General features: G+C 42.8%; 1 protein-coding gene and 1 long non-coding RNA gene across 3 annotated transcripts; one reads left to right on the top strand and one right to left on the bottom strand.

Moving 5' to 3' along the window:
- The first annotated feature begins 15,165 nt into the window (after positions 1-15,165).
- LOC116987837 (myosin-4) lies at positions 15,166-36,700 on the top strand. The gene is made up of 40 exons (XM_033044094.1): positions 15,166-15,222; positions 15,950-16,168; positions 16,265-16,408; positions 16,487-16,643; positions 19,462-19,489; positions 21,073-21,190; positions 21,302-21,394; positions 21,518-21,581; positions 21,683-21,781; positions 21,883-21,986; positions 22,886-23,024; positions 23,643-23,761; positions 23,849-23,998; positions 24,108-24,278; positions 24,379-24,679; positions 24,777-24,841; positions 24,971-25,058; positions 25,153-25,270; positions 25,379-25,502; positions 25,813-25,949; positions 26,077-26,332; positions 26,418-26,660; positions 26,762-26,938; positions 27,035-27,180; positions 27,585-27,675; positions 27,782-28,171; positions 28,280-28,406; positions 28,518-28,636; positions 28,916-29,112; positions 29,221-29,404; positions 30,222-30,387; positions 30,593-30,717; positions 30,909-31,217; positions 31,474-31,677; positions 33,637-33,762; positions 33,884-34,054; positions 34,144-34,248; positions 34,820-34,915; positions 36,290-36,424; positions 36,578-36,700. Exons 2-40 carry the CDS (start codon positions 15,965-15,967, stop codon positions 36,590-36,592), a joined length of 5,805 nt encoding a protein of 1,934 aa, XP_032899985.1. The 5' UTR covers positions 15,166-15,222; positions 15,950-15,964; the 3' UTR covers positions 36,593-36,700.
- Positions 36,701-38,060: 1,360 nt separating this feature from the next.
- On the bottom strand, positions 38,061-57,878 carry LOC116987842. 2 transcript variants are annotated; one of them, XR_004415808.1, is made up of 3 exons: positions 57,795-57,878; positions 47,731-47,794; positions 38,061-38,278 (listed from the first exon to the last, which is right to left on the bottom strand). It is a non-coding gene; the product is annotated as an uncharacterized LOC116987842 (long non-coding RNA). The 2 variants fall into 2 exon arrangements; XR_004415807.1 differs by lacking the exon at positions 57,795-57,878 and adding an exon at positions 48,035-48,093.
- Positions 57,879-68,056: the final 10,178 nt, after the last annotated feature.

Raw genomic sequence — 68,056 nt, 5'->3', positions numbered from 1 at the left:
CCCGCACATTAACACTATCCTACACAGTAGGGACAATTTTACATTTACGCCAAGCCAATTAACCTCCACACCTGTACGTCTTTGGAGTGTGGGAGGAAACCGAAACTCTCGGAGAAAACACTCGCAGGTCAGCGGAGAACGTACAAACTCCGTATAGACAGCACCCGTAGTCAGTATCGAACCTTGGTTTCTGGCACTGTAAGGCAGCAGCTACTGTCATGCTACCGTGCTGCCTGTCCTTCCATGTCCTATCTGGCTACAGCAGATTGCCTGTAGTTTGTAGACAAATAATCTGCCATAATATGCTTTACTGTGGCAGGATGAAATAGTTTGAATCATAAGTGATGAATAATGACATGATTGCTGTGTCTGTGGAGCTTGCGGAATCTCCCTGTGGGTTTCCACAAGGGTGTTGCAGTCTCCTCCCCTATCCCAAAAACTCGTGGTTTGGCAGGTCACTGTAAATTGCTCCCAGTGTGTAGGTGAGTTGTAGAATATGGTGGGGTCGGGGGTGGAACTGAATATGAAAGAATAAAATATGGCATTAATTTTTTAATCAGTGGAACGTGGTGGTTGATGGACGCTGTGGACAAATACATGGATCGGACAGTTTCTGTTTTGTGTAGCTATGAATCTTTGACATGGTCAAATTGTGCAATGTCCTTTGAAAGAGGTATAAATACTTTTGTACATGGTATTCACATTTAGGTATTATGTTACTGGAAACTTAGCTCAAAGGAGTGTTATATTTCAGTCTGAAATGTAAACCTGACCTGCTAATGCTATCAACAGCCCTAACATTTGCACCATCCACATTTTGGAAGGCAATGTAACCTAATCTTCAAGAAATATTTATAGGTTTTGAGGAGTCAGATATTTACAAAAAAACGATATGTTAATCCTTTCAAAAAACTATAATTAACTTATTTTTAAATTTAAATCACTGGTCAATGTTTAATTTTAATTGGAATCTTTTCACCTTCATAAGATCTCCCCTCAGCCTTCTCTGCTCCAGGGAATACAGTCCAAGCCTGCTCAATCTTTCCCTATAGCTCAGGCTCAAGTCCTGGCAACAACCTTCTCCGGACTCTTTTTAGCTTATTGGCATCCTTCTTTACAACAGGGTGACCAAAACTGAGGAACATAATACTCCAAATGCGGTCTCACAAGTGACTCGTACAACTGTAACATAATACTCCAATGTCTATACTCAATACCATAACCGATGAAAGCAAATGTACCAAAATCCTTCTTTACCCTCAAAGCTACAAGTGATGCCACTTTCAGGAAACAATGTACCTGTACTCCTGCTCCACACACCCCTCAGGGTTCTACCATTCATTGTGAAGGTCCAGTCCTGGTTTGAAATCCAAAAATGAAACACCTCCCACTTATCTGCATTAAACTCTACTAGCCATTCCTCAGCCCATTTGCCCAGATAAGCAAGATCCTGCTGTAATTTTTGATAACTATATTCACTCCCGACAATACTACCTACTTTAGTGTCAACTAAAGAAGGTAATGTCATTAAGAATGTCATCTACAAACATACTAATCATGCCTTGTGCATTATCATCCAAATCGTTGATATGAACAACAAACGACAATGGGCTTCACACCGATCCCTGAGGAAGACCGTCATCGGCCTACAGTCTGAAAAACAACCTTCCACCATCACCCTTCGCTTCCTCCCGAGAAGCTGTTTCTGCATACGGACCAAGCTGTGCCTGGATCCCGTACGATCTAATCTTCCAGTGCAGCATACAATGCAGAACTTTAACAAAGGCCTTGCTGAAGTCCATTTCAACAATATTTATGGCCTTGCCCTCTCAACTTTCTTGGTTATTTCTTTAAAAAATTCATTCAAGTTTGTAAGTACAAAACCATGCTAACTATCCCAAATCAGCCAGTCTATCTAAATGCATATATATCACCCTTCAGAATCCTCTCCAGTAACTGTGAGGCTCACAGGTCTATAGTTCCCAAGCTTTTTCTTGCAGCCCTTCTTAAATAGAGGCAAAAACATTAGCCACCCTCCAGTCATCTAACGATGATTCATATATTTCAGCTACGACTCCTACAATTTCTTCTCAAGCTTCTCACGTTGTCCTCGGATATATCTGATCAGGCATGGGAGATGTATCTACCTTCAAATGCTTTAGGACATCCAGAACACCTCAACCATAATACTATCTGTCTGTCTGTCTGTCTGTCTGTCTGTCTGTCTGTCTGTCTGTCTGTCTGTCTGTCTGTCTGTCTGTCTGTCTGTCTGTCTGTCTGTCTGTCTGCCCACCCACCCATATGTTCGTGGGATTAGGGAGGAAATCAGAGGCATCCTCAGGGTTTACAAAAGTGCTATATTTGTGATGGAGGAAGCTCACTTCAAGAACCAGAGTACAAGAGTTAAGATGAGCACTGTTGATTATAGTCTATGTAATGACAAGAACAGTAATTGTGGATGTAATTAGCTTCTGGATAAATATTACTAACTTTCTTGTCAACGACTTTCCATCAGTGAACGTTTCAGATCAAAGACCCTTTGCCAACATTTAGATGAAGGGTCTTTAACCTGAACTGTTAACTCTGTTTTTCTTTCCACAAATGTTACACTGTGGATAGTTTGCAAACTGCATACTGTATATTTTACACCTCGTCAGATTATGACATTACCAACAAAGAGACTATTACCAACAATTTTGTTACAAAATTCCAGCATCTGCAAGTGTTCAAATTTTCCAATGTTTAATCAAAACGGAGAAAGCTTAGAATAAATAGGCTCCAGGATGTAAAGAAAGGAAAGATTCAATAAAAGGTGGAGGCAGACTGCAGACATTGTTCCTCAGAGTAAGAGTGCTCTCAAACATTTGACCTAAGCTGAGCTCAGGTAGAAAGCACATGCCACTTCAGACCGATCATAAAATTCATTCCCATATCCTACCAATCATTAAGACCACTTGTCTCCACTCGGAACCTCATCCTCACAGATTAGTTTAGTTTAGAGATACAGCACAGTAACAGGCCCTTCAGCCCACTGAGTCGGCGCCAACGAGCGATTCCCACCCACTAACACTATCCAATTACAATTTTACCAAGCTAATCAGCCTACAAACCTCCAGTGTAGGTGGAAACCAGAGCACCTGGAGAAAACCCACACAGTTCACGGGGAGAACATACAATCTCCATATAAGCCCTTCTCGTCAGCATCGAACCCGGATCTCTGGGGTTGTAAGGCAGCAATTCTACTACTGCGCCACTGTGCTGCTCTTACATACTATGCGACCCCGGGATACATACACTAAATAGCTAACTTTGTGGAAGAAGCAGCAGAGGTGTCGAATGTCAGAGTCAGAAATCAGCCTGCAATAAAGCAGGTAGAACAGAACAGAAAAAATGAATATGGAAAGATTGCAGAGCAAGTTTATACAACCAATCTTGTTGTATGAAGGCAGTTGTCAATATAACAAAGTCTTTCTGAATATGAACATCTGTCTAGAGATATACAGACACGGCTTACGAACATTATGTAAAGCAGCTGCTATGAATACCTACATGGCTTACGGAGCCATCTTTCTATTCTTTCTTCGGTCCCAAAGTGGCAATCCAGCCTGAATGCAGTGCAGAGTCATCACAAGCATCTTCCTGGACAGTGTAAATCAATACATTGGATTAATATGGAGTGGTTACTGACAATTTATACATTTAGCAAGTTATTCATGCAGAGTGCAACAGTATCTCACTGTTACATCTCTTCAGTCTATCATGTACACCAGAGCAAAACAATTCCCAGTGGAAATGTAGAAACAAGGAACTGATTTCCTAAAAAGACACAAAATGCCAGAGTAACTCAGCGATATAGGTAGCATCTCTGGACTCATGGACAGGTGATGTTTCGGGTCAGGACCCTTCTTCAGACAGTCTGAAGAAGAATAAGTCTGAAGTAGGGTCCTGACCCCGAAATATCACCTATCCATGTCCTTCAGAGATGCTGCCTGTTACCCACTGAGTGATTCCAGCACTTTGTGTTCTGCAAAAAATTCCAGCATCTGCAGTTCCTTGTGTCCACTGGTATTTCTGTGTTCCTTATTTTTACTGCGGGACAGATCAGAGAACTTGCAACATCACAATTACAACAATGTAGCTGCAAAGATTCATACGCATAGAATGGCAAGGATGTTGGGTTGGTAGTAATACCCAAGTTACAGTAATTAATATGCGCAAACCAACTGAATCTTTGATCTAGTAGAAAACAAAATACAAAGTTTTGCAGTAACTGAGCAATTCAGGCAACATCTCTGGAGAACATGGATAGTTGATGATTTGGGTCAAAACCCCCTGATCCCTTCAGCCACAAGGGCCACATCTAACTCCCTCTTAAATATAGCCAATAAACTGGCCTCAACAACCTTCTGTGGCAGAGAATTCCAGAGATTCACCACTCTCTTTTTTAGTATGTTTTAAAGTATGTGCTTAATGTTCCTTTGTGTGTTTTGTGTGGGGGGGGGGGGTGGTTTTGTGTGGGGGGGGGGGGGGGGGGGGGGGGGGGGGGGGGGGGGGGGGGAAACCGCTTCGGTCGCCTCCTCCATGGAGAGACGACTTTTTCCAGGTCGCCTCCTTCGTGGCCTAACATCAAGGATCGGCGCGGCCTTTCCCGGAGACGCGCCCGGGGCTTCAGCGGCGGGCGCAGCATGGACTCTCGATGTGGAGCGGGTGAGCCCTCGCTGGGGCTCGCTGGAGGGGAGCGCTCCGTTTCGCTGGCCCGGGGCAGCCGGCAGCCTGAAGTAGCAGCCTGAAGCCGCGGTCTGCAGAGCTCCAGCTGATGCGGCGTCTACAGCCCGGGATCCCTCGTGGGGGACCCGGGGGAAGAAGAAGCCATCACTGCCGGCCCGCGGCCAACTTCTACCGCGGGGCCGGCATGGACTTACCATCACCCCTGGAGGGGAGCTTCGACCGCCGGCCCTGCAGTCTGCGGTGCTTCTGGATGCGGCGGAGACTTTAAATCTCGACCGCCGGCCTGCGGCCTACAACAACTTAAAGCCGCGGTCTCCGGTGAGGAAGAGCCGATCCTGGACTGACTCTGGACTCTGGTCCTGTCCACGGGGGGGAAATGGAGGAGGACTGGCCAAATTTTGTGCCTTCCACCACAGTGATGAATGCTGTGGTGGATGTTTGTGTTACATTTTTATTGTGGTTGTGTGTTCTTTATTATTGTATCGCTGCTGACAACCCAAATTCCACCGACCCTGGTTGTGTGGCAAATAAATTCTATCTTATCTTATCTTATCTTATCTTATCAACCCATGATACCATTTTCATGGAACTATGTACCTACACTCCTCAATCGCTCTGTTCTACAACACTCTACATTTACTGTGAATGTCCTGCCCTGGTTTGACTTCCCAAAATGTAATACCTCAGACTTATCTGTATTAATCTCCATCAAACATTCCTTCTCCAACTTGCCCAGCTGATCGAGATCCTGTTTTACTTTTATTTTTAATCATTATTGTCATTATCTACAACAGCACCCACTTAAATCCCATCTGCAAATCTACCATACCTTCTCATCCAAATCCATAATAAAAAACACAAATAGCAATGGGCCCAGTACTGATCCCTGATGCACACTACTGCTCACAGGCCAACAGTCCAAACAACAAACTTCCACCATCATTATATTGCTTCCTTCCATGAATCCAATTCCCTATCCAGTCACGTAGCTCTCCCTGTACTCTAACCGATCGAAGCAGCATACCATACGGAACATTATCAAATGCCTTGTTGAAGTCCATATAGACGACGTCTCCAGCTTTGCCTTCTTCAACCTTTTTGGTTACTTCTTCAAAAAACTCAATCAGATCAGGGATCCCTATCCTTGTTCCTTCTGGGGAACCAATGATGTTCCCTGCGTATCTCATATGCTGGTAAAAGGACTAAAATAACAACATTCTTTTGGCTTATGCTCAGCAATCTGGTAATACTTCCACCAATATGTCAAGCCAGGAGCCACACAATTTATCATCACCATAATAGAAGCCAAAGAAATAAGAGAAATGTTTCCATGTTATACCCACAGATCAAAGAATAATTTTATACATGCTACACAAAGTCTTATATCTTATGGTAGCACTAAATGACACTGAGTCTGAAGAAGGGTTTCGACCCGAAACATTGCCTATTTCCTTCGCTCCATAGATGCTGCCTCACCGGCTGGGTTTCTCCAGCATTTTTGTTTACCTTCGATTTTCCAGCATCTGCAGTTCCCTCTTAAACACTGAGTACATTATTTCCTGGAATTATATTACCTTCACAATCAAAAGCTTCTTCCAACACATTTTGATTTAAACCAGCATCTGCAGTTCCTTCCTACACTATTTTCATTCATATTTGAGGACCACCATTCCAACAAAACTGAAAAGGTTTGATTTAGTTTAGTTTAGAGATCCAGCATGGAAACAGCCCCTGTGGCCCACAAAGTCAATGCCCACAATCAATCACCTATTCACATTTTCTCCCACTTTCTCATCACTTCCTACACATTAGGGGATATTTACAGAGGCCAATTATCCTACAAACCAGCCTTTGGGATGTGGAAGGAAACTAGAAACCAGAGGAAACCCATGAGTTCACAGGGAGAACGTGCAAATAGGCAGCACTCGAGGTAAGGATGGAGTCCGGGTCTCGAGCATTGTGAGGCAGCAGCTTTATTAGCTCAGTAACAGATGCAGTATGGAAACAGACCCTTCGGCCCACCAAATCCACACCGACCATTGATCACCCATTCACACTGGTTTTATGTCCCCTCACTTTTCCATCCATTCCCTACACGCTCTGAGCAATTCACAGAGGTCAATTAATCTACAAACCCACACTTCTTTGGGATATAGCAGGAAATTTGAGCATCTGGAGGAAACCCATGCAGTCACAGGGAGAAGGTGGCACCAACACACAGACATCACTCGAGGTCAGGATTGAAACCGGGTCTCTGTCGCTGTGAGGTAGCAGCTCTACTAACTGCACCATTGTGCCACTCTGTTTAAGCAGCAGAATCTGTTTTTTTCTGAATTGATAACATTGTCAGAGAAACTAAAGAAAACCTGGTTGCCACCTGATTGAGATCCTTGAAACAATGAAGACCTGGAGGAACACAACTTTACTACTCAGACCATTCCCCAGTTGACCATGGTTACACTTTACTGACAGTGCAGAGTTGTTTGGAGAGAAATTCAGAAGAACCCCAAAGCAAAATACTGCAGACAGTGAAAATCTTATATAACCAATGATGTAGGTAGTTCGAGGAAAGAGGTTCTGCTGAAGGAATTTGAGCAGCTAAGTACCAAATTAAAAAGCAGAACCAAGAAGGTAATAATCTCTGGATTGCTACCTGAGCCACATGCAAATTGGCGTAAGGTTGAGAGGATAAAAGTTGAACGCACGGCTCAAAGACTGGTGTGGAAGTAGTGGTTTTGAATTTGTCGGATATTGGTATTGGGGAGAGAGGGCACTGTTCCAACGGGACGAACTCCACTTGAACCCGACTGGAACCAGACTCCTGGCAGACCATATAACTAGGGCTATAGATAGACATTTTAAATAGTGGGGAGGGGAGGGGTGTCAGCAAATTGGAGGTGTGGAGTTAAAGGGAAAGAGTGTGCAGGATATGTTACAGAAGTCTCTCAAATTAATGGGACGATAAGTTCAAGAAGGGTAAAAAGGTCAAAGGTTATTTTTGTTGGTCACATACACCTAGGTGTAGTGAAATGCTTCTTGCCATGCAGCACATAAAGAAAGAATACAGACATAACATTAATAAGAGATTTAAACATAAAGAACATCCCGCCACAATGGTTCCCATTATGAGGGAAGGCACAATGTCCAGTCCCCATCCCCAGTTCACCCATAGTCGGGCCTATTGAGGCCTCCACAGTTGCCTCCACGGAGGCCCGATGTTCCAGGCCGTTCGCGCCGGGTGATGGTGCTCCGGCGACGGGAGAATCCTCACGACGGCTTGGGACACCTGGAACGGTCGCTTCTGTACTGGAGGCCGCGGCTTCCAAAGCCAACAAGGCCGCGCCGGATGGAGCTTTGCCACTGGCGATCTCATCGAGAGATCCCAGGCTCCCGATGTAAAGTACAGCGAGTAAGGTTGGGCAAAATCTGGACCAGTGTGAGAAGGGAGGTGAATATATGGAAATGACGGAATTATAGCGAGTCATGCGTTGTGAATCAAAAGTGATCTTTAATAAGTAACTAGACTAAGTGGAACCAGTTGGGTCCCAGCATCACATGGGAGGGCTGGTCACCAACTCAATATTCCACCTCTTCACCAATTCCAATATTGCTCGCCAGTGGGGGGGGGGCGCTTTCTGTTGCGCTAATATGGGTGTTGCGGGCCGAACGTACTGGTTTCCAGAGGGCTAGTTGTGGGCCGAAAGGATTCTTGGGCTGGCAGCCAACTGTTGCAACGATTTTAAAAGCCAAGCCAAGGCAACCAACATTCATTTTGTGAACACAAACTTTTTTTAAAAGGCGAGGCAAACAATTGGGCAGCAGCCACCCGACAACCAAAATTCATTTTGTGAACACAAACTTTTTTTAAAAGGCAAGGCAAACAATCGGGCAGCAGCCACCTGACAACCAAAATTCATTTTGAGAACACAAACTTTTTTAAAAAGGCGAGGCAAACAATTGGGCAGCAGCCACCTGACAACCAAAATTCATTTTGCGAACACAAACTTTTTTAAAAAGGCGAGGCAAACAATCGGGCAGCAGCCACCTGACAACCAAAATTCATTTTGTGAACACAAACTTTTAAAAAAAGGCGAGGCAAACAATTGGGCAACAGCCACCCGGCAACCAAAATTCATTTTGTGAACACAAACTTTTTTTAAAAGGCGAGGCAAACAATTGGGCAGCAGCCACCAGACAACCAAAATTAATTTTGTGAACACAAACTTTAAATAAAAGGCAAACAATTTGGCAGCAGCCACATTGAGGGGACTCACCGTGGAGTAGACGTGCTCACAGCTCAGAGAGCCATGACCCTCTCGCTTCCTGGGTCTGGCAGAGACTGAGTAAGGCATGACACTTCCAGGTTTAATAGTCCCTCCACCCTCCCCCCTGCCGCCAGCGGGGGCAGCAGAGAGAATGGGGATTTTAAAAAACCCATCAATATCTCTCTGATTTTTCATCGGAGGGGGCTCTGAGCGAAGTGGCCAAAAATGACGGCCGTAGGTGGCGCCGTTCTCTCGGAAATCGCAGCACAGTGGGCCAAAAGCGATCAACATCAGACTTTTAGTAATATAGGTACAGCACACACGCGACTGGGGAGTGTTCTCCCAGAGCTCCGACTAACCGCCAGGGCACACCCCTCAACCATGTGACGTCTTCTTCCCGCCAAACATAGTCACATGACCCTGCCAGACCTCGTTCCGAGGGTTCGCTTAGTAAATGGCTTAACCACCAGGTGGCGCCCAGCCCCTCCCCCCCCCCAGAACCGGAGGCACGAAAACGAAACAGCAGACGAACGAGGCGCTGCCCCCTCACATCTACCAATAGGGATTGAGCCCAGAGGAAATCCGTGCCCAACAATGGCTGAGAGACGTCGGCAACCGTAAAAGTCCAGGTAAAATGACAGGGGCCAAAGATGAGCTGGACCGTACGAACCCCATACATCCGGATGGACCCGCCATTTACTGCGGTGAGAGAGGGCCCACGCTTACTGGAACGAGTGTCGACCCCCGATGATGGCAAAAAGTTAACTTCCGCACCCGTGTCAACGAGGAATCGTCGTCCCGAAAGTTGGTCCCAAATGCAGAGGTGGTGTTTCTGGCCGGCCACCGCAGCGACTACAGGCATTTCCCGGGCACAAGCAGGGAGGGTGGCAATGACGGGCCGCGGGACCCCAGCGCTGATGATAGTAGCACCACTCCCCTTTCCCGGCGACGCCCAGGACCGTCTGCACAGCCGAACCCCTGGCGGATGCAGGGCACGGTCGATGGGCTTCCCAAGGCACTGCCGACACCTGATCGATCGAAACGCCGCCCAGCTGCTTGGACTGCCACAGCTTGTCTGCACGCTCCGCTAGCTGCAGAGGGTCATCAAAATTCTCACCCGCGAGGAGCAGGTGGATGTCGGCCGGCATCTGCTCCAGGAAGGTGTGAAGAGGAGCGCTTTGAGGTCATCGTACTTGTCCTCAGCCAGCGGCGCGCGTAGGTAACGGACCAGGCGACGAGTGCGCCGACCTAGTCCCAAGTCCCTTTGTACCTCCGATTTCTGGATTCTCACCCCATTTAGAAAATAGTCTATGCCTTTATCCCTACTATTAAGATGCATGACTCCACAATTTGCTACACTATATTAAATCTGCCACCTCTCTGCCCACTCTCCCAACCTGTCCAAGTCCTTCTACAGAGTCCCTGCTTTCTTTACACTACCTGCACCATCCACCTATTTTCGTATCATCTGCAAACTTTCCCACAAACTTTGCCACAAATCCCCTCGTCCAAATCATTAATATACAACATGAAGAGTAGCGACCCTCCCACCGACCCATGAGGAACTCCATTCGTCACTGGCAGCCAACCTTTATTGCCACTCTTTGTCTTCTGCCATCCAGCCAACCTGCTATCCATGCTGGTAACTGCCCTTTGATATCGTGGGCTTTCATCTTCCTAAGCAGCCTAATGTGTGTCACCTTATCAAAGGCTTTCTAAAAATCTAAATAAACAACATCTACTGACTCTCCTTTGTCTGTCCTGCTATTTGCTTCTTCAAAGAATTCCAGCAAATTTTTCAAGCAATACCTCCCCTTCAGGAAGCCATGCTAACCGGTTTTATCGTGAACTCCACAACCTCATCCTTTATAATGGACTCTAAAATGTTACCAACCACCGAAGTCCGACTGACCGGCCTGTAGTGCCCACTATTCTGCCTTGCTCCCTTTTTGTGCATTGGCATTTTCCATTAATTTGGGACCACTCCTGACCCCTAATTCCTGAAATAGCATTATCAATCCTTCCACAACCTCTAAAGCCAGTTCTCTCAGAACCCTAGGGTGCAGTCCGTCTGGCCCAGGTGACTTATCCACCCTGTCAGCTTCACCAGCATTTTCTCCCTAGTAATAGCCACTCCACTAACTTCCACGCCCTGACTCTCTTGGATTTTAGGCACATTGCTGGTGTCTTCCACTGTGAAGACTGATGCAAAATAGTTATTCAACTCCTCTGCCATTTCTTTATTCCTCATTATCACTTCTCCTGCATCATTCTCCTGTGGTCCAATGTCCATTCTTGCCTCTTTCTTTCTCTTTATATAACTGAATAAATTATTTTATATTATTGGCTAGCTTACCTTCGTATTTTATTTTTTCTCCCCGTATTATCTTTTTAGTTACCCCTGGTGTTCTTTATAATCTTCCAAATCCTCTGGCTTCCCACTAGTCTTTGCTATGTTATACGCCATCTCTTTTAGTTTTGTACTGTCCTTGACTTCCCTTGTCAGCCACGGTCGCCTCTTTCTCCCCCTAAATTCTTTCTTCCTCTTTGGAATGAAAAGATCCTGCATCTTCCAGATTATTCCCAGAAATTCCTGCCACTGCTGTTCCACCATCATACCTGCTAGGGTCCCTTTCTAATCAACTTGGCCAGCTCCTCCCTCATGCCCCTGTGGTCCCCTTTGCCCAGCTGTAATACCGACACATGCGATTTCACCTTCTCCCTCTCAAATTGCAGATTAAAATTTATCATGCTGTGGTCACTACCTCCTAATTTGGTTCATTAAATAACACTAAATCTAAAATTGCCTTTTCCCTGGTGGGCTCCGCTACAAGCTGCTCTAAGAATCCATCTTGGAGCCACTCTACAAATCCCCTTTCTTGGGATCCAATACCAACCTGATTTTCATAGTCTACCTGCATTTTGAAATCTTCCATGACCACCGTAGCTGTTTTTACATGCTAATTTTATCTCCTGATGCAACTTGTACCCTATATCCTGGCCTCTGTTTGTGCGCCTGTAAATAACTCCCATTGGGGCCTTTTTACCCATATAATTTCTCAGCTCTATCCACAATGACTACATCTTCTGATCTATGTCACCCTCACTAAGGACTGTATTTCATTTCTAACCAGCAGAGCTACCCTACCTCCTGTCATTCCGATATGATGTATAAGCCTGAATATTTAGCTCCCAGCTCCGATCCTCTTGCAGCCAAGTCTCTGTAATTCCCACCACATCATACCTACACAGCTTTCTGTGGCAAAAAAATCCACAAATTCACCACCTGCTGACTAAAGATTTTTTTTCCTAATTTCCTTCCTAAAAGAATGGCCTTTAATTCTGAGGCTATAACCTCCAGTCCTAGACTCTCCCACTAGTGGAAACATGCTCTCCACATCCCCTCTATCCAAGCCTTTCACTATTCTGTATGTTCAAATGTCGTCCCGCCTCATTCTTCTAAACTCAGACAAAATAACACTAGGTGACGTTTCAGGTCGAGACCCTTCTTCAGACAGTCTCAAGAAGGGTCTCGACCCAAAATGTTACCTACTCCTTTTCTCCAGAGATGCTGTCTGACCCGCTGAGTTACTCCAGCTTTTTGTGTCTATCTTTAATTCAGAGATCTGTTAACAATTTCTTATTACATCAAAAGCATTTGACTTATTTCCGATTAGTTCATTTTGTTCCAGACCTTCATACATTCAGATAGAACATCTTTTATTTTATGATTTTTCATTGAATCTCTGTTACCTCCTGCCACATTCTGACTCTCAGTGACATCCATAAATCTGGCTGACCAAAGAGTATATATATTCCTGGATCAAATTATTCGGTAACTCTACGCTTCCTGCATGCCCGCAGCTAGGATTTATGTTCCTCGTGTCCCGGGGAAACACAGCAGATGAGGCTATTGGGAATTTCACTGATCTCCAACCAATCCTCACATGCTGCAGATGCAAATCCTTCCTGTCATCCCTACATAATATTGTCATATATGCTCAACAATAGGTTGCCATTCATGATAATGAGTTAATTTATTGACTCATTCAATTATCTGAAGTTAAGCAGTCTACATTATTGATAACAACCATTTTATTTGTTGAAAGCTGTATTTTAAATACAGTCACTTAAACTAAGCACTAATTCTGTAACTGTAAATCCTTCCTAAGATTATCATCGAGGCATCACAGGTATTAGTGATAAGTAGCATATTGTTTTGCATCAAGTTCTCACAATTACCTAATTACCCCATTAGGACACGAAGTTGCATTCCATCGATTTCCATTCTCAATGACCACTTGCGAAACTCCAATTGTTTCAAATGATTGCAACCATTAAGCATTTTATTATAAGTGTCGTCACAGATGTAATGAAGAAAATTCACACCAATCAGCACATTTTGGAACAAGTATGGTCTCCTAGCTAGAACTCTCATTACTAGAATCAACTTCTATCTTGACCATATCACCAGGACCCTGACTATTACACACCGTGCATCTCCTGATAGACTCAAACATAGTCATTTATAAGATTTCTGTTTATTTATCTTGGAGTTGAGCTGCTGGGCAACACCTCTAAATGTTTCAAATGTTACAGACAATTATGTTTCTTACAAGAAGTGTAATGTAGGACATAAAAGAAGTCCGCAGCATTCCACATATTTTGATAGCAAGACTGAGAGCAGATTGCTATTTTTAAAAAGCATTTAAGGGAGAAAAGTTACAATTTTGGTGTAAACACCCAATTACTCACCACTATTTGTTGTTGCACTATTTGCACACTCTCAACACTATTATGACTACACAAATCTGGTAAGTCTTGTTGGGTGTAAATTATTAGTTTGCATGAACTACAGAGTTTACGCAAAGACATAATAAATGGGAGCATGAATTGTCCATTGGTCTACCCAAGCTTGCACTGATTTTCATTATGACCTGGCTGATTTTTTACTTCGGTGACATAGTCTGGCATTGTCCCCATATCTTGTTCTCTTAATATTCTGACCAAAATGACTGAGGCTTTTCAATGCTCTATGATAGTAAATTCCTGAACTTCACCGTTGTGTGAATGAAGAAAAAAATGTTTAAGCCTCCTATCCTCTCTTCTGAAACTGTGCCCTCTAGTGCTAGATTCATCAGTCCGGGAAACATTTTCCCTGCACCCTGCCCATCGAGCCCTTGAGCACATTATATGCATCATTGAGATCTTACCTTATCCTAAATTCTAAAGAATGCATTCACAGTCTACTCAATCTCTCCTCAAATAGTAAACATGACATCCTGTTATTGTACTAGACTAGTGAATGTTTGCAGCACTCTTCTGGTAAATATAGCCTGTCTTTTGCCCAAAGTTATTAATACTACACACATAACTCCCAGTGCAATCTCATCATGGTCTTATGCTATGGTTTGTGGAATATGTCACATTTTTCACCATATATTTTATGGAAATTATGGAAATGTACAATTTTGCATTTTAATTAAACCTATACTATCCTGACCTTTTTAATTAAACTCCAGCTGTCCTGGCCATAGTTTCAACATGGATATTAGGTGCTGGACAGGAATTTATAAAAACAATTTAGTTTTTCAAACGGATTTGTAAATTATAAATGTGGCTTGTGCTTATGAAAAAAAAAGTACCACCTGTTTAGTAGAAGCCTATTTTAAAGGTTCAGTGGAATGAAGATACTAAAACTTGGGTTTGTTATTTGTCAGCTTTACAGCTTCAACTTATATGGCTACGTGTGGTGTCAATCGGATTACTGCTAATGAATTCCAAAGCAAATTGCTTATGTTGCTTGTCTAATTATATCCCGATATTAGACCAGTCAATGCACCAAGAAAATCTGCTCATCAGGCTGTTGTATACTAAATATAGGAACCGGACTTGCTGTGGCTCACAAAAAAAAAGTATATATAAGTTGACCAGAGCACAGAGAAAGCTGCTGGTGCCCAACCATCGGGGTAAGTTTCTCACTTTCTTCATAAACATTCACTGGTGAAGCCGGGAAGGGGAGGGGGGGGACCCCATCACGTCTCTCGGGTATTAAATGATGAGGAAGAAGAAATCAATCCAGAAAACCCCCACAAATAGAATAGACCAACCAACATAAACATTTTGGCTCATGTAGATCAGACCCCGAATGATGTAAAATTAATTAATTTATTATTTTCTTTTGCTAGAATTACGTGGAATATTTTATTCTTCACCGGGACTGAAAAAGGTAAAGGATGATTGAGCAAGCAAATGTTCTAACAGAAACGTGTGATTGATGAAACTGCGTTTGATTTTTTTAAGTTGATAATCGTTCGGTGATAGCGCATAAAATTCAAATACATATGATTAATCTGATTCAAATACTTAATGATTCAGCACGAGTTGTTATTGAACACCGCATTAAAAGTAGTTGCTTCAACATCCACCGGCGCAGCGTGATGTATCATGTATCACGAATAGCATAAACGCTGCACATATTCTGTGCAACAGTGGCGAGGTGATCATCATTTTCTACAGTTACAAAGCAAACGATTCACAAATATTTAATACCAATGAAAGATAACCAGTGCATATAATTTACTTTGTAATTATATGTTTAAATGATATTGGCATTCAAGAAACGGATTCAAAAGATTTATTAAATGAGATTTTCGCACTATTTTCTCGTTAAATTAAGCGATGTATAATTGCTCTGGTCTTGAAGAGTGAAGCTCCACGTTTTAGGATTTTTGAGAACACTATGGCCAGGCCACAAGAGCACGTTTGTACATTAAATAGTCGTACTCTACAGAATCAATACATTCAGAATGAAATGAGAAACATGCTGAAAAGAACGTGCCTCGTTGCTTTCTGATAAATAAGTCAGTGAATCATTTGTTACTGCTAAAACGAAATGCATGGATTTTGCTGATGCTATTTAGAATCATATATACACATTTTCCCGTCAATTCCAGCAATAGACCGAAGCCATGGGGGATGCGGAGATGGCAGTGTTTGGAAAGGCGGCGTCGTATTTACGGAAGACTGATAAAGAAAGGCTTGAAGCTCAGAACCGACCGTTCGATGCCAAAACCGCCTGCTATGTTACCGATCCTAAAGAACTGTTCGTGAAGGGAACCGTCAAGAGTAGGGAGGGCGGCAAAGCCACCGTGGAGACCTTATTAGACAAGAAGGTTCGTTGAATAGTTAAACGTAATACTGTATTCGGAAACCTCTGCAGCGTACGCCAATTACACATTTCATTAAATTTGCCTGTTGATTATTTTCAGACCGTTACTGTTAAAGCCGATGACGTTCTGCCGATTAATCCTCCAAAATACGATAAAATAGAGGACATGGCCATGATGACTCACCTGAACGAGGCAACCGTGTTGTATAACCTCAAAGAGCGTTATTCGGCCTGGATGATCTACGTAAGTACAGTTGTTGGATCTTGCAAAATGACCATACTGAAATACCTGATAAATTCTAATTCCATTCTCCCACCTTAGACCTACTCTGGGTTGTTCTGTGTCACTGTGAACCCCTACAAGTGGTTGCCAGTGTACGACGCGCAGGTTGTGTCGGGATACAGAGGGAAGAAGCGTCAAGAGGCTCCTCCTCACATCTTCTCCATCTCTGACAACGCGTATCAAGCCATGCAGACGGGTAGGTGGCCAGACTTGATCATAATAGTTTTTAGTTTCTGTTTAGAGTCGAATTACTACCGAGTTGTAGCAAAAACATGGAACAAAGGTATACAGATAACAAACAATAATTCCGACATCTGTACTCTTGCCTTCGGTCGGGGCTTGAGAAGAGAGCCAGATGACATGTTGCAACTTGATAGGACTTTGGTTCCGCTGCGTTTGGGATATGGTTTGCACCTTTGATCGCCGCATTACATGAAGGATGTGGTGTGTAGACAATAGGCAATAGACAATAGGTGCATGAGTAGGTCATTTGGCCCTTCAAGCCATTTAACATTCAATGTGATCATGGCTGATCGTCCATAATCAGTACCCAGTTCCTGCCTTCTCCCCATATACAATACAATAATATACAATATTTTACTACATGTCATTTGAACCTCAGTGAGGCTCAAACAAAACTCCGTTTTCCACAGCCATACAAACAAAGACAATTCCTACAAGACATACAAACAATTCAATTTACACTAACATCCATCAAAGTGAATCTCCTCCTCACTGTGATGGAAGGCAAAGTATTTTCTCTCCCCTGAATCCGCTATCTTCAAGAGCCCTATCTAGCTCTCTCTTGAACGTATCTAGAGAACTGGCCTCCACCGCCCTCTGAGGCAGAGAATTCCACACTCACAACTCTCTGTGAGAAAAAGTGTTTCCTCATGTCTGTTCTAAATGGCTTACCCCTTATTCTTAAACTGTGGCCCCTGGTTCTGGACTCCCCCAAGATCGGGAACATGTTTCCTGCCTCTAGTGTGTCCAAACCCTAAATAATCTTATAAGTTTCAATAAGATACCCTCTCATCCTTCTAAATTCCTCAGTATACAAGCCCAGCCGGTCCGTTCTCTCAGCATATCACAGTCCCGTCATCCTGGGAATTAACTTTGTGAACCCACGCTGCACTCCCTCAACAGCAATAATGTCCTTCTTCAAATTTGGAGACCAAAACTGCACACAATACTCCAGGTGTGGTCTCACTAGGGCCCTGTACAATTGCAGAAGGACCTCTTTGCTCCTATACTCAACTCCTCTTGTCAAGTCAAGTCAAGTTTATTTGTCACATACACATACGAGATGTGCAGTGAAATGAAAGTGGCAATGCTCGCGGACTTTTGTGCAAAAGACAAACAACCAAACAAACTATAAACACAATCATAACACACATATACCTTTACATAATAAATAATGGAAGGAAAAACGTTCAGTAGAGTTAGTCCCTGGTGAGATAGGCATTTACAGTCCGAATGGCCTCTGGGAAGAAACTCCTTCTCAACCTCTCTGTTCTCACCGCATGGCAACGGAGGCGTTTGCCTGACCGTAGCAGCTGGAACAGTCCATTGCAGGGGTGGAAGGGGTCTCTCATGATATTGTTGGCTCTGGAGTTGCACCTTCTGATGTATAGTTCCTGCAGGGGGGCAAGTGAAGTTCCCATAGTGCGTTCGGCCGAATGCACTACTCTCTGCAGAGCCTTTTGTCCTTGGCAGAGCAATTCCCAAACCAGATGGTAATGTTCCCGGACAAGATGCTTTCCACCGCCGCTGCGTAGAAGCACTGGAGGATCCTCGGAGACACTCTGAATTTCCTCAATTGCCTGAGGTGGTAAAGGCGCTGCCTTGCCTTACTCACGAGTGCTGAGGCGTGTGATGCCCATGTCATATCCTCGGAGATGTGGACTCCCAGATATTTAAAACAGTTCACCCTATCCACAGGATCCCCATTTATCCTCAATGGAGTGTACGTCCTCGGATGATGTGCCCTCCTAAAGTCCATGATCAGCTCCTTCGTTTTTTTGATGTTCAAGAGGAGGCTGTTATCCTGGCACCAGAGTGCTAGATCAGCCACCTCCTCCCGGTAGGCCTTCTCATCGTTGTCTGAGATCAGGCCCACCACCACAGTGTCATCAGCAAACTTAATTATTGAGTTGGAGCTGAACCTAGCCACACAGTCATGTGTGTACAGTGAGTACAATAGGGGGCTGAGGACGCAACCCTGGGGCGATCCTGTGCTCAGGGTGAGGGACTTCGATGTATTCCCTCCCATCTTGACTACCTGGGGCCTGGCGGTGAGAAAGTCCAGGACCCAGGCACACAGGGAGGTGTTGAGCCCCAATTCCATTAGCTTCCCGGCCAGTCTGGTGGGGACTATCGTGTTGAAGGCTGAACTGTAGTCTATGAACAGCATCCTCACGTAGCCCCCCTTCTGGCTGTCCAGATGGGAGAGAGCGGTGTGCAAGACCTGGAAGACCGCATCATCCGTGGATCTTGTTATGAATGTAGGAGGTATGAAACTTGTTATGAATGTAGGAGGTACAACAGAATGCTACATGGATTAGAGGGTATAAAATGTACGGACAAGTTAGACAAATTTGGATAGTTTTCTCTGCAGTGCTGTAGGTTGAGGAAAGACAATATAAATATATTAAGCTATAAAGTATCTGTGCTCAGTCAGTATCTGTGCCCCAAGGTGGAAAGATTAAAGGGCATCGTTTGAAGGAGATGAGTGGCCAAATATCCCCTGGTGATGGTAGTGGAGGCAAAGACAATATGGCTTTAAGAGGTTTTCAGACAGACACATTGTTATGCAGGGAATGGAAGGATGTTGATCCCGTGCAGGCAAAGGAGATCAGTTTAATTTGGCATCAGGTTCGGCACCGATATTGTGGGCTGAAAGGCCTGTTCCTCTGTCGTACTGTTCTATATTCTACATGTGCTGTGTCGCCCAACAAACCCACACCTCTCTGTGATTTGAACTCTGGATACTGATGTTGTTTTCTTTTTCCCAGATCGTGAAAACCAGTCCATCCTGATTACGTGAGTGTTACTGAGTTCAGAGCTTGCGATAGTGTGATAGAGGTGTCATTATTTATTTTTGCATATTAATCACATCGCTAATATCACCATGGAAATGCATTTTCTGTTAAAACCCACTTCCCTGTTTCCTCGTCGACCCCAACTGCCGTCCACTTCTTCAATCCAAAAACCTCTCCAATTCAGCGAAACTGGAGCTGTCCTCCTCCCCATTCAGATTCAGTCACGTTTAGTTCTGTGCTCACAACCTTCCCTGTAGCGACACCTCATTAAGATTCACAATTCTTCCCTGGCGTTGTCTCTTCGGCTATATTTTCTATCCATGTAATCAGGGGACATCTAGAATCATTCAATTATAGTCTCATATGCGGCGTTGATTTTAAATCACTCTACGTTTAATAATTAATAATATAATAAATAATCAATAATTGAATAAATAATTAAATATTCTTGAATAAATTTGCTGTAATTTTATAAAATAATTCCAAAAGTTAGCTTCTTATGCATAGTCAGAGCTGAGTGGTGTCCAAAACACCACAGGGTTTCTTCGGAGTTTCTATAGTATTAGGTTACGTGATCGGTCTTTTCATAGTCTCGTCGACCTCCCCCTCCAAACCCCTCAAGACGTCCCACTATGGCAACCTAATTTGCGAGTTTAGAAGAGTTTGCGCTCGCCACAAACTCATAGCATGGTCGACACGTGGTCCGAGGAGGTCACTGTAACTCTCCTTCATGTTCGAGAGAAGTTCCCGCATACTTGCGGCCTCAGTTTGGTCGAGGAACATTTTTCAGTATGCTGAAAAATTTTCGCGAGTAAAAATTGGTCGTCATGTCTGAACTCGTAGTGCAGTGGTAGTGGGGTCGCCATGTAAGGCAGTCGAGGTAGCCATAGGCAATCTCCTTTGCTGACCGGGCATTTTAATTGGCTCATTGGAGATTTCAGAACCAAGGAAAACCGACCGGTAATGTTAAATGCCCGCTAAACTTTATTAAAAGTTGTTTGGGTGTGTGTGTGTGCTGACGGTCGATCCAGCTCGCGGTTTCATCGCTGACTGTCGATCCAGCTTGAGGTTTTTCAGGCGAGTGCCCTTGAGCTTGAAGGTCGAAGACAGTTGCTGAAAAGTCGCGCAAGTGGGACAGGTCCTTAAGTGTTTCTTCTTCATGGCGATGTGAAATCGCATTCATTGGCGCAGCGGTAGAGTTGCTGCCTTACAGCGAATGCAGCGCCGGAGACCCGGGTTCCATCCCGACGATAGGTGCTGGCTGTACGAAGTTTGTACGTTCTCCCCGTGACCTGCGTGGGTTTTCTCCGAGATCTTCGGATTCCTCCCACACTCAAAAGACGAACAGGTCAATTGGCTTGGTAAATGTAAAAATTGTCCTTAGTGTGTGTAGGATAACGCTAATGTTCGGGGATCGCTGGTCGGCGCAGACCCGGTGGGATGAAGGGTCTGTTTCCGTGCTGTGTCACTAGACTAAACTACACCAAGCTTTTTTTGGAATTGTAGTTTACTTGAATCTTTATTCCTTCAGTCTGTCTCGCTGTTAGTTTGCTAATTGTTCACTTCGTCACGTTCTTCACCCAGCGGAGAATCTGGTGCCGGGAAGACTGTGAACACGAAACGTGTCATCCAGTACTTCGCTTCAGTTGCAGCAGTTGTCGACTCCAAGAAGAAGGAAACTCAAACTTCTGGGAAGAATAAGGTGAGACAGAGCTGGTACCACGCACAATCTGACACCTTCCTGCAGTTTACTTCTAACTTAATTTAGTAAATTAGTAAATTCTAGATTCTAATATCGAAAGTATTTTTGCAGGGATCACTGGAGGATCAAATCATCCAGGCTAACCCACTGTTGGAAGCCTTCGGTAATGCCAAGACTGTGAGAAATGACAATTCATCTCGTTTCGTAAGTTTCCTGAGCAGTTTCATTACCCTCTTGTGTGCAGGCAATGATTAACAGAGCAGTGTTGATTAAAATGTTTCACACAACTAAATCGGTTTCTGATATGCATGTTCTTTATATTTCAAGGGTAAATTCATCAGGATTCACTTCGGTACCACTGGTAAACTGGCTTCTGCTGACATTGAAACCTGTAAGTGCAGTGGAACTGGATTTGTAAATATTGTGTGTAAATCAAATTGTTGACTAGTTTGACATGTTCTTTGTCAATTCTATATTTGTTTGTCTCACCAGATCTCCTGGAAAAATCCAGAGTGACATTCCAGCTGAAAGCTGAAAGGAGTTACCACATTTTCTACCAGATGATGACCAATTTCAAACCAGAAATCGTTGGTATGATTCAAAGTGTTGAACTGAAGAATTAAAATGAGTTGGTTTACAGAATTACCTTTCTGTAGTTGCTCACGTCTTTCCACAAAACATTTATTTTGCAGAGTCATGTCTAATTACCACCAATCCTTATGATTATCCTTTCATCAGCCAGGGTGAGATTACAGTCAAGAGTATTGATGACACAGAAGAATTGGTTGCAACTGATGTGAGTAGTTGCTCTGCATTTATTTGTACCTTCTTAATTTGACTAATACATTATAATACATTAATATAATCAAGCCATCATCGACATTAATCTATATTGACACAAAAGATGTTCATAACTGAATGAAGATGATTTGATTAAAATAAAAATAGTGTAAATAATTATAATGGTTGACCTAGGAAGTGTTTATGTGCACGCAAATAAGAAAAATAAACCTGCCATCTCAGACATTCAGGTAACACATAGTAGGCCAGATTGCATCCCAGCTTTTGGTTTGGGAACAGCTCTGCCCAGATCACAAGAAACTGCGAACAGTTGTGGATGTAGCCCAATCCATCACAAAGACCAGGCAACCTACCATTGACTATATCTAAATTCATGGTGGCTTGGAAAAGAACCAATATAAACAAAGACTTGTCCCACCCCCCTCATTTGTTCCTCTTTTCCACTCGCATTGGGCAGAAGATAAAGAAGCTTCAAAGCGCACACCACTAGACTGAAGAACAGCTTCTTTCCCTCTGTTATTAGGTTTCCGATTTGACCTTCCATACGTTAGGGTACTGTCTGATTCACCTTAACACCATTGTGTTCATTGGACTTTGTCTCTGGAACTGATGCACACCAATGCAGATAATTATATTCTGCACTCTGCATTTGCTCTACCTTTGCTCTACCTATTGTACTTGAGTGTGACTTGATTGTATATATGTACAGTATTATCCGATTTTATTGGGTAGCAGGCAAAACAAACATTTTCACTGTACCCTGGTTCACATGACAATAATAATCCTACACCTACAAAAATGACTACTCAAAATAGTTTTTGGATGTGTCTACAAGATAACTGATGTGTTCAATGCATTAATATTGTTTTGGATTCTAACCATTTTGTTGCACAGACTGCCATCGATATCCTTGGCTTCGTCATTGATGAGAAGTGGGGCATCTACAAACTCACTGGCGCAGTGATGCACATGGGCAATATGAAATTCAAACAAAAACAGCGTGAAGAGCAGGCAGAACCAGACGGCACAGAAGGTAACAGTTCATTTCACTTCTGCATTTAGCATTATTTGCAAATTCAAAATAATACGGACCTTCAGTATAATGTAATCAGTGCCAAAAGATTTTTGAAAGATATCCAACCTCCCTAACAAATATCTAGAGTTAATGTTCGCCACCAGAATGTTGTGGTGTTCTGTGTTCTTTTTCCACCCTGGGCCCATCACAAACCAACTCACTATATTGTTCATCGGTAATTTTATGTTAGCTACTTGGTACAACATTGATATATTGTGCAGAAGATGTTTAAATAAGGTCGGATGAATCAGGCAAACAGCTTGCTGTGCACAGATCCAGATATTCCAGTGTATTGCCAGCAGTTCCACACAGAGAGAAAATTAAACTTCCTGGCAGTTGCTTAGTGAAATTTCTTGAGTGAATGCCTCAGTGTATAGATTGCTGGAATGCAGCAAACAGTCCGTGAAGGAAAGGGCGTTATGGCATTGCTTCTAGGGAAGCCATGCAGGATTCAAATGGCCTTTTGGCTGTCTGTGTGTCTGTATGAGAGAAGATAACATACAAAGGTTATTTTCTCCAAAGAAAACAATTCATTGCCATTTTCAAATGTAATAATTTGCCTTTACCTTATGTTAGATGCCGACAAAGTTGCCTACCTGACCGGCCTTAACTCAGCAGATTTGCTAAAGGCATTGTGCTTTCCACGGGTAAAGGTTGGCAATGAATTTGTGACCAAAGGGCAGACGGTTCAGCAGGTACGGTTACCATGATGGTTCACAGATGTTTAAAATACTTTATTTAGAGTGTTACCTTCAACTAATACACATATTCTATTCTTTTAGGTGAACAACTCAGTTGGTGCTCTTTCCAAATCTGTTTTTGAGAAAATGTTCTTATGGATGGTCATCCGTATCAATCAACAACTGGACACAAAGCAGGCCAGACAGTATTTCATTGGTGTGCTGGACATCGCTGGTTTTGAAATTTTTGATGTATGGTTCAGAATTATAAACATTAACTAGATCAAATATTTAAAATTGACAACACTAAAGGCTAATAAGGGAATTAATGATAACACAAGAAATGTCTTTATTTGTTCAGTACAACAGCTTGGAGCAGTTATGTATCAACTTCACAAATGAGAAACTGCAGCAGTTCTTCAACCACCACATGTTTGTTCTGGAACAAGAGGAGTACAAGAAGGAAGGAATTGAATGGGAATTCATTGACTTTGGTATGGATTTGGCTGCTTGCATTGAGCTCATTGAGAAGGTAGGTAATATCATGGAAGACATAAATGAAAATAGAATATAAATCTAGTTTTATATTTATGGAAAAGGATTAATAAAATAAACATTGGCATTGTCCACAGCCCATGGGTATCTTCTCAATCCTCGAGGAGGAGTGTATGTTCCCCAAGGCCTCAGACATTTCCTTCAAGAATAAGCTGTATGATCAGCACCTTGGAAAGTCAAACAACTTCTTGAAGCCCAAGCCTATCAAAGGAAAGCCTGAAGCTCACTTCTCACTGGCCCATTACGCTGGCAATGTGGACTACAACATTACTGGCTGGCTGGATAAGAATAAGGATCCACTGAATGAAACTGTAATTGGGCTGTTCCAGAAGTCATCAGTGAAACTCTTGGGTATTCTCTACGTTGCAACCGCTGAAGGTAAATCTCTGCTATAAACGGCTGTTAGCAATGGTATTGCTTTTTCGCCTTTAATAATTTGTTAAGAACAATTAAATGTGTTGCTTCTTTGTCACAGAAAGTGGTAAGAAAGCGGGCAAAAAGAAGGGTGGTTCATTCCAGACAGTGTCTGCTTTGTTTAGGGTAAGATTTTTCCTTGCACATTCACTTATCACAAGTTATATGAATCGTGAATTAATATGTAAATTATTGACTGAAATGCATCAGACTAATGTACAATTGTGTAACTGTCTTTATTTTTTAACCTCACAGGAAAACTTGGGCAAGCTGATGGCTAACCTGAGAACCACACATCCTCATTTTGTGCGCTGTCTCATCCCCAATGAGACAAAGACACCAGGCAAGTCGTAGTTCCATCTATCCAGTCAATGTGTCATAGAAAATAATTTTGTGTTCTACTTTATTCTTTCAATTACTTATGTTGTAAACACCAGGCACTATGGAAAATCACCTTGTCATACACCAGTTGAGGTGCAATGGTGTGCTGGAAGGTATCAGAATTTGCAGAAAGGGATTCCCAAGCAGAATCATCTACGGTGACTTCAAGCAAAGGTGAAATATCTCAAAATATACATTTTTATTCCATTTCAAATAAGTTGGTCAATATATTTAGTTCTAATAAAAATCACCAATAATGCGTATAAAACTCTCATGCAACAGGTACAGGATTCTAAATGCAAGTGCCATTCCTGAAGGCCAGTTCATTGATAGCAAAAAGGCATCTGAGAAATTACTGGGATCCATTGATGTAGATCATACCCAGTACAAGTTTGGACACACTAAGGTAATTATGTTGAAAGTGTAAGTTTTGTAATGTGAAATAACGAGATGAATCAACAATATACTTTTGAATGTAATCTTAGGAACAGGTGATTTGAAAAACATCTTTGTTAATATGTAAGTGGATATCTGAGGCCAGTAAAATTCAACTAAAATGCACTCCATTCTCCATTAGTTCAGTTCTGCAAAATACTTATTCTATGTTGACATTCTGATACATATTTTTATGCACAAGAAAGCAGTTTAAACTGTGCTCCTAAAATGTTTATGTTTTTAGAGTTAAGTATTCAAACTGATCCCTTACTTTGTTTAAGGTGTTCTTCAAGGCTGGTCTCTTAGGTACACTTGAAGAGATGAGAGATGATAAGTTGGCACAGCTCGTTACCCGAACTCAAGCTGTATGCCGTGGCTTTTTAATGAGGGTTGAATTTACGAGAATGATGGAAAGGAGGTAAATATTGCTTTACAAATATCCAACAATATATTTACACATAAACAAATTTTATACATGAATATAGCAGTTTATTCCATAAACAGAATATTGCTCTAATCTTTGTTAATTTTACCATGGCCTTTAGGGAAGCACTGTATACTCTACAGTACAACATCCGTTCATTCACCAATGTCAAACACTGGCCATGGATGCAACTGTACTTCAAGATCAAACCTCTCCTGAAGAGTGCTGAAACTGAAAAGGAAATGGCAAACATGAAAGATGAGTTTGAGAAAACTAAGGAGGCACTTGCCAAATCTGAAGCACGGAAGAAGGAATTAGAAGAGAAAATGGTGGCCCTTGTGCAAGAAAAGAATGATCTCCTACTTCAAGTCCAATCGGTACCTACATTGGCTATCTTTGCATGGTTATACATGTATACAAAACACATGGCCTGGTATAATTCATTGTATCATTTTATTGCAGGAAGGTGAAACTCTGGCAGATGCAGAAGAAAGATGCGAGGGGTTGATTAAAAATAAGATTCAACTAGAGGCTAAAATGAAGGAAGCTAATGAAAGATTGGAAGATGAAGAGGAGATGAATGCTGAGCTGACAGCTAAGAAAAGGAAACTGGAGGATGAGTGCTCAGAATTGAAGAAAGATATTGATGACTTGGAGCTCACATTAGCCAAAGTTGAAAAAGAAAAACATGCCACTGAGAACAAGGTATTAAACAGTGATTTTGATGTCAAATTGATACACTATTCATAAAAGATTTCTGATGATTACATGTCATTATTCTGTTCATTTTGTTTTGCTGAACATAGGTGAAAAACCTCACTGAAGAGATGGCTAGTCTTGATGAAAGCATTGCTAAAGTAACCAAGGAAAAGAAAGCTCTCCAGGAGGCCCACCAGCAGACCTTGGATGATCTCCAGGCTGAGGAAGACAAGGTCAACACTCTGACCAAAACAAAGACTAAGTTGGAACAACAAGTTGATGATGTGAGTATTTTAAACCATGATTAAATCAAATTTTTTGTTGTTGCAGTTATCATGGATTGAAGTAAATTTTAATAAAACATACTGTTTCTTAAAAAGCTTGAAGGCTCTCTGGAGCAGGAGAAGAAACTCCGCATGGATCTGGAGCGTGCTAAGAGAAAGCTTGAAGGTGACTTGAAGCTGTCTCAAGAAATAACAATGGACTTGGAGAATGACAGGCAGCAACTGGATGAGAAACTAAAGAAGTCAGTATTTAAAATTATGAACAAATATGTTTTTTTTTGGTAATCCACTGTTTAAAATGATTTTCTATTTGTCACGTTGATGCCTTGCAAAATATCCAGTAACTGGATGAGAAATTAAAAAGTCAGTATTAGGTCTTTGTTATAAGTCACTGTTTAAAATTGTATCCCACTTGCCTTGTGCATGTCATGCAATGTTTATTTTTCATGACATTGACACTTCTGTTGGAAAACGTTAAGTTGTACCTATTTAAGCTTCTGTGATTGTGCTACATATATTACTTACATGAACATACACTTAAAAGATATATGGTGATATGTCTAAAGTATATTTTTGGTATCTGCTGTTTACCAAGTAACCATTTCTTCCGAATGCTAAAGAGAATAAGCCATTTTTGTTATTAAAGGAAAGAGTTTGAAATCAGCCAGCTTCAAAGCAAAGTTGAAGATGAGCAGGTTATGGCTACCCAACTACAGAAAAAGATTAAAGAATTACAGGTGATGTATAAGTCCAGTAAAATTAACAATGCCTTTCAGTGGAAGTCATGCACATGAATTGATACTACTGGTTCCATGATTATAACCAATGCATATTTATCTTAAGGCTCGTATTGAGGAGCTTGAGGAAGAAATTGAAGCTGAACGTGCCGCTCGTGCTAAGACTGAGAAACAGAGAGCCGATCTTTCTCGGGAACTTGAAGAGATCAGTGAGCGACTGGAAGAAGCTGGTGGGGCAACTTCAGCTCAGATTGAAATGAACAAGAAACGAGAGGCAGAATTTCAGAAAATGCGCCGTGACCTAGAAGAATCCACCCTCCAGCACGAAGCCACAGCTGCTGCTCTTCGCAAGAAGCAGGCTGACAGCGTTGCAGAACTTGGGGAACAAATCGATAACCTGCAGCGGGTGAAGCAGAAGCTTGAGAAGGAAAAGAGTGAACTGAAGATGGAAATTGATGACCTCGCCAGCAACATGGAATCAGTGTCCAAAGCTAAGGTACGGTGATAGAGGACACTAAATACTACACTTTTATAGTTAACTTTGAATTGTTGGTGTTGTTCAGTTGGTTTTGCTTCTCTTGAAAACTGGTTGCTTTGTTTTCAGGCAAACCTTGAGAAAGTAGCACGGACACTAGAGGACCAGGTCAGTGAAATGAAGACCAAACACGATGAACATCAACGGTTGATCAATGACTTATCAACTCATAAAGCACGTCTTACAACAGAAAACGGTATTGATCTTGATTTCAAAATAATATTGATATATATTTGTTGTTCACCATATAGAAAACATTACCATGTAATATTTGTAATATTTCACTCACATTATCTTTAATTCACAGGTGAGTTGAACCGCCAAGTGGAGGAGAAAGAGGCCTTGGTATCGCAGCTGACAAGAGGGAAGCAAGGATATACCCAACAGCTTGAGGAACTGAAGAGGCAGCTGGAGGAAGAAACCAAGGTACTAAATTAACTTGAGAGATTTGTTTCACAGGGAAACTTTCTAAACGTGCATTATTGTCAATTTTGAACCAATTTAATGTTATAAAAATGCAACATTTATGTTATAAAATATTATATTTTAATGTACTGATGTCCAGCAACTTACTTTAGGATTTCCCTCTAAAGCAACATTTCTTTTCATTGTGACCATAAGCAAATTAACAAGGTTAAGTTACTTTCTAATAATCACAATGATATTGAATATCATGTCGTTCATGCCACGTTGTAATCATTTCAGGCTAAGGGAGCCCTGGCCCATGCTCTGCAATCTTCCCGCCACGACTGTGACCTGCTCCGTGAACAATATGAAGAGGAGATGGAGGCAAAGGCTGAGCTCCAGCGTGGAATGTCCAAGGCCAACAGTGAAGTGGCTCAGTGGAGATCAAAATATGAAACTGATGCAATCCAGCGCACAGAGGAACTGGAAGAAGCCAAGTATGTAACAAAGAGGAACCTATGTTCATGCAGCACATGCTGTCAAGGAGAATGTATGTTCTTCCAAAATTTCCTGTGAGATGGACATGATGGTTTTGTGTTTTTCAGGAAAAAACTTGCTCAGCGTCTGCAAGATGCAGAGGAGCATATTGAGGCCGTGAACTCCAAATGTGCTTCACTGGAAAAGACTAAACAGAGACTACAGAATGAAGTGGAGGATCTGATGATAGATGTAGAGAGGGCAAATTCAGCAGCAGCAGCTCTGGACAAGAAACAAAAGAACTTTGATAAGGTAGGAGCTGGTTGTTGCGTTGTTTCTCTTTACATGTCGTTTTGAAGGAAGTAACCAACATCATGTATTTCCATTTTAGCCAGGGACTGGCAAGCAGCTGGTAGTTTAAACAAATGTCTAAACAATTGAAAGGGTTCAGTGGTTTTGGCATTTCCTGAGTGTGAAAAAGTCACATTAGAAATAACAGACATTATTAAATTACTGAACCCTTTTAATATTGTACCATCCTAAGAAGTACTTCTTTCTTGTTTATTTACACATTCAAGCATAATATTATGTTTGGGAAGTCATAAAATCTTAGAGAGTCATAGTCATAGAATCATAGAGTGATACAGTGTGTAAATAGGCTCTTCGGCCCAACTTGCCCATACTGGCCAACATGTCCCATTTACACTAGTCGCATCTGCCTGCGCTTGGTCCATTTCACTCCGAACCTGTCCTATCCATGTACCTGTCTAACCGTTTCTTAAACGTTGTGATAGTCCCAGCCTCAACTACATCCTCTGGCAGCTTGTTCCATACACCCACCACCCTTTGTGTGAAAAGGTTACCCCTCAGATTCCGATTAAATCTTTTCCCCTTCACCTTGAACCTATGTTCTCTGGTCCTCGATTCTCCTACTCTGGGCAAGAGGCTCTGTGCATTTACCCGATCTAATTCTCTCCTGATTTTATACACATGGATGCTGGGAAAATATCAGTTCAGTTTTCAGATTGAAATCTATACATCTTTCTCACTGGCTCTCACACCTCATTGATACTGAGACAGAAGTTAAATTTGAGAATACATTTCTTACATTTACAATTGTACAATTAAGGTTCTGGCAGATTGGAAACAGAAATATGAGGAGACCCAGGCAGAACTGGAAGCATCTCTGAAGGAATCTCGTAGTTTGAGTACAGAAATCTTTAAGATGAAGAATGCATATGAGGAATCTCTAGATCATCTTGAAACTCTTAAACGGGAGAACAAGAATCTACAGCGTAAGTCTATACCCATTCTCTCATTTAATATTATTAACAAGATACTTACTTATCTTGGAATTTAATGCTTTTACAGATTCAATTCTGATTCATTGCCCATTCCCTCTGAAATTTCACTAATAATGTAAAATATGCACGCATTTCTATTGTAATCTAAGTTTTATCAACTCAAGATAGGTTGAACTAACACTACATTTAAACACAGAGGAGATTTCTGATCTGACTGAGCAACTGGGTGAAAGTAGCAAGGCCCTCCATGAGATGGAAAAGGCAAAGAAGACAGCTGAGCAGGAAAAAAGTGAAATCCAGTCAGCATTGGAGGAGGCAGAGGTAAGGTTAACAGTTATTTCAACATTACATTTTAGAAATAGATATTTTGAACTATCATTGTTGTCAAATAGATTAAATGTTGCAATAATATCAAACGACCTGTTTAAAAGATATTTTTAAGATATAAAAAAATCAACTTTAGCGACAACAATGTGCAAAATACTGAAAAATACAGTTAATCTCTCTCGTAGGCCTCTCTGGAACATGAGGAGAGCAAGATCCTCCGCATTCAGCTGGAACTGAACCAACTGAAATCTGAAGTTGACAGAAAGATTGCAGAGAAAGACGAGGAGATCGATCAGGTGAAGAGGAACCACCAGAGAGTTGTGGACACAATGCAGAGCGCTTTGGAGGCTGAAGTCAGGAGCAGGAATGATGCCTTGAGAATCAAGAAGAAAATGGAGGGTGATCTAAATGAAATGGAGATTCAGCTGGGACATGCCAATCGCCAGGCTTCAGAAGCTCAAAAACATCTCAGAAACATACAGGGTCAATTGAAGGTTTGTCTGATGAGATAATGATTTCCAGTACACTGTTATTTTAAATGTTGTATGATTGTCAGTCAATTATGTAAGTATTGATTTTCTTCTCGCAGAACCTAATATAAAATGCAAGATTTGTTATTTGAACTATGAGTTAGATTTTTCAAACTATTTATTGATGAAAAACAGCTTATTACTACCTGATTCAATTATAAGATAAGCATTACAGTGTACTGTAATACCTGGTAACAAAGCAATCTTGCATTATAAACAGGACGCCCAGATACAGCTGGATGATGCCTGCAGAAGCCAGGAAGACTTGAAGGAGCAACTGGCCATGGTGGAGCGCAGAAGCGGCCTGCAACAGGCTGAGATTGAAGAAATGAGAGCCGCTCTGGAACAGACAGACCGAGCTCGCAAAATTGCTGAACAAGAGCTGATCGATGTCACTGAAAGAGTTCAGCTGCTGCACTCTCAGGTTAGTTCCCACATTGATGTCACCCTACATTACCACCAGGTCTTGTTAGGCATTGGTCAGGTTACTCTTGTTTAGATTATCCTAAAAGGGGGATTTTATAATTGCTTTGTTCAATTTCCTGTTTGGATACCATCTGGTTTACAGGAAATGATCTCCAGTGATAGAACATTGAAACACAGAGACATAAAAAATAGGTGCAAGAGTAGGCCATTTGGCCCTTCGAGCCAGCACGGCCATTCTATATGACCATGGCTGATCATCCGTAATCAGTATCCCACTCATGCTTTTTCCCAATATCCCTTGATTCCGTTAGCCCGAAGAGCTAAATCTACCTCTCTCATGAATACATCCAGTGAATTGCCCTCCACTGTCTTCTGTGGCAGAGAATTCCAGATTCACAACTCTCTGGGTGAAGAAGTTTTTCCTTATCTCAGTCCTAAATGGCCTACCCCTTATTGTTAAACTGTGACCGCTGGTTCTGGACTTCCTCAACACAGGGGACAAAATTCCTGCACCTAGCCTGTCCAATCTCTTAAGAATGTTATATGTTTTAATAATAACACCTCTCATCCTTCTAAATTCCAGTGAATACAAGCCCAGTCGACCCATTCTTTCATCATATGTCAGTCCCGCCATCCCGGGAACTAACCTGGTGAACCTACGGTGCAATCCCTCAATGGCAAGAATGTCCTTCCTCAAATTAGATGAAAACTGCACACAATACTCCAGGTGTGGTCTCACCAGGGCCCTGTACAACTGCAGTAGGACCTCATTGCTCCTAAACTCAAATCCTCTCACAAAGAAGGCCAACTAGCTTTCTTCACTGCCTGCAGCACCTGCATAATTATTTTCAGTGACTGATGTACAGGGACACTTAGGTCTCATTGCACCTCCCCTTTTCCTAAACTGACACCATTCAGATAATAATCTGCCTTCCTGTTCTTGCCACCAATGTGGATAACCTCACATTTATCCACATTATACTGTATCTGCCATGCATCTGCCCACTCACCCAACATACCCAAGTCATCATAGCATCCTCCTCACTGCTCAGCTTTGTGTCATCTGCAAACTTGGAGATGTACCATTTGATTCCCTCGTCTAATTCGTTAATAAATATTGTAAATAATTGGGGTCCCAGCACGGAGCCTAGCGGCACCCCACTAGTCACTGCGTGCCATTCCGAAAATGACTCGTTCATTCCTGCTCTTTGTTTCCTGTCTGCAAACCAGTTCTCTATCCATGTCAATATCCTACCCCCAATACCATGGGCTCTAATTTTGCACAATAATCTTTTGTTGCTCATTTTTCCTGCTGTGTTCCAACCTCAAGAATCCAGATCAGCACCAATAATGGTGTGAGGGCCAATTTTAATGTTACTTGATTGCCTCATCTCTCCATAGCATGACTTCAGACATCCAATATCCACTGGCATATAGCCAGCAGCGGATTGATATCCGTCTCCCTATATTTTGTTTGTTATTGGTTCCGTCAAAATTCTTCCTCCACCTCCCACAATATATTAGTGCATATTGAAACTGAGATTAGATTCATCTTTACTCCTGCAAAATTAACATTAGGGTACAGATAATGTGAATGCAGTCTTTCTTCCAGGGAAGGGAAATGAAAAGCTAGAGAACATAAATTTAAGGTAAGAGAAGAAAGATTTAAAAGGGACCTGAGAGGCAATTTCTTCACACACAGAAGGTGGTAGATACTGTATATGGAACAAGCTGCCAAAGAAAATGAATGTGGTTGGTACAATAATAAAATTTAAGAGACATTTGGACAGGTAAATGGATAGGAAAGATTTAGATGGATATGGGCCAAATTCATAAAATGGGTCTAGCCTAGATAGCCATTTTTGTCAGCATGGATAGGTTGAGATGACGAGCCTGTTTCAGTGTTGTACTTCTCTATGATTGTATGACTCTTATTCAAATGTGTCTTTTCCTCCAGAATACAAGCCTCATCAATACAAAGAAGAAGCTGGATGCCGACCTGAATCACATCCAGTCTGAAATGGAAGAAACTATCCAGGAGTCAAGAAATGCTGAAGAGAAAGCCAAGAAGGCTATCACTGATGTACGTCATAAATTATTTTAACAATTTGAATTTAGTTTTCAAATATTACCTCAATTAATTACGTTGATAAAATTAGAATTTCGAACATGTAATGATTTGCACAATTGTCTCATATTGCAAGGCTGCCATGATGGCTGAAGAGCTGAAGAAGGAACAGGACACCAGTGCTCACCTTGAACGAATGAAGAAGAACCTCGAGCAGACAGTGAAGGACCTGCAGCTTCGCCTGGACGAGGCTGAGCAGCTGGCAATGAAAGGAGGAAAGAAACAGCTCCAGAAACTGGAGGCCAGGGTAAATCTTGAGACTGTTTTACTGTGCACACTGAAACTTTGGATATAATATGAATATTATGGAATAAATCCCGTTTTGTGGTTGTTTAGGTGCGCGAGCTGGAAAGTGAGCTGGAAGGCGAGCAGAAGCGAGGTGCTGATGCTATTAAAGGTGTTCGCAAGTATGAAAGAAGGGTCAAGGAACTATCTTATCAGGTACTGTACAGTTAATAATCAATTGGTGCACTTAATTCAGCCAAAACTCTGGAAGGATAACAGTGTTCCTGTAGCTATACCCCTGCAGTCAGCATGATTGGTGCCCTGACCACCCTACAACATTTGCTTTGTCCTTTGAGGTTAGCCCATTCCCCGAAAAGTCCTGTTTGAGTTGTTACTTTCCCAATCTTGGTTGATTGAAGAAAGTGTTGTCATTTGTATGCACCAAGTAACAGAATCTTCCAATAGAAGGAATCTGGTGGGCATAACACAAGTCTTGTGGTAAAGGCATTTTGGGGTCGTACAGACAATTAACCTTTGACTGGGTCACTGAAAAGAAACCCTTTCTCAACACTAATCAGAGGGAGGGTCCTGCTGTGAGATGATGAGCGGAGCCAGAAGAGGCCATTGGTGATGAAGTGAGTGGAGCACTGAGAAGGCAGCAATGTAAATATCACAGAGGGATGAGTGGGTCAGCAAGAACCAGGATATGTATCTTTAAATGTGTCATAAGAATACAATAAAATGAAAAATAAAACATTTCAAATGTTGCTTCTTTTGTGACATTCAGTCAGAGGAAGACAGAAAGAATAATCTGAGACTACAGGACCTGGTTGACAAGCTGCAGATGAAGGTTAAGGCCTACAAGAGACAATCGGAAGAAACTGTAAGTTATTATGACTATAACTGCAATTTTTCAAGAAAATTATTTTGTATGACATTAAATTTTAAGATTTTTGTATAATATAAAGAAGAACACAATCTACATTAATAGTAAGGTGGGAATATCATGTCTATGGGCAGAGCATTAAAACACCATCTCTATTCATTGTTCTAGAAATGTTTCAATTAGATTCTTTCCCATTGCTCTAATCTCAAAAGAATAGAATCCTTGTGAATATCTGAGCTCTGAAATATTTGACATAATATAAGGCTCATTATCATAATTCATGAAAAGCTTGTTTTTAACGGGTCAGTTAAAGATTAACAGCATTATATGTAGGACCAGGTGTAGCATAGTAGGCTTATCAGCCTTCACCATTCAATAAGATTAAATCCGTTCTTTAATTTTTCTATCTATTTTCCCGTATCGAGAAATCCACCAGGTCCAAGCTGGAATGGACTTGACAAAGTCTTTTGTGTTGGAAATTCTAAAAGTATTTGCTTTTTCTCAGTCCTAAAGTTATTCTAGTCTCTTCAGGCAGCTTCTCATCATCTACTTTAGCAAATATCTCAAGAATTTTAAATAGTTCAAGAATACCATCTCCTGTTGTTCAAAATTCCAAAGAATGTGAGCATGTTTTATTATGTACAGTATCTGCTCACATGACTGGTCTCACCTCAAGAAAATAATAAAATGGGCAAGTGGAATGCTAGCTTGATTCAGAGGACTGAAGGACAATTTATATTACAGTTCCACAAAACATTGATTAGCCCACAGCTGAAATAGTGCAAACAGCTATGAATGCTTTACCTGAGGAAGAAAATATTTTCCTTTGGATGAGATTAATCAGAATGACACCTAGACTCCAAAGGTTACATTTTGAGGGGTTTACCAAACTAAGATTCTATACCATGAGATTTAGATTAAGGGTTGCCAAGATTGTGTGGAAATCGAGAGGATTGATGTAGGAAAACTGTTACTATTTGAAGCCAAGCGCTAGTAGGTATAGCATGATTGTTTTCCACATTAGAAGTAAATAGCTAATCATTTATTTGAATGCATGTGATTCACTAATAAATTAAAGTATCTTAACCCCAAAGTGTAAGAGATCAACACAAAGAATGTTTCAGAAGAGACCTTCATCCAATCTAAACTAAGTAAAATCATGTATTTTGTGCAAAAGATTGATTAGTGCAGATTTATGCATTATCCAATCTTGATATTCAAAAAGTAAAGCCGGCAGACCTTCATCCAATAAAGCTCAAAAACTGTAAATTTCTTAATTAGTTGGTCATCAAAAGTATAATGGTGTTTAGCAATCACCTGGTAAATAATTTTCATTCTTAAAATCTGAGCTTTCACACTGTTTTCCTACAGGAGGAACAGGCCAACGTTCACTTGTCCAGGTTCAGGAAGATTCAGCATGAACTGGAGGAAGCCGAGGAACGTGCCGACATTGCCGAATCTCAAGTCAACAAACTTAGAACTAAAACCCGCGAAATTACTATCAAGGTACAGTAAAAGTATTCAAAATGGTGATTTATATCAACATGGAGGAATAGATAAAGCGATCCTTATTTCTGTCATTAATCAATGTGCAAGTAAATTTGAAAGGCACATTTATAATATTGATTTAATCATTTGCATTTCCTTTTTACCTATCAGAGCGCTGAAGAGTAGATGACTACTTGAAATGGTCCAAAGAAGAAATCTACAAAATGTGTATTTCTTTGTAACATAGTTTTATAAATGTAGCAATATCAACAAAAATAAACGTGCAACACTAAATTGTTTCCTTGTTTTATTAAGACGATGCAATAATTATAGTCCATCTCAAAGCCTCTTAAATGCCACCATCAAATCGGCCTCCACTGCCACCCCTGGCAGCACATGCTAAGCACCAACCACTCTATAAGAAAGAAAACTTGCCCTGCATACCTCCTTTAATATTTCCCTCTAACTTTTAAGATGTACCCTATGGTCTTTGACAGTTCCACCCCAGGAAAAAGGTTTTGTCTACTGCATATAATTGTATATATGTGTATACCTCTCATAATTGTATAGACGTTTATCAGGTCTCCCATCAACCTCCAATGTTCAAAAAAAAACAATCTAGATTTGTCCAACCTATCCTTGTAGCTAATACTTCACCTTCCTTATGGCTCTGACAAAACATTTTATGTGGTTAAACAAAAACATCTGTCTTCAGTCATTATGTTCGTTTGCAGAAACAATACCTTAATAGATCACGTGCATTTCCTATGCACCAAAATATCTGGAAGCATATCTAAAATAGTTCATTTCTTCCTCATTTATATTCCTCAATTTCAGGTAAAATTGAATGTTCTAATTTAGGTAACAAACCAACAATAACAAACCTTTCCCCTTCCCCATCTCCTTCCACCTATATATCTCTTCCTCTGGCTTCACATGTCATGCTTCTTCTCTCCTGATCTCATTATTTCATAGTCTTTTGTCTTTTTCCATTCCTGGACTTTGTCCACCCATCTACTAATCAACCACCTGTATCCTTGCATTGTCCAGTCCCCACCTCTCTTCTAGCTTTCTCTTCCCCCTCCACCCCCCAACTACTATCATCTGAAGAAGGGTCCCGACCCAAAACATCACTCAGCCATGAAAAAGAGAGACATTTCAAATAGGTGTCTTTGAAGCCTGGGAATTTTGTCTCCCAATGGGCCTCATGGATATAAATTTGCTGAATCCAGTCCAAATAATGAACATTTGGATGACATGAGATTAATTTCCATTTGAGGTCATAACATAACTTCTGTTTCAATCATTATAGCATCCACTTTTCCTGCTACACATTATATTTGGCAAAATTCGCAAGCCAATAGTTTCAACAGATGCCCACAGTCATTCTGAAAAGAATTTCATGAAAATGTTTCCTTGTCTTAATGTTATGGAAACATTCGAGGAAACATCAAAACTCAAAATCCTCAACTGGAAGAGAGATAATTGTGATAACTGCAGTCCAAAGTGATCGGAAACAAAAACTGCCAATGAAAATAGTAAACAGGCAATGTAAGTTACCAATAATACATAGTTTTCAAACTCGGCTCGGCACAATGAGACAGAGTGCTACGTGGAGAGACAGGAAAGTCAATCCAAATCTGGAACCCTTGGATAACAATGGGATAGTTACTAAAATAAATAGAAATGGTGCATGCTAAATTTCGACTATTGAAAAAAGCAAGAAAATAGGCAGTGCAGATGGTGAAGAGCAGCACCGAGTGAAGATCGCAAGGATGGGTTGATATACGCACCTTTAAGGACGCTTAAGCCAGATATTTTGAGCCAATGATCATTTCATGTGTGATGGCAGCCTTTATTAAATTTTCCTTCCTACAAATTTATTAAAAGAGAATTTGATTACAAGACTGATATTCCTGATATTCCAATTGTATTAACCGTTGTGATAATGCATTTAGAAAATTGCGCACAGCTTGGATTCCCAAACTGAGAAAAGATACACATATAAGTTGAGTACAGCTGAGGTTCACCAAATTCATTTACAATATATATTAATGATTTAGACTAGGGAATTAAATGTGACATCTCCAAGTTTGCGGATGACACAAAGCTGGATGGCAGTGTGAGTAGTTTCCTCCTGGGTGAGGAATTTTCAGTCAACTACACACAACTCCAAGAGACAGTGCAGATTAAAAAATAATGTTTAAGCTTCTGAAATTATACCCATTGTTTTATTTAATAGCCTGGGATATAGTAGCTTTGGTTAAAGATTTTATCCGGATATATTTAGCTGCTTTCAAAGATGCCAAATCCCTTAATATCTCTTATTCTATATGGCTTATTCCATCCAATATTTTACATATTTTCTCTTTAGCTAATGCTTCACCACTTTTCCTCTCCTTTGTAAAGAAAGCAGCAAGGTATCCTTTTAGAATGTTACTTTAGCTATGCATCCGCACATGGGTTATTATTTTAGTCCCTTTGTCATCCTCTTGCCCTTTATATAGATCACATGTTTTTGATTCTTCCTTGATATTACCTTCCTGGTAAAATTTCTCTAGTAAAAATACATGTATACATACCAAGTAATAGATACAAATATTTCAAAAACAAGTATTTCTTACACATGTTTAAAGAGAACTTCATTTATTATAAATACCATCTACCTAACCTTCAATGGTACTAACTTTAAAATTTTAAACATTCAGACCAGATGTAATTGGTTTTAGTTTAGTTTAGTTTATTATTGCCACGTGTACCGAGTAAAGTGAAAAGTTTTATGTTGCGTGCTATCCAGTCAGCGAAAAGACTATACACGAGTATACTGTACGCCTTGCTGCCTTACAGTACACTCGTAGAGTTGTTGCCTGACAGCGAATGCAGCGCCAGAGACCTGGGTGCGATTCCGACTACGGGTGCAGTCTGTATGGAGTTTGTACCCCATGATCTGCGTGGGTTTTCTCTGAGATCTTCAGTTTCCTCTCACACTCCAATGAAGTACAGGTTTGTAGGTTAATTGGCTTGGTAAATGAAAAATTGTCCCCAGTGGGTGTAGGACAGTGTTAATGTCCGCTGGTCGGCGGGGACCCAGTGGGCCGAAGGGCCTGTTTCCTCGCTGTATCTCTAAGCTAAATTATATGGCAAAAACAAAATAAATTGTCCCATCCACCAATAGCTGTAATAATTTCTTAGTTTGGTGAAAAAATAATCATTTTAATCTGCTTGGGCCAAGAAAAAATCTTCACTGAGAGTCATTTCCCGACGTCTCATTTACCACTCCGAAATCCCTTTCACCATTTTGAATCGTCAAAGCCAGAGTTCACAGATATCGACAGCCTTGAGGCTGTGCATCTAGAGTACACAATGCCCCACCTTAAGCAGTGGAGGAAACGCCTCAGAACTGCCTACCCAATCACCCTGAGAGTCACCAACAGTCTCACCCATGTAAAAGTCTGTAATTCTCACATTGGCCTCTTCCGCCACCTCAGACCACACAGAACTGGAATGGCAATGAGCCATCCTCAATCTGGAGAGAATCATTATGGTGGCCTGTGATTACATCATAATATTGTGATCCTGTAGGCCAATTTACTTTGTAATTACCTCATCAGGGCATTCTATGCATAGTGAGCTAGCAGATCAGCTGTTTTCACACTTTCAAGCCATCACTGGTATTCCTATGATGCAATTTAAATTGGTATATTCATATTAGAAGTGTAATGTTACAAGAAACTTTATAATGGTTTATTTTTCAAGCACTTTTAGAGTCACTCACAACCATTGAAATGTTTGGCAAACAAAAAAAATATTGATTTATGTTTTGCAGAGGACACAATCAAATCATTTATACAATCTTCAATTAACAATAGAAGGTAACAGAAAAAAATCCTTTCCAAAACACAACTGAAATTAAACTTGCAATCCCATTTCGCAGTATGAGAAACATAGCAGTTGCTTAATGTCAAGAATAATCAAATGTTGCTAATAGATTTTAACATCCTGTCGACATAGTAAGTTTTAAAATGCAATACCTTGTTCATCTGAAGCCTAATAAATAAGTTTAATATAATATTTAATTTTCACCGAAACAGAAATGAAACGTTCCTCTTCCCATGGTCACTTTGTTATTACTCTAAATAATGTATCAGGATATTTGATAAATTATAAATAAGGAAGATATCATCTCTAAAAGAGATTCAACATTATTTTGCAACCTTAATTACAATCTTCCAAGTTAATTCCCCTTTACTTTGTGTTATATGCCATCCAGGTTGCCTCCCGAAGTAGTCTATACTCAGAGATTTATTGTTATCCATGAGCTTAGTGTCTAAAGGTCAAGAGTTATATTACAGTGTGTGTGAAAATCTTTAGAACATTGAATTGCTGTGAGTGCTTTTAGTTGCAGACTATGATGTCGGCTCATTCAGGTCTACAACTCAGCACGCGTCCATGCCAGGTGAACGTATGCGAGAGAATTTTCAAGGATGGTTAACCCCACATTGATCAACAATTGGACACAAAAAATGCAGATATTTCTTTAGTTTGATGAATATTGCTGGATTTGAATATTTCAGGAAAGAAACAGAAACAAAAATATCAATAAATTACTTAAAATTAACAAACATTAAAAGGTAATAAATTAATAAATAATACCAGAAATAGGTAAATATTTTCATTTCAACAGCTTGGAGCAGCTGTGTGTCAACTTCACCAATGAAAAACTGCACTGGTTCTTCAACACCACTTTTGTTCCAGAACAAGTGTATGGGAAGAAAATAATTGATAGGGAATTCATTAACTTTGTATGGAATTGGTTGTTTGCAATAAGATCATTGAGAAGGTGGATACTATCATAGAAAAGACCAATAAGAGGTGAATAAGAGTGTGAAGACAAGAGTGTCAAGTTTGTTTAAATATCATATGCACCAGGAATGGAACATTGACATTCTTTCTTGCTGCAGATTTACTGACACAATAACACAATAACACAAATAATGATATAATAATCAAAAACAAAATATATTATCTGTCACACGAAGTAACCAGAAAATAATGGTTCAAACTGAAGTACATCATGCATCCAAAACAAAACCCATAGTAAATTGTGGCTGAGGTAGGGTTGTAGTTAGGGTTGTGTAGTGTGGTTAAAGAAACCTGATGGTTGATGGGATCTGGAGGGTCTCGGTTCTTACACTATTTTCCCAATGGTCATAGTCATAGAGTCATAGAGTAATAGAGTGGGGAAAGAGGCCCTTCGGCCCAACTCGCCCACACCCGCCAACAATGTCCTAGCTACACTAGTCCCACTTGCCTGCGCTTGGTCCATGTCCCTCCAAACCTGTCCTATCCATGTCCCTGTCTAACTGTTTCTTAAACGAAGGGATAGTCCTAGCCTCAACTACCACCTCTGGCAGCTTGTTACAACACTACCCAGAGGTCTACCATTTACTGTGTAAGTCCTTGTTCAACGTCTCAAAATGCAACGCCTCACACTTCTCTGTATTAAATTCCATCAACCATTCCTCCGCCCACCTGGCCAATCGATCCAGACCCTGGTGCAATCTTTCACAACCATCTTCACTATCTGAAAAACCACTAACTTTTGTATCATCAGCAAACTTGCTAATCTTGCCCTGTATGTTCTCATCCAAATCATTGATGTAGATGGCAAACAGTAACGGGCCCAGCACCGATCCCTGGGGAACACTACTAGTCACAGGCATCCAGTCTGAGAAGCAACCTTCCACCATTACCCTCTCCAGTAATTTACCAACGACAGATGTTAAGCTCACCGGCCTATAGTTCCCAGCATTTTCCTTGCAGCCGTTCTTGAAAAGAGGTACAACATTTGCCACCCTCCAGTCTTCCAGCACTTCTCCTGTATTTAAGGACGACTCGTAAATTTGAACCAGGGCTCCCGCAATTTCCTCTCTAGTTTCCCACAATGTTCACGGATATATCAGATCAGGCATGGAGATTTGTCTACCTTCAAACACCACAGTACCTTCAGTACTTCTTCAGCAGTAACACTGACTGCTCTCAAGCCACTTCCAGCGACTGCTCCAATTTCCTCCGTCCAACTGTTTATCTCCTCGGTAAATACAGAGGAGAAAAACTAATTTAGTACCTTGCCCATCTTCTGTGGCTCCACACAGAGGTGACTGCTTTGATTCTTGAGAGGTCCCACTCTCTCTCTAATTACCCTTCTCCCCTTATGTATTTATAAATTATTTTGGGATTGTCCTTAATGCTACTCACCAGAGCAATCTCCTGGCCCCTTTTTGCCCTTCTAATTTCCTTTTTTAGTTTACTCCTTAGCTCCCGAAACTCCTCCAGGGATGCATTTGATCCCAGCTGCCTATACCTGTCCCATGCATCCTTCTTGTTTTTGACTAACGTCTCAATTTCCCTCGTCAGCCAAGCTTCCTTACGTTTGTTTGTTTTGCCTTTCACTCTAACGGGGATGTGCGTATCCTGAGCTTTTGTCAGCACACTTTTAAAAGCATCCCACTTGGCTGATGTTCCTTTCCCATCAAATAACCTGCTCCAATCAACTTGAGCGAGACCTTCTCTCATACCCTCAAAGTTGGCCTTACCCCAGTTGAGCATTTTAACATGTGGACCCTCTCTGTCCCTATCCATACCTATCTTAAACCTAATTGAACTGTGGTCACTGGTCCCAAAAGGCTCCTCCACACACACTTCATTAACTTGCCCTTCCCAATATTCCAATACAGGATCCAGTGTTCCCCTCTCACATGAGAGGGCCTCCACATACTGTTTAAGAAAACTCTCCTGAACACTTTTGAGGAATTGCACCCCATCTAAACCCTTCACGCTATGATTTTCCCAGTCTATATTGGGAAAGTTGAAATCCCCTACTACAACAACCTTATTAGACCTGCAGCTGTCTGCAATTTCTCGGCACATGTGGTATCAGCGTGATGAGAGCATGGGCAGGCTGGTGTGAATCTTTGATGATATTAGCTGCTTCTTTGAGGCCAAGATGCCCAGCTAAGCAACTTCAAATTGCATCCATCCCTCTAGAGATTCCCTGTCAAAGTACCCTGTCCAAACGTCTTTTAAATGCCTTTACTTTACCTGCTTCAACCATTTCCACTGGATGCTCAGTTCACATGCATACCACAAAAAAGTTGCCCCCAGGTTCCCTTTTAAATCTTTCCACTCTCACTTTAAACCTATGTACTCTAGTTCCCCAACACTAGGAAGACTGTGTGCATCCACCTTATCGATGACCTGACCATCCCACCACACATCACCTCATCCTCAGTCCACCCACCTGCCTTCCTCCAGCCCCAACCCCCATCCCTGCCGGGTATTCACCATCGCCCCTGACCTCCCCCTCTCCGACACAGAACGGTCTGTCCTCAGCAGAGGTCTTACCTTTGTCTCCCTTCGTCCCCACCTCAATGAGTTCCGTGCCCACTACGACTTGGAGCTCTTCTACCGTCGCCTCCGCGTCACTGCGTTCTTCTATGGGACCATGGTAACATCCCTTTTCCCGTCTCCAACGCACCCCCTCCTCGTGGACCCCCCCTCGTGGCCCTCCGGCTTTAGAACTTTTTATCCAAAACTGCCTTCACGACATCAACCGCCTCAACTTCTCCACTCCCCTGTCTCACTCCAATCTCTCCCCCCCTGAATGTACTGCCATCGACTCACTCCGCAACAACCCAGACTGGGTTATCAAACCCGCCGTGGTAGTCCGGCGCGTCGATCTCTACAAAGCTGAGGCCACGCGCCAACTCTCGGACACCTCCTCTTACTTACCCCTGGACCATGACCCCACTGACGATCACCAGGCCACTATCTTTAGCACCATCACCGACTTCATCACCTCCCACGCCCTGCCCGACCGAGCCTCCAACCTCATCATTCCCCAGCCCCACACGGCATGATTTTACCTTCTCCCCAAAATCCACAAACCTGACTGTCCCGGTAGACCCATCGTCTCTGCCTGTTCGTGCCCTACCGAACTAATTTCCACATACCTTGACTCCATCCTATCCCCCTTGGTTAAATCCCTCCCTACCTATGTTCAAGACACCTCGGACACTCTCCGTCATCTCCGCGTATTTCATTCTCTAGGCTCTCATCCTCTCATCTTCACCATGGACGTCCAGTCACTCTACACCTCCATCCCCCACCAGGATGGTCTCAAAGCCCTACCGTTCTTCCTTTACCGGAGAAGCAACCTATACCCGGCCACTGATACTCTCCTCCGCCTAGCGGAGTTGGTCCTTAAGGTTCATAAGGTTCATTTATTGTCACATTCACCAATTGGTGTAGTGAAATTCACTGGCCAGGTCAGTCATATAATTTAAAAAGCAACAGACTCAAAAACACATTTTAACATAAACATCCATCACAGTGACTCCTCCACATTCCTCACTGTGATGGAAGGCGAAAATAAAGTTCAAGTCCTTTTGTCAATAACTTCTCGTTTGACTCCTCCCATTTCCTCCAAATACAAGGCGTAGCTATGGGCACACGCATGGGCCCCAGCTACGCCTGCCTCTTTGTCGGGCAAGTCGAACAATCCTTGTTCGAGACGTACCAGGGCCCCATCCTCGTCTTCTACCTCCGCTACATCGATGGCTGCTTTGGTGCCACCTCCTGCACCCAGACATAACTGACTGACTTCATCCGCTTCACCATTAACTTCCATCCGGCACTCAAATACACCTGGACCATTTCCGACACTTCCCTACCATTCCTTGACCTCACTATCTCCATCGCAGGTGATAGACTTCTGACCGACATCCATTATAAACCCACTGACTCCCACGGCTATCTGGACTACACTTCTTCCCACCCTGCTTCCTGTAAGGACTCCCTCCCCTACTCCCAATTTTTCCGTCTACGCCGCATCTGCTCCCAGGATGAGGCGTTCCACACCAGGGCATCTGAAATGCCCTCATTCTTCAGGGAACGGGGGTTCCCCTCTCCCACCATGGATGAGGCTCGCACCAGGGTCTCTTCCATACCACGTAACGCTGCTCTCTCTCCCCATCCCCCCACTCGCAACAAGGGCAGAGTCCCCCTGGTCCTCACCTTTCACCCCACTAGCCGTCACATACAACAAGTAATCCTCCGTCAGTTTCGCCACCTCCAACGTGACCCCACCACTCGCAACATCTTCCCATCTCCCCCCATGTCTGCTTTCCGCAAAGAGCGCTCCCTCCGTAACTCCCTTGTCAATTCTTCCCTACCCTCCCGTACCACTCACTCCCCGGGCACTTTCCCTTGCAACCACAAGACATGCTACACTTGTCGCTTTATCTCCCCCCTCGACTCCATTCAAGGACCCAAGCAGTCGTTCCAGGTGCGACAGAGGTTCACCTGCATCTCTTCCAACATCATCTATTGCATCCGCTGCTCTCGATGTCAGCTGATCTACATCGGTGTACTTCTACATCTGCTTGGTCACACCGATGTAGATCAGCTGGCGATCGTTTCGCCGAACACCTCCGCTCGGTCCGCACTAACCAACCTGACCTCCCGGTGGCTCAGCACTTCAACTCCCCCTCCCATTCCGTATCCGACCTCTCTGTCCTGGATCTCCTCAGAGCGAGCAGCACCGGAAATTGGAGGAACAGCACCTCATATTCCGCTAGGGAAGTCTGCATCCTGGTGGCATGAACATTGAATTCTCCCAATTTTGTTAGCCCTTGCTGTCTCCTCCCCTTCCTATCTCTCCCTCAGCCCTCGGGCTCCTCCACCTCCTCCTCCTCTTTCCTTTCTTCTCCCCCCCCCCAGTTTCTCCAGCATTTTTGTGTACCTTATCTATGACCCTCATGATTTATACACCTCTATAGCATCACCCCTCATATGTTCCAAGTAATAAAATGCTAGCCTGTCCTACCTCTCCCTCTAACTCAGCCCTTGAGTCTGGGTAACATCCTCAAATCTTATCTGCACTCTTTCCAGTTTTAAGTTTTCCATTCAGATTTTTTTCCAACACCCTTTTGAACAAGAAAAAAATAATCTTTCCACCTTTAGGGATAAACCCAGCAATGAAAGTCATTTGAACCTGAGCAGTGGGAAAATATACAAAAACAACAAAATTAGCATGAATTTGTTAAAGACATACATTACCTGACCTAGCGCAGGCTCGGCGATCGTTTCACTGAACACCGCTGCTCAGTCCGTATTAACCTACCTGATCTCCCGATGGCTCAGCATTTCAACTCCCTCTATTATTCCCAATCTGACCTTTCTGTCTTGGACGACCTCCATTGTCAGAGTGATGCCCAGCACAACTAGAAGGAACAGCACCTCATATTTTGGTTGGGTAGTTTACACCCCAGCGGTATGAACATTGACTTCTCTAACTCCAGATAGCCCTTGCTTTCTCTCTCCATCCCCTTCCCAGTTCTCCCACTAGTCTTAGTCTCCGTCTACATTCTATCTTTATCCCGCCCCCTCCCCTGACACCAGTCTGAAGAAGGGTCTCGACCCTTCTCTCCAGAGATGCTGTCTCCCCCGCTGAGTTACTCCAGCATTTTGTGCCTACCATTACCTACCTAAGTTGATAAAATTTTAATAAGTGGCCAATAAAATTCATTGCTGGGAAGATTGACGTTGTTTTGGCAGGATGTAGGGCAGAATACCAGTGGGCAGAATACTTTCCCTCAGTTAAGGCTGTGTCACACCGGGATGATGTTTACTGTATAAACTTTATATTCAGTGGAAATCACATTACTGCCATTTCATCAACTTTTAGTTCATCCAGAGATACCTCAGTTTATCACCAACCAATGCTTCTTTGATCGTCATCCGTCCCATCTCATGACATTAACAATGATCTGGTACCATTGATAACGGAGACTCTCGATCGCGCAGGCATCTTATTTAAACACGGCCCGAACTTGCACAGTTGTCAGCACGTAATGTTCTTTAAGGTATATCAAATTTGTTCAAATGTACCTGTCTATATTTTATTAAGATGTGGAACACAATGCAACATTTGGAAAGTTTCCACAATTATCTGAGCACGTTAACAGAAGTTACTTCAATCTAACGATTCCCGCTTTGAGATTTTTTTAAATATTGACTAATTTCTGCGCTGATGTAAATTCAGGAAAACGCTCGCGTTCTGCGCAGTAGGATATATAAGATGATACAGTTGATTATACTAATAGTGATACAGGACCCTGTGAAGGTCATTTCTTAACCAGCTGTTTGAAGGACAATCAGTGTGTCAGTCACAACGTGTAACATTGCAATTGATCTTCATGGCTTATATTTGAAAAATGAATAATCAAATTTCCTATTTAATTCTATACTAACGGTTATTTTACCTTTCACGCAATGCAACTTGTCTGATTCCGCCGATTCTTCTTCATCCAAAGATGCGGTAACAATCTGCAATCAGATAACAGAAATAAAGAGGAACCGCCGTGATTATTAAAACCGAGAGGCACATTTTGGAAATGATAACCACAGGGTTTGTAAATTAATTTCATTTCATCGGAGACATTATACAAATACCGTCTCAGAATATAATCGCAAACGAAAACCAATACAGATCCATCATGTTATGCATAACGGAATATGTGAACAACTAATTTACAACACGGCAAATTTTATCGTGTATAATTATACCATAAACTCCCGATTAGCGTGAAGAAAGTCAGGGAGGAAGAGACCCGTTGGTTGCACCCCAGAAGCCGCCAATGTACTGTCAGGCAATTTATATACCCCTTTTATTGCCTGTGCAGCAAGCCTGGTCCCTATTTGGACTTTGGGAAGCACGACGGGTGGATTTGGTTGTGGGATTAACTATCGTTTTCTCGTATCAGGATAAATTTAGAGAAGCTATGTCAGTAGTTTTGGAGGAATTCTTCAGCGATTAATCCAATCATCATCATGTGTCCAGAGACTTTGCACGGAAAACATGTGACATGTTTCTGTGGTCATCAGAAACTTCCACCAGATGGAACATTTGGGCGAGGAACTCAGCATCAGCAGAAAGTACAAACACGTGTAAAATGCGTTACCGTTTCCTAATCGTCGCTGGTTTTAAAGACAAAACCAGAAACTTAATTTGGACGTTGTGCTAATATATGGCGTTTTCCTGAATTGTATCCAATAAATGAAAATACAGAGCGTGTTTGCCCCAAACTTTGCACAAACCGCTTACGGAAATTAACAATTATGAAAGGATCCAGCGTTTTTGGAACAGCGTTTCTTCTACCGGTTGAAGAACTTTAGGAAATCACAGGCAGTGGCACAGGGGCGCAGCTGGAAGACCTGCTGCTTCACTGCGCCAGAGACATGGGTTCGATACTGATTTCGGGTGCTGTCTGTGTGGAGTTTGCACGTTCTCCGTGTCCGCCGGGTTCCTCCCAAATCTCAAAGACGTGTGTGTTTGTAAAATTGCTCCTAGTGTGTAGGGAGTCGATGAGAAAATGGAATAGCATGGAACTAGATTGTACGGGTGATCGGTGGTCGGTGTGGACTCGGTGGGCCGAAAACGGTGCAGAAGAAGGGTCTTCAGTCTGCCCCCTTGGTAATCAGGCATCCCTGTAGAACGAGTCAACAACACTTCGGAGTTCAGCGTGGACGGAGGAAGCGCGGTCTGATCAAGCCAATCATAGAATTTGTAAAATCATTTAACCAGCAACCACTTTTTCAAACCAGCATGTTATTGATATAAGCAGTGGAGAAATACATTGATTCCCCATGACAAAGATGGACCCAACCTCCTGTCTACATCTTTAGTTATTAGCAGTTATGGACAATGCAGAACTTGCATGATGCAGGGACCAGATATTGGGGGTGTAATAGCTGTGTCAGTAACTTTCTTGTAATCAGTTTCCTATCTATTCCTACAATTATTATATCCTTACAGGATGGATATTCCAATGTGGTAGTTATAGGGATTTTGCCAAGTAAACTGCATTCCTGTTAGACCAATGGAAAGTTGTGCATTTCATTTCTACCATTTACATGTTAATTCTCAGAGAGAACAAATTAAAGCCAGATATCCAAGTTGCCTGCTGACAACCTTGCACTAATTGGACTAAGTTTTCTTAAGATTCTCCTAAGTTTTCCTAAAACCAATTTAGAAACAATACAGTGGCAGTGATTATTTATGATCACAAGAACGACTAGTGTAAGATGCAGTTATTTGTGTCAATAGAACTTCCTAGATGGATCTTTATGAGAGGGCAGGATACAAGAGCAAGATCTGAAAGTCTGGAAGAGATAGTTCATGTTCATAAGTTATAGGATCAGAATTAGACCATTCGGCCCATCAAGTCTACTCCACCATTCAATTATGGCTGTTCTATACTTCCTCATTCTCCCACCTTCGCCCCATAACCCCATAAGAATTTATCAATCTCTGCCTTAAAAAATATCCATTGACTTGGCCTCCACAGCTTTCTGTGGCAATGAATTCCACAGATTCACCACCCTCAGACTAGACTCATAATCTCCTTTCTAAAGATACATCCTTTTATTCTGAGGCATTGCCTCTGGTCCTGGGCTCCCCCCCCCCTACTGGAAACACCCTTTTTACATCCACTAACTAAGGAAGACACAAACAATCTCCCAGAAGTACTGGAGGACAGAGGATCTAAGGGGGTAGAGGAACTGAAATAAATTTTCATTAGGTGAGAAATTGTATTGGGTAGGCTAATGGGACTGAAGGATGATACATCCCCTGGGCCTGATGGACTGCATCCCTCAGGGAGGTGGCTCCAGAAATAGTGGATGCATTGGTGATCATTTTCCAATGTTCAATAGATTCAGGATCAGTTCCTGTGGATTGGAGGATAGCTAATGTTATCCTACTTTTCAAGAAAGGAGCGACAGAGAAAACGGGGAATTGCAGACCAGTTAGCCTGACTTCTGTGGTGGGAAAGATGCTGGAATCAATTATTAAAGAGGTAATAATGGGGCATTTGGATAGCTGTAAAAGGATTAGTCCAAGTCAGCATGGATTTATGAAAGGAAAATCATGCTTGACTAATCTTCTGTAATTTTTTGAGGTGTGGTAAGTAAAATGGATGAAGGGGAGCCAGTGGATGTAGTGTATCTAGACTTTCAGAAAGACTTTGATAAGGTCCCGCACGGGAGACTGGTGACTAAAATTAGAGCACATGGTATTGGGGGTAGGGTGTGGACATGGATAGAAAATTGGTTGGCAGACGGGAAGCAAAAAGTAGGAGTGAACGGGTCCTTTTCAGAATGGCAGGCAGTGGTGAGTGGAGTGCCGCAAGGCTCGTTGTTGCGGCCGCAACTGTTTACCATATATATTAATGATTTGGAAGAGGGTATTAGGAGCAACACAAGCAAGTTTGCGGATGACACAAAGCTGGGTGGCAGTGTGAACTGTGAATAGGATGTTGCAGGGTGACCTGGACAGGTTGAGTGAGTGGGCAGATGCGTGGCAGATGCAGTATAATATAGATAAATGCAAGGTTATCCACTTTGGTGGCAAAATCAAGCTTCTCCACGTTTTCACCCAGAGAGTTGTGAATTTGTGGAATTCCCTGCCACAGAGGGCAGTGGAGGCCAAATCACTGGATGGATTTAAGAGAGAGTGAGATAGAGCTCTAGGGGCTAGTGGAATCAAGGGATATGGGGAGTAGGCAGGCACGGGTTATTGATTGGGGACGATCAGCCATGATCACAATGAATGGCGGTGCTGGCTCGAAGGGCCGAATGGCCTCCTCCTGCACCTATTTTCCATGTTTCTATGTTTCAATGGTAATCCTACACCAGCACACCCAAGTTCCTTTATACCTCTGATTTGTGAATTCTCTCCCCATTTAGAAAATAGGCTACATCTTCATTCCTACTACAAAAATGCATGACTCCACACTTTGCTGCACTGTAATCCATCTTCCACTTCTAGGCTCACTCTCCCAATCTATCCAAGTCCTCCTGCAGAGTCCCTACTTTCTCTACACTTCCTGCCCCTCCACCTATTTTTGTACCATCTGCAAACTAGGCCACAAAGTTTGCAGATATCATCCAAATCATTGCAATACAATGTGAATAATAGCAGCCCCGCACTAACCCCTGCGGAACACCTCCAGTCACTGGTAGCCAACCAGAACAAGCCCCTTTATTCCTACTTTTGCCTTCTGCCATCCAGCCAACCTGCTATCCATGCCAGCATCTCCCCCCCGTATCATGTGCTCTCATCTTCTTTAGCAGCCTCACGTGTAGCACTTTATAAAAGCCCTTCTGAAATTCCAGATAAACAACAGTCAGCAACTCTCCTTTGTCTGTCCTGCTATTTACTTCCTCATAGAATTCCAATAGGTTCATCATGTAAGATTTCCATTTCACAAAACCATGCTGACTTCAGCCTACTTGATCATGACCATCTTAGTACTCAGAAACCTCATCCTTTATATGGATTCTAAAATCTGACCAATCACTGAAGTCAGGCTAGCCAGCTTATAATTTCCACTCTTCTGCATTGCTCCCTCCTTGAATAATGGAGTGATATTTACAATTTTCCAATCCTCTGGAACCTCTCCTGACTCTAGTGATTCTTGAAAGATCACTACTAATGCCTCCACAATCTCTAAAACCACCTCTTTCAGAACCCTGGGATGGCTTATCCACCTTCAGACCTTTTAGCTTCTAAAGTACTCCTTGTGGCCCTGTCTCACGGTGCGAGTCCACCCACGAGTGATCCCGAGTGAAAGAAAAAATCAAACTCGTGGTTGTCTACGAGATTCCAAGTTTATGTTCACGAGTATAAATGAGTTCCCACGTGTATGTCTAAGTTTGCCGTTTACTTCTCATTTCTGCGATGTACCAAGTTCCTCTCCCGAGTTACCAAGTTCCACTCCCGAGTTACTCTTGAGCCAACAACAACTACCGATGTGTGGACATGCTCTAGATGTCAGCTGATCTACATAGGCGAGACTAAGCGGAGGCTGGGCGATCGTTTCGCCGAACACCTCCGCTCGGTCCGCAAGAACCTACCTGACCTCCCGGTGGCTCAGCACTTCAACTCCCCCTCCCATTCCCCGTCTGACCTCTCTGTCCTGGGTCTCCTCCATGGCCAGAGTGAGCAACACCAGAAATTGGAGGAACAGCACCTCATATTCCGCTTGGGTAATCTGCATCCTGCGGGCATGAATATTGAATTCTCCCAATTTTGTTAGGGTCTTAATGGAAAATTTCCTCCTCCCATCCCTCAGCCCTCGGACTCCTCCTCCTCCTTTTTCCTTTCTTCTCCCCGCCAACCGCCATTAGTCTGAAGAAGGGTTTTGGCCCGAAAACGTTGCCTATTTCCTTTGCTCCATAGATGCTGCTGCACCCGCTGAGTTTCTCCAGCATTTTTGTGTAACCTACAAACCTGTATGTCTTTGGAATGTGGGAGGAAACTGGAGCTCCCGGGGAAAATGTACAAACCACAGTTACGGGGAGAACGTACAAACCCCGTACAGACAGCACCGGTAGTCAAGATTGAACCCGGGTCTCTGGCGCTGTAAGGCAGCAACTCCACCGCTGGCCACAGTGCCAGTATTTTGGATTTCACACCATCAGCTGCCTGAGATCAGCACTGTGATGAATACTTTGTTTATTTTATTATCACGTAAACCGAGGTACAGTGAGAAGTTTTTGTTTGTTCTGTGCTTTACCAGTCAGCAGAAAGACTATACATGACTAGAATCAGGCCATCCACAGTGCACAGATACAAGATGTAAAGTTTAGTTTAGTTTATTGTCACGGAATCAAGGGATATGTGGAGAAGGCAGGCACAGGTTACTGATTGTGGATGATCAGCCATGATCACAATGAATGGTGGTGCTGGCTCGAAGGGCAAAATGGCCTCCTCCTGCACCTATTTTCTATGTTTCTATGTTTCTATGTAAATTAACTCTCACAATGCGGCTTTCCCCACACTGCATGGTTCATTCTTTTTGCCACTGTTTCTCAGATCCCAGGTGAGTGCTTTTTGCTCCTTCACTGAAAATTTTCAATTAAGATCTGACTAATCTTCAACATTTCACTTCTGGCACTCAGGCCAAACCCACGAGATACTCACGAGTCTCTACAGTAAACTCATGGGCTACTACGGTATTAAAACGAGTTTAAAAGTGTCATATTTTTCCTTCAAGAGTAAATTTGACTCGTGGAAATCTTTCAACATGATGAAAAATTTTCATGAGTTAACATGTTTCCCGAGTACCTGCCGTTAGCGTTACGAGTCGCTAAGGTACGTCCACGAGTTCCGACGTTCCCGCACTGCAAATGGCTGTTGGCGGTGGTAATTTGCAAACAACACCCACACCAGCGCTCCAGAAAGCCCCCCCCCCCCCCCCCCCCCCCACTGGCCACCAATATTGGAATTGGTGGAGAGTGGAATATTCGTATAGACAGCACCCGTAGTCAGTATCGAACCTTGGTTTCTGGCACTGTAAGGCAGCAGCTACTGTCATGCTACCGTGCTGCCTGTCCTTCCATGTCCTATCTGGCTACAGCAGATTGCCTGTAGTTTGTAGACAAATAATCTGCCATAATATGCTTTACTGTGGCAGGATGAAATAGTTTGAATCATAAGTGATGAATAATGACATGATTGCTGTGTCTGTGGAGCTTGCGGAATCTCCCTGTGGGTTTCCACAAGGGTGTTGCAGTCTCCTCCCCTATCCCAAAAACTCGTGGTTTGGCAGGTCACTGTAAATTGCTCCCAGTGTGTAGGTGAGTTGTAGAATATGGTGGGGGCGGGGGTGGAACTGAATATGAAAGAATAAAATATGGGATTAATTTTTTAATCAGTGGAACGTGGTGGTTGATGGACGCTGTGGACAAATACATTGATCGGACAGTTTCTGTTCTGTGTAGCTATGAATCTTTGACATGGTCAAATTGTGCAATGTCCTTTGAAAGAGGTATAAATACTTTTGTACATGGTATTCACATTTAGGTATTATGTTACTGGAAACTTAGCTCAAAGGAGTGTTATATTTCAGTCTGAAATGTAAACATGACCTGCTAATGCTATCAACAGCCCTAACATTTGCACCATCCACATTTTGGAAGCCAACGTAACCTAATCTTCAAGAAATATTTATAGGTTTTGTGGAGTCAGATATTTACAAAGAAATAATATGTTACTCCTTTCAAAAATATATAATTAACTTATTTTTTAATTTAAATCACTGGTCAATGTTTAATTTTAATTGGAATCTTTTCACCTTCATAAGATCTCCCCTCAGCCTTCTCTGCTCCAGGGAATAAAGTCCAAGCCTGCCCAAGCTTTCCCTATAGCTCAGGCTCGAATCCATCAACAACCTTCTCCGGACTCTTTTTAGCTTATTGGCATCCTTCTTTACAACAGGGTGACCAAAACTGAGGAACATAATACTCCAAATGCGGTCTCACAAGTGACTCGCACAACTGTAACATAACACTCCAATGTCTATACTCAATACCATAACCGATGAAAGCAAATGTACCAAAAGCCTTCTTTACCCTCCTAGCTACAAGTGATGCCACTTTCAGGGAACAATGTACCTGTACTCCTGCTCCACACACCTCTCAGGGTTCTACCATTCATTGTGAAGGTCCAGTCCTGGTTTGAAATCCAAAAATGAAACACCTCCCACTTATCTGCATTAAACTCTACTAGCCATTCCTCAGCCCATTTGCCCAGATAGGCAAGATCCTGCTGTAATTTTTGATAACTATATTCACTCCCGACAATACTACCTACTTTAGTGTCAACTAAAGAAGGTAATGTCATTAAGAATGTCATCTACAAACATACTAATCATGCCTTGTACATTATCATCCAAATTGTTGATATGAACAACTAACGACAATGGGCTTCACACCGATCCCTGAGGAAGACCGTCATCGGCCTACAGTCTGAAAAACAACCTTCCACCACCACCCTTCGCTTCCTCCCGAGAAGCTGTTTCTGCAAGCTGTGCCTGGATCCCGTACGATCTAATCTTCCAGTGCAGCATACAATGCAGAACTTTATCAAAGGCCTTGCTGAAGCCCATTTCAACAATATTTATGGCCTTGCCCTCTCAACTTTCTTGGTTATTTCTTTTAAAAATTCATTCAAGTTTGTAAGTACAAAACCATGCTAACTATCCCAAATCTGCCAGTCTATCTAAATGCATATATATCACCCTTCAGAATCCTCACCGGTAACTGTTAGGCTCACAGGTCTATAGTTCCCAAGTTTTTTCTTGCAGCCCTTCTTAAATAGAGGCAAAAACATTAGCCACCCTCCAGTCATCTAACGATGATTCATATATTTCAGCTACGACTCCTACAATTTTTTCTCAAGCTTCTCACGTTGTCCTCGGATATATCTGATCAGGCATGGGAGATGTATCTACCTTCAAATGCTTTAGGACATCCAGAACACCTCAACCATAATACTGACTGACCTTATCTATCTATCTATCTATCTATCTATCTATCTATCTATCTATCTATCTATCTATCTATCTATCTATCTATCTATCTATCTATCTATCTATCTATCTATCTATCTATCTATCTATCTATCTATCTATCTATCTATCTATCTATCTATCTATCTATCTATCTATCTATCTATCTATCTATCTATCTATCTATCTATCTATCTATCTACCCATCCATATGTTCTTGGGATTTGGGAGGAAATCAGAGGCATCCTCAGGGTTTACAAAAGTGCTATATTTGTGATGGAGGAAGCTCACTTCAATAACCAGAGTACAAGAGTCAAGATGAGCACTGTTGATTATAGTCTATGTAATGACAAGAACAGTAATTGTGGATGTAATTAGCTGCATTTGTCCTTGTTTGCCACTTTTCTGGTGGGAAGGGCTGCAGAAGAAGATTAGAATTTTCAGACACGTTTAGCTGATTAGTTGCAGTGAAAAGAGTCAAATTATAAATTTAGTTTATTTGGAAATGCAACATAAACATAGTAGGAGAATTTTGGAAGCATCAAAAATGCTAAAAATGTGTTGTAGTTATGTGAGCAAAGATTTATCACTAGTTATCTAGTGCGCAATCTAATTGAAGTGACTAAACGCACTTTGTTACTCAAACCTCATTTCAGACACTATTTTCCATTTTATTCTGCTTTATCTAACAAAATACATACTGTTGTAGTGAATTTCAAGTGATACATCTTAGTATTTTAATTAATGAAAGAGCATTATCGTTAAATTGGTGATACCAGACAAGCGGGTGTACTATTTGCTGCATTATGCACAGTCTCAACTAAAACAAATTATTCCAATACTGTACATCTGATGCATAAGCGTATATGGTGCAAACATAATCAGTAGAATTAAGAGTTTCTGGATAAATATTACTAACTTTCTTGTCAATGACTTTCCATCAGTGAACGTTTCAGATCAAAGACCCTTTGCCAACGTTTAGATGAAGGGTCTTTAACCTGAACTGTTAACTCTGTTTTTCTTTCCACAAATGTTACACTGTGGATAGTTTGCCAACAGCATACTGTATATTTTACACCTCGTCAGATTATGACATTACCAACAAAGAGACTATTACCAACAATTTTGTTTCAAAATTCCAGCATCTGCAAGTGTTCAAATTTTCCAATGTTTAATCAAAACGGAGAAAGCTTAGAATAGGCTCCAGAATGTAAAGAAAGGAAAGATTCAATAAAAGGTGGAGGCAGACTGCAGACTGCAGACATTGTTCCTCAGAGTAAGAATGCTCTCAAACATTTGACCTAAGCTGTGCTCAGGTAGAAAGAACATACCACTTCAGACCGATCATAAAATTCATTCCCATATCCTACCAATCATTAAGACCACTTGTCTCCACTCAGAACCTCATCCTCACAGATTAGTTTAGTTTAGAGATACAGTACAGTAACAGGCCCTTCAGCCCACTGAGTCAGCACCAACGAGCGATTCCCACCCACTAACACTATCCAATTACAATTTTACCAAGCCTACAAACCTCCAGTGTAGGTGGAAACCAGAGCACCTGGAGAAAACCCACACAGTTCACGGGGAGAACATACAATCTCCATATAAGCCCTTCTCGTCAGCATCGAACCCGGGTCTCTGGAGTTGTAAGGCAGCAATACTACTACTGCGCCACTGTGCTGCTCTTACACACTGTGCCACCCCGGGATACATACACTAAATAGCTAACTTTGTGGAAGAAGCAGCAGAGGTGTCAAATGTCAGAGTCAGAAATCAGCCTGCAATGAAGCAGGTAGAACAGAACAGAAAAAATGAATATGGAAAGATTGCAGAGCAAGTTTATCCAACCAATCTTGTTGTATGAAGGCAGTTGTCAATATAACAAAGTCTTTCTGAATATGAACATCTGTCTAGAGATATACAGACACGGCTTACGAACATTATGTAAAGCAGCTGCTATGAATACCTACATGGTTTACGGAGCCAACTTTCTATTCTTTCTTCGGTCCCAAAGTGGCAATCCAGCCTGAATGCAGTGCAGAGTCATCACAAGCATCTTCCTGGACAGTGTAAATCAATACATTGGATTAATATGGAGTGGTTACTGACAATTTATACATTTAGCAAGTTATTCATGCAGAGTGCAACAGTATCTCACTGTTACATCTCTTCAGTCTATCATGTACACCAGAGCAAAACAATTCCCAGTGGAAATGTTGATTGGTCGCCAACTCGAACGACTTATAAAGAAATCATCTCTCACAGTCCACCTTGAAGCTTACAAACTCCACCTCACTGACTACAAAGATGCCCTCATTCACCGATCCCTGCCTAAACCACAGAACCCTCTTCTCCACAGTGGACAACCTCCTCAAGCCTCGAGCCAAAACTCTCCCTACCTTTACTCCGGTTCTCTGCAACTCATTCCTCCACTTTTTCGCTGATAAAATCAGCACCATCTATCAATCTTTATCCCCTGTACCCGACTCCCCAGCATCTACTCCACCACCTACCAAGGCCCCTCCTTTCAACAACTTCACTGACCTCCTTACCCCTCCTCCACACTGCTTCCTCTCCCAGTTTGACCTGGTCACCCCTATTGAAATCTCCAAACTCATCAGCTCTTCCAAACCCACTACCTGCTCCCTCGACCCTCTCCCCACTCCCCTGTTGAAGTCCTGCCTCCCCGTTCTCTGCCCCTACCTCACTAATCTCTTCAACTCCTCATTGTCCCAAGGAATTGTCCCCTCTGCTTTCAAAACTGCTGCCGTTACACCAATCTTAAAGAAACCTGGTCTTGATCCCTCCTCTCTCATTAACTACCGCCCAATCTCAAACCTCCCCTTTCTTTCAAAAACCCTGGAGCGTATCGTTGCGTCGCAACTTCATTCCCACCTCCTTGCGTATAACCTACTTGAACCCCTCCAATCTGGCTTTCGCCCCCTCCATAGCACAGAAACTGCTCTCCTCAAAGTCCTCAACGACCTCCTCACCTCTGCTGACACTGGTTCCCTCAACATCCTCATCCTCCTCGACCTGAGCGCAGCCTTCGTTACAGTGAACCATAACATCCTGCTCACCAGACTCAAAGACCTCGGCATTGAAGGCTCTGCACTCAGCTGGCTCTGTTCCTACCTTTCCAACAGATCCCACTTCATCTCTCTCCACAACCACACCTCTGCTACAGCCGCAGTCACTCAAGGCGTTCCCCAAGGCTCCGTACTCGGCCCACTCCTCTTCATCATCTACATCCTCCTCCTTGGTCAGATACTCCGCCACTTCAATGTGGACTTCCACTGTTACGCTGATGACACCCAAATTTACCTTGGCACCAAATCCCCCCACAACCCCCCCCCCCCCCCCTCTCCCATATCAACTCCTGTTTGTCAGCTATAAAAACCTGGATGCAACATAATTTCCTCAAACGCAACAGCGATAAGACAGAATTCCTCCTCATAGGCTCCAAAGCCACACTCAGCAAAATCAATAACCCCACTCTCACCATCGACGGCACCACTGTCTCCCCATCTCCCCAGGCCCGCAACCTTGGCGTGATCTTTGATTCCACCCTCTCCCTTGAGCCTCACATCCGCCATGTCATTAAAACCTCCTTCTTTCATCTCCGCAACATCGCCAAACTCAGACCCTCTCTCACACCGCCTGCTGCTGAAAGACTCATCCATGCCTTCATCTCCTCCCGACTGGACTATTGCAACTCACTTCTCCTTGGCATCAGCTCCACCTACATCAACCGACTCCAACTGGTCCAGAACGCAGCCGCCCGACTCATCACCCACACCAAATCCTGGCATCACATCACTCCAGTCCTCAAAAAACTTCACTGGCTTCCCATCTCCCACCAGATCACCTACAAAATCCTGGTCCTCACCTACAAAGCCCTCCACCATCTGGCCCCCCCATATCTCACTGACCTCCTCTCCCCCTACCAACCCTCACGGTCCCTCAGATCCACATCAGCCGGTCTCCTCTCCATCCACAAGTCCAACCTCCGCAGTTTTGGGGACAGAGCCTTCTCCAGGGCAGCTCCCAGGCTCTGGAACTCCCTCCCCCAACTGATCCGCAATTCCGTGTCCCTCACCATCTTCCAGTCCCGCCTCAAGACCCATCTCTTCACCTCTGCCTATCCTTAGCCCCACGTCCCCGTCCCTTTTCATCTGTGCATTAATTGCCTCATACTGTGTTTTGTATTGAATTCTGTCTTTACTTTGTGTACTAGTCATGTCTCTACTATTTATTTCATTCCCCTTACATGTTTTTCCTCTACATGCTCAATTTTTGTAAGGTGTCCTTGTGACTCTTGAAAGGCGCCCATAAATAAAATTTATTGTTATTATTATTATAAATGTAGAAACAAGGAACTGATTTCCTAAAAAGACACAAAATGCCAGAGTAACTCAGCGGTATAGGTAGCATCTCTGGAGTCATGGACAGGTGATGTTTCGGGTCAGGTCCCTTCTTCAGACAGTCTGAAGAAGAATAAGTCTGAAGTAGGGTCCTGACCCCGAAATATCACCTATCCATGTCCTTCAGAGATGCTGCCTGTTACCCACTGAGTGATTCCAGCACTTTGTGTTCTGCAAAAAATTCCAGCATCTGCAGTTCCTTGTGTCCACTGGTATTTCTGTGTTCCTTATTTTTACTGCGGGACAGATCAGAGAACTTGCAACATCACAATTACAACAATGCAGCTGCAAAGATTCATACGCATAGAATGGCAAGGATGTTGGATTGGTAGCAATACCCAAGTTACAGTAATTAATATGCGCAAACCAACTGAATCTTTGATCTAGTAGAAAACAAAATACAAAGTCTTGCAGTAACTGAGCAATTCAGGCAACATCTCTGGAGAACATGGATAGTTGATGATTTGGGTCAGAACCCTTCTTCAGACTGATTGATGGGAGAGGGGAGGGGAGATACCTGGAAGAGAGGAGGGACAGGACAAAGCCTGGCAGGTAATTGGTGTAGACAGGTGAAGTTGTTTTTTTGATAGTCACATGATGGACAAAGACCAGAGACGAAAAGACAGAAGGTGTGTGTCAAAAGGATTGAAGAGTCATAGAGTCATGGAGCACTGAAACAGACCCTTCAGTCTAACTTGCATGTGCTGACCAAGATGCCCCATCGACCCATGTCCAACCTGCCTGTATTTGGCCCATATTCCTCTAAACCTTTCCTATCCATGTATCCTGTCCAAATTTTTAAAAATGTTGTTATTGTACTTGCCCCTGGCAGCTACATCCATTTGCCCACCAAGCTTAGTGTGAAAAATTCCCCCTCAGGTTTCTATAAAATCTTTACCCTCTCAAGTTAAAGCTCGACACTCTGCATCTTGATTCCCCTACTGTGGGTAAAAATAAAAAAGTAAAAATTAAAAAGTATTACCTCTAAGTATTACTCTAATTATACACCTCTGTAACATAGAAACATAGAGAGCCTGCACCGCCATTCAATATGATCATGGCTGATCATCCAACTCAGTATCCCGTACCTGCCTTCTCTCCATACCCTCTGATCCCCTTAGCCACAAGGGCCACATCTAACTCCCTCTTAAATATAGCCAATGAACTGGCCTCGACTACCCTCTGTGGCAGAGAGTTCCAGAGATTCACCACTCTCTGTGTGAAAAAAGTTCTTCTCATCTCGGTTTTAAAGGATTTCCCCCTTATCCTTAAGCTGTGACCCCTTGTCCTGGACTTCCCCAACATCGGGAGCAATCTTCCTGCATCTAGCCTGTCCAACCCCTTAAGAATTTTGTAAGTCTCTATAAGATCCCCTCTCAATCTCCTAAATTCTAGAGAGTATAAACCAAGTCTATCCAGTCTTTCTTCATAAGACAGTCCTGACATCCCAGGAATCAGTCTGGTGAACCTTCTCTGCACTCCCTCTATGGCAATAATGTCCTTCCTCAGATTTGGAGACCAAAACTGTACGCAATACTCCAGGTGTGGTCTCACCAAGACCCTGTACAACTGCAGTAGAACCTCCCTGCTCCTATACTCAAATCCTTTTGCTATGAAAGCTAACATGCCATTCGCTTTCTTCACTGCCTGCTGCACCTGCATGCCTACTTTCAATGACTGATGTACCATGACACCCAGGTCTCGCTGCATCTCCCCTTTTCCTAATCGGCCACCATTTAGATAATAGTCTGCTTTCCTGCTTTTGCCACCAAAATGGATAACCTCACATTTATCCACATTATACTGCATCAGCAGTAACATCACCCCTCAGCCTCCTGCATTCCAAGGAATAAAGTGCTAGCCGACCAAACCTCTACATATAGCCCAGGCCATCAAGTCCTGCCAACATCCTCATTAATATTCACATACAAACATAGAAACATAGAAATTAGGTGCAGATGTAGGCCATTCGGCCCTTCGAGGCTGATCATCCAACTCAGTATCCTATCCCTGCCTTCTCTCCATACCCCCTGATCCCTTCAGCCACAAGGGCCACATCTAACTCCCTCTTAAATATAGCCAATGAACTGGCCTCAACTACCTTCTGTGGCAGAGAATTCCAGAGATTCACCACTCTCTGTGTGAACATTTTTTCACACCACTTGTTCCAGCTTCACAACATCCTTCCAATAGCAGAGTAACAAAACTGAACACAATACTAAGTGGGGCCTCACCAATATCTGGTACAACTGTATTATAACATCCCATCTTCATACTCAATACCTTGACTGATGAAGCCCAATGTACCAAAAGCCGTCTTGGCCACCTTATCAACCCATGATACCATTTTCAGGGAACTATGTACCAACACTCCCCAATCGCTCTGTTCTACAACACTCTACATTTACTGTGAATGTCCTGCCCTGGTTTGACTTCCCAAAATGTAATACCTCGGACTTATCTGTATTAATCTCCATCAAACATTCCTTCTCCAACTTGCCCAGCTGATCAAGATCCTGATCCTGTTTTACTTTTACAACAGCACCCACTTAAATCCCATCTGCAAATCTACCATACCTTCTCATCCAAATCCATAATAAAAAACACAAATAGCAATGGGCCCAGTACTGATCCCTGATGCACACTACTGCTCACAGGCCAACAGTCCAAACAACAACCTTCCACCATCATTATATTGCTTCCTTCCATGAATCCAATTCCCTATCTAGTCAGGTAGCTCTCCCTGTACTCTAACCGATCGAAGCAGCATACCATACGGAACATTATCAAATGCCTTGTTGAAGTCCATATAGACGACGTCTCCAGCTTTGCCTTCTTCAACCTTTTTGGTTACTTCTTCAAAAAACTCAATCAGATCAGGGATCCCTATCCTTGTTCCTTCTGGGGAACCAATGATGTTCCCTGCGTATCTCATATGCTGGTAAAAGGACTAAAATAACAACATTCTTTTGGCTTATGCTCAGCAATCTGGTAATACTTCCACCAATATGTCAAGCCAGGAGCCACACAATTTATCATCACCATAATAGAAGCCAAAGAAATAACAGAAATGTTTCCATGTTATACCCACAGATCAAAGAATAATTTTATACATGCTACACAAAGTCTTATATCTTATGGTAGCACTAAATGACACTGAGTCTGAAGAAGGGTTTCGACCCGAAACGTTGCCTATTTCCTTCACTCCATAGATGCTGCCTCACCGGCTGGGTTTCTCCAGCATTTTTGTCTACCTTCGATTTTCCAGCATCTGCAGTTCCCTCTTAAACACTGAGTACATTAATTCCTGGAATCATATTACCTTCACAATCAAAAGCTTCTACCAACACATTTTGATTTCAACCAGCCTCTGCAGCTCCTTCCTACACTATTTTCATTCATATTTGAGGACCACCATTCCAACAAAACTGAAAAGGTTTGATTTAGTTTAGTTTAGAGATCCAGCATGGAAACAGCCCATGTGGCCCACAAAGTCAATGCCCACAATCAATCACCTATTCACATTTTCTCCCACTTTCTCATCACTTCCTACACATTAGGGGATATTTACAGAGGCCAATTATCCTACAAACCAGCCTTTGGGATGTGGAAGGAAACTAGAAACCAGAGGAAACCCATGAGTTCACAGGGAGAACGTGCAAATAGGCAGCACTCGATGTAAGGATGGAGTCCGGGTCTCGAGCATTGTGAGGCAGCAGCTTTATTAGCTCAGTAACTGTGCTGGCCATTTTTGTTTTCAGATGCAGTATGGAAACAGACCCTTCGGCCCACCAAATCCACACCGACCATTGATCACCCATTCACACTGGTTTTATGTCCCCTCACTTTTCCATCCATTCCCTACACGCTCTGAGCAATTCACAGAGGTCAATTAATCTACAAACCCACACTTCTTTGGGATATAGCAGGAAATTTGAGCATCTGGAGGAAACCCATGCAGTCACAGGGAGAAGGTGGAACCAACACACTGACATCACTCGAGGTCAGGATTGAAACCGGGTCTCTGTCGCTGTGAGGTAGCAGCTCTACTAACTGCACCATTGTGCCACTGTGTTTAAGCAGCAGAATCTGTTTTTTTCTGAATTGATAACATTGTCAGAGAAACTAAAGAAAACCTGGTAACCACCTGATTGAGATCCTTGAAACAATGAAGACCTGGAGGAACACAACTTTACTACTCAGACCATTCCCCAGTTCACCATGGTTACACTTTACTGACAGTGCAGAGTTGTTTGGAGAGAAATTCAGAAGAACCACAAAGCAAAATACTGCAGACAGTGAAAATCTTATATAACCAATGATGTAGGTAGTTCAAGGAAAGAGGTTCTGCTGAAGGAATTTGAGCAGCTAAGTACCAAATTAAAAAGCAGAACCAAGAAGGTAATAATCTCTGGATTGCTACCTGAGCCACGTGCAAATTGGCGTAAGGTTGAGAGGATAAAAGTTGAACGCACGGCTCAAAGACTGGTGTGGAAGTATTGGTTTTGAATTTGTCGGATATTGGTATTGGGGAGAGAGGGCACTGTTCCGACGGGACGAACTCCACTTGAACCCGACTGGAACCAAACTCCTGGCAGACCATATAACTAGGGCTATCGATAGACCTTTTAAATAGTGGGGAGGGGGTGTCAGCAAATTGGAGGTGTGGAGTTAAAGGGAAAGAGTGTGCAGGATATGTTAAAGAAGTCTCTCAAATTAATGGGACGGTAAGTTCAAGTAGGGTAAAAAGGTCGAAGGTTATTTTTATTGGTCACATACACCTAGGTATAGTGAAATGCTTCTTGCCATGCAGCACATAAAGAAAGAATACAGACATAACATTAATAAGAGATTTAAACATGAAGAACATCCCCCCACAATGGTTCCCATTATGAGGGAAGGCACAATATCCAGTCCCCATCCCCAGTTCACCCATAGTCGGGCCTATTGAGGCCTCCACAGTTGCCTCCACGGAGGCCCGATGTTCCAGGCCGTTCTCGCCGGGTGATGGTGCTCCGGCGACGGGAGAATCCTCACAACGGCTTGGGACACCTGGAACGGTCGCTTCTGTACTGGAGGCCGCGGCTTCCAAAGCCAACAAGGCCGCGCCGGATGGAGCTTTGCCACTGGCGATCTCATTGAGAGATCCCAGGCTCCTGATGTAAAGTACAGCGAGTAAGGTTGGGCAAAATCTGGACCAGTGTGAGAAGGGAGGTGAATATATGGCATTAACGGAATTATAGCGAGTCATGCGTTGTGAATCAAAAGTAATCTTTAATAAGTAACTAGACTAAATGGAACCAGTTGGGTCCCAGCATCACATAGGAGGGCTGGTCACCAACTCAATATTCCACCTCTTCACCAATTCCAATATTGCTCGCCAGTGGGGTGGGGGGGGGGGGCGCTTTCTGTTGCGCTAATATGGGTGTTGCGGGCCGAACATACTGGTTTCCAGAGGGCTAGTTGTGGGCCGAAAGGATTCTTGGGCTGGCAGCCAACTGTTGCAACGATTTTAAAAGCCAAGCCAAGGCAAGCAACATTCATTTTGTGAACACAAACTTTTTTTAAAAGGCGAGGCAAACAATTGGGCAGCAGCCACCCGACAACCAAAATTCATTTTGTGAACACAAATTTTTTTTAAAAGGCGAGGCAAACAATTGGGCAACAGCCACCCGACAACCAAAATTCATTTTGTGAACACAAACTTTAAAAAAAAAGGCTAGGCAACCAATAGGGCAGCAGCCACCTGACAACCAAAATTCATTTTGTGAACACAAACTTTAAATAAAAGGCAAACAATTTGGCAGCAGCCACATTGAGGGGACTCACCGTGGAGTAGACGTGCTCACAGCTCAGAGAGCCGTGACCCTCTCACTTCCTGGGTCTGGCAGAGACTGAGTGAGGCACGACACTTCCGGGTTTAATAGTCCCTCCCCCCTCCCCCCTGCCGCCAGCGGGGGCAGCAGTGAGAATGGGGATTTAAAAAACCCCATTAATATCTCTCTGATTTTTCATCGGAGGGGGCTCTGAGCGAAGTGGCCAAAAATGACGGCCGTAGGTGGCGCCGTTCTCTCGGAAATCGCAGCACAGTGGAACAAAAGCGATCAAGATCAGACTTTTAGTAATATAGGTACAGCACACACGCGACTGGGGAGTGTTCTCCCAGAGCTCCGACTAACCGCCAGGGCACACCCCTCAACCATGTGACGTCTTCTTCCCGCCAAACATAGTCACATGACCCTGCCAGACCTCGTTCCGAGGGTTCGCTTAGTAAATGGCTTAACCACCAGGTGGCGCCCAACCCCCCCCCCCCCCCAGAACCGGAGGCACGAAAACGAAACAGCAGACGAACGAGGCGCTGCCCCCTCACATCTACCAATAGGGATTGAGCCCAGAGGAAATCCGTGCCCAACAATGGCTGAGAGACGTCGGCAACCGTGAAAGTCCAGGTAAAATGACAGGGGCCAAAGGTGAGCTGGACCGTACGAACCCCATACATCCGGATGGACCCGCCATTTACTGCGGTGAGAGAGGGCCCACGCTTACTGGAATGAGTGTCGACCCCCGATGAGGGCAAAAAGTTAACTTCCGCACCCGTGTCAACGAGGAATCGTCGACCCGAAAGTAGCAGCCCCACTTCCCTTTCCCGGCGACGCCCAGGACCGTCTGCACAGCCGAACCCCTGGCGGATGCAGGGCACGGTCGATGGGCTTCCCAAGGCACTGCCGACACCTGATCGATCGGAACGCCGCCCAGCTGCTTGGACTGCCACAGCTTGTCCGCACGCTCCGCTAGCTGCAGAGGGTCATCAAAATTCTCACCCGCGAGGAGCAGGTGGATGTCGGCCGGCATCTGCTCCAGGAAGGTGTGAAGAGGAGCGCTTTGAGGTCATCGTACTTGTCCTCAGCCAGCGGCGCGCGTAGGTAACGGACCAGGCGACGAGTGCGCCGACCAAGTCCCAAGTCCCTTTGTACCTCCGATTTCTGGATTCTCACCCCATTTAGAAAATAGTCTATGCCTTTATCCCTACTATTAAGATGCATGACTCCACAATTTGCTACACTATATTAAATCTGCCACCTCTCTGCCCACTCTCCCAACCTGTCCAAGTCCTTCCACAGAGTCCCTGCTTTTTCTACACTACCTGCACCATCCACCTATTTTCGTATCATCTGCAAACTTTCCCACAAACGTTGCCACAAATCCCCTCGTCCAAATCATTGATATACAACATGAGGAGTAGCGACCCTCCCACCGACCCATGAGGAACTCCATTCGTCACTGGCAGCCAACCTTTATTGCCACACTTTGTCTTCTGCCATCCAGACAACCTGCTATCCATGCTGGTAACTGCCCTTTGATATTGTGGGCTTTCATCTTCCTAAGCAACCTAACGTGTGTCACCTTATCAAAGGATTTCTAAAAATCTAAATAAACAACATCTACTGACTCCCCTTTGTCTGTCCTGCTATTTGCTTCTTCAAAGAATTCCAGCAAATTTTTCAAGCAATACCTCCCCTTCAGGAAGCCATGCTAACCGGTTTTATCGTGAACTCCACAACCTCATCCTTTGTAATGGACTCTAAAATGTTGCCATATAACATATAACCATATAACAATTACAGCACGGAAACAGGCCATCTCGACCCTTCTAGTCCGTGCCGAACACGTATTCTACCCTAGTCCCATATACCTGCGCTCAGACCATAACCCTCCTTCCTTTCCCGTCCATATAACTATCCAATTTATTTTTAAATGATAAAAACGAACCTGCCTCCACCACCTTCCCTGGAAGCTCATTCCACACA

The sequence above is a fragment of the Amblyraja radiata genome, chromosome 26 (assembly GCF_010909765.2).
Source record: "Amblyraja radiata isolate CabotCenter1 chromosome 26, sAmbRad1.1.pri, whole genome shotgun sequence".
NCBI classification, from domain to species: domain Eukaryota; kingdom Metazoa; phylum Chordata; class Chondrichthyes; order Rajiformes; family Rajidae; genus Amblyraja; species Amblyraja radiata.
The sequence above is the reverse complement of the archived record's forward strand: the minus strand, read 5'-3'. Positions and strand labels throughout refer to the sequence as shown.

What these genes read in the sequence shown, in the direction of transcription:
- LOC116987837 (XM_033044094.1), top strand. Translation starts at nt 15,965, where the DNA reads ATGGGGGATGCGGAGATGGCAGTGTTTGGAAAGGCGGCGTCGTATTTA. An exon ending in CTGGTTTTGAAATTTTTGAT is followed by an intron (nt 23,999 to 24,107) that starts GTATGGTTCAGA and finishes TTATTTGTTCAG; the next exon opens with TACAACAGCTTGGAGCAGTT. An exon ending in GAGGAACTGGAAGAAGCCAA is followed by an intron (nt 29,113 to 29,220) that starts GTATGTAACAAA and finishes TGTGTTTTTCAG; the next exon opens with GAAAAAACTTGCTCAGCGTC.